This window comes from Ursus arctos, chromosome X (genome assembly GCF_023065955.2).
Source record: "Ursus arctos isolate Adak ecotype North America chromosome X, UrsArc2.0, whole genome shotgun sequence".
Taxonomy (NCBI): domain Eukaryota; kingdom Metazoa; phylum Chordata; class Mammalia; order Carnivora; family Ursidae; genus Ursus; species Ursus arctos.
In genome coordinates, this window is record NC_079873.1 from 105,369,777 (window position 1) to 105,430,724 (window position 60,948).

The 60,948-nt window shown below is 48.6% G+C and overlaps 2 protein-coding genes across 3 annotated transcripts; both read right to left on the reverse strand.

The window, feature by feature from the left end:
• Positions 1 to 7,796: 7,796 nt before the first annotated feature.
• FATE1 (fetal and adult testis expressed 1) lies at positions 7,797 to 14,780 on the reverse strand. The gene is made up of 5 exons (XM_048213827.1): positions 14,675 to 14,780; positions 13,544 to 13,671; positions 9,175 to 9,281; positions 8,694 to 8,772; positions 7,797 to 7,928 (listed from the first exon to the last, which is right to left on the reverse strand). The coding sequence occupies exons 1-5, from the start codon at positions 14,778 to 14,780 to the stop codon at positions 7,797 to 7,799; spliced, it is 552 nt and encodes a 183-aa protein (XP_048069784.1).
• Positions 14,781 to 28,557: 13,777 nt separating this feature from the next.
• On the reverse strand, positions 28,558 to 38,992 carry PRRG3 (proline rich and Gla domain 3). Of its 2 annotated transcripts, none has more exons than XM_057314568.1 (4): positions 38,871 to 38,992; positions 35,409 to 35,447; positions 34,387 to 34,547; positions 28,558 to 33,999 (listed from the first exon to the last, which is right to left on the reverse strand). In XM_057314568.1, the coding sequence occupies exons 2-4, from the start codon at positions 35,413 to 35,415 to the stop codon at positions 33,472 to 33,474; spliced, it is 696 nt and encodes a 231-aa protein (XP_057170551.1). In that variant the 5' UTR covers positions 35,416 to 35,447; positions 38,871 to 38,992; the 3' UTR covers positions 28,558 to 33,471. The 2 variants fall into 2 exon arrangements, with proteins under 2 accessions (XP_057170551.1, XP_057170547.1); XM_057314564.1 differs by lacking the exon at positions 38,871 to 38,992 and adding an exon at positions 38,065 to 38,148.
• Between the last annotated feature and the right edge of the window lie 21,956 nt (positions 38,993 to 60,948).

Below are 60,948 nucleotides of genomic sequence, written 5' to 3' on the forward strand. Positions count from 1 at the left end.
GATTCCCTGGATTGAGAAGACAGACAAGAGAATCCAAGGATACCAAAGCAGCTGGAGTTTACAGAACAGAATACTGGGGAAGAGAAAACTGCACAGAGAGAGAATTCTGGATATATGCAGAGTCCCTTTCAAGTTTTCTGCTGGCATTTACCAACACACACCTATGAGGAAGGAAGTTATCCATGGCTGGGGAAAGAACAATTCCAAAAAATTAGAGGTTACAGTTCCCAACCCTAACATAGGACTTGGAATAGTGTTTGATGCCACCAACTAAACTGGAAAACTTAGTAATTCATGGGTTATCCAGTAGTGCATCCAGAAGGGTCCTGCTACTGTGGTGTGGAGTAATTTGTTCCTAGACTGAACACTATTCTGGTCCCACTGAAAAAGTCTGAAAAACAAGCCTCAAAAGGATCAAACTCTTTCCAAATAAGTTAACTTAATCCCAGAGCAAGACCCAAAAATATTTTTTCAAATAATAAAAAAAGTATCCAGCATCCAACAAGGTAAAATTCACAATGTGTGGCATCCACTCAAGAATTACCAAGCATATAAATAATGTCTCCATAATGAAGAGGAAATGATCTGTTAATTAAAACAAACCTAGAACTGGTACAAATGTAGAATTACCAGACAAGGGTATTAAAACAGTTAATACAACAAAGAGAAAAGAGAATCAGAAAAAGAAAGAGCAAAGCATCATTGAGCTATGGGACAACTTCAAGTGGCTTAATATAGGTGTTGGCGAGGTTCCTAAAGGAGGGGGAGAGAGAAAAAAATATTTGAAAAAAAATAGCCAAAAGTTTACCAAGTTGGACAAAAACTATAAGCCCACAGGTACAAGAATTCTGCTCAATGCTTCTTTCTAAGCATAAGAAACATGAAGAAAACTATACCAAGGCACATTATAATCAAATTCCCCAAATCCATTGATAATGGGAAAACCTTAAAAGTAGCCAGAGAAATAAGACACATTATGTACTGTCACAAAAGTAAGGATGAAATCAAATGTCCAATAATAAAGGTAAGCAAGTGATGGTAATAAGGAAAATCATTCTGCTGAGCCCCAGGGTTTCCTTCCAGCTTCCAACTGGACATTACTCTCTGGCTGCCCTTGGACAGGTGCAGTTCACCTTGTCCCAAATCACACTGAATTTACCACCACCATCAGCCCTTAGACAGACATTTGTGACTGACTGAGACCAAGCGTTCGGCTTGTGGCCTTCAGGGTGGCTTGGCACTTAAGCTTCTCCCTGAAGAGCATGTCCAGGCTCAGTCTCCCTGTGCACAGCTTCCTGTCAAGTTCCCAAAGTCCTACAGTGAAGCCTGAGTCCAGACTATGCCACCTTTTTTGCGAACACCCCCCTGCACTACATTGTGCACTGCCTGAGGGCAGGCATCAGGATCTGCTTTGTTATACAGTCTCTCCCCACACAGCCTTGCAGCTGGTTCCTGGAAAGCACTCCACACATACTGATGGAAGGAAAGAAGGGATGGAGGCAGAGGGAGGACACATAAAGGTTAGACCTTGGTGCAGTTCTGAGGAACCTCAGAAGGCAGAGCTTAGAAAAGGGAACTGCTAGTAGGGAGACACTCCAGTAAATCCTTCCAGGTGACTGGGTACCCCAACTTGTTTAATAGTCCAGGCCATCCTGGCCTCAGATTCAAGTTAATACCAGCCAGATTTTTTTCTGCTATGATTGGGAAGGGAACTCTTCCATGACTGATAGCCTAGACAGGCAAGCTCCAAGTCTCAGCCAGAAGCTAGTGCCCCAGATATTCAATTCCAGCCATTACAACAGAGGAAGTCCTAGGCTGTAGGCAGAGAATGGTACCAAGGGGTGAATCATGCACATCATGAGTGGCAGGGCAGTAGGGGCAAGCAAGTAGGAAAGCAGGGAGGTGGACAGGCAAGCAAACAGTGACAAGGAGAGCCAAAAAGAAGCTAGAACCTGGGGATGCAGGGACAGTTTCTCATTCATTGAGCAACTACCATGTGCTAAATACTTGACCTAAGTTAATGCATTTAATCCTCCCAACAATCTGATGAGTCTGATGCTATTATTATCCCCACTGCACAGATTCACACCTAGGCAATCTCACTCCAAAAGCACACTCAGCCACAGGGCCAGCCTGGCAAGTGAACAGAGCCAAGGACTTTGGTATGAGTACCAAGAGGAGAGTTAGGTCAGAACTTCACCAAACACTGCAGGCTTTTGTGGAGGTGAAGTTGCAGTGACCCTGCTAAGTCCCAAAACTAAGGACAGTGTTGGGTACTTATTGAATGGATGGGGGAATAATGTACACGACAAATTCCAAACTCTGCATTTGGGCATTCAAATCCCTTCTGGATCTCACCAGACCCATCTTGGCAGCCTCATCTCTTGTGGGGCCATCTCATGTTGGAGTCTGGTGGGGTGTGGCTAGGTCTGATTCTGGTAGTTCTGAGGCAACCATGGCACCTAAAGGCCAACCAGGTATACTCCTGGCTGCCTTCCCTAGAGGAAGTTGACACTGAGTACTTGGACTAGGCACATATGCTTTGAGTTGAGCCACCACCCTGGAGGCCTCACCTAACAAATAGTGTTAAGGACTCTGCTCATGCTCTGCCAACAGCAGGGCCAGGACACTGGAAGGAAATCTAGAGACCAGGCCACCCCAACATCAGCTGCCTCTTATGGCCACAGGCCAACATGGATGGAGCTGACACTTCCTGGTCTGGGGTCAAGCTCAGCTGAAGAACCAAAATGGAGAACCTGTCCCTGCCCCAGGCGTGGCTCTGGAATCTTCCCTCAGCCAGAAGATCCAAAACTTCAATGCAGATGTTTTTGCCCAAATGTCAGAGGGGCTGGCTCCCAAAGCCTGAGAGACCTGCAGTGGACACTCTCCCTCAAGTCTCTTCTGAAGAAGCCAGGGTGCATTTGAAGGACTGAAAGCAAAGACTGCAACCCAGTAGGGTTTCTGGAAGAAGCATTACACAACCCCTGCCCCTACCTCCATTACTTCTCATATGCAGAGAACCATGGAGCTCCAGGTGGCATACCCCCCATGCTTTGAGGCTTGGATGCCCAAAAATGCCCTGGGCCAAGCAGGCAGTGGAGGCAGGGGCAGGTGGTAAGGTCCATAGCCTTCTTCCCTCCCACCAAAGCCTGCCTGGCCAAGCAGCCCTTCAGCCTCTCAGCCCCTATACTCCAAGGCTTCAGACACTGTCCTAGAAGAGAAGAAGACTCAGCTGCCTTGGAGTCAAGCCTAGCATGGTACTCAGTGTCTTCATACTCCTAGAGCTAGGATTTCATTCAGCTGCTTTTACAAGAGACAGTGGTTCTCCACACAGCCACTTTTTCTCAGCTGGGAAAAACCTATCACATTAAAGCCCATGTCAAGACAGGCTCTAGGACCTGCACAATTTCATGGGGTCCAGCTCCTACCCCATGGAGGACATCAGCCCTGGCTACAAGAAGGTGACAGCCCTTGATCCGTGGCTGCCTCAACCCAATGCCAGCCCCTTTCCTTACCAATCAGATGGCTTCAGAGACAGGGTGTCCCCTGGCCACAGTCAGCATCCGTTGACATGTCTGTGAAGCCTCCAATCAGAGACAAGCCCTTGGGGGCTCATCAGTGCCTGAGCCAGCAGCGACCTCCTGGTGTTCTTGTTCCGAGGCCAGTGGGGTCCCTGAACCTCCACACGGCTGGCAGCCTCTCAGTCAGACAGCTGCCTCACCTTGCCTGACACCAGCAGGGGAGGCTGTCAGCAGCCCAGAGGAGCTCATGCCCACTGCTGCAGCAAGCTCAAGACCCTGGCCCAGGGTGGCACCTGCCCACTGGAGAAGCTGCCAGACCTGCTGGCTGGATGCGTGACCCTCTCACTATGGTCCCTGTACACCTCAGGCTGTAAGGAGGTAAGGGCTGGATGCTGGACTGCCTGGATATGGAAGCTTCTTGTCTGCCCAGACCCAGAAGCCAGCTCCTCCCAAGCTCCCTGAGGAGCCCTCCCTTACATGGAGCATGCATCACTCAGGGCTTTGTGTCTGGGGACTCAAAGCTGCCAGCTCACTGTCCCCATGCACCCGCCTTTCACCTTGGTCACAGTACTAGCCAGCCTACCTGCCAGATGACAAGCCAGGGAGAAACCTGGGAGAGAAAAGAGGTTCCTGGGGTGGAACAAGGTTGGAAAGGAAGCCATTCCTTCTTCTCCAGGGCTCCCTGGACTTGGCCTCTAAGAGGGGCCATAGCTGGGGAAGTGAAAGAGGGCAAGAACTCTTGGGTGGCAAAACATTAGCTCCTTTTCAAGACTTTGGGTACAACAAAGCCCCCTCCGTGTACCTCACATCTCTCTCTCCACATGCCCACTTTCTTCTGCCTGGCTTCCCCAGCTGCTGGGTAGCCAACCTGAGACAGAAGAATCAAAATATTGAGTTTTGGCATCTGCATCTGCCAGGGCTGGCAGGGGTTTAGGGGCCAGTCCAGTGGGGCAGGCATGACCAGAGGCTTACTGCCTTTCCCACCTGCACACAGAGTTGGGAAACTGGCCCATCTCTCAGTGGGTTGTGTGGGGTGGCTTACATGAGATCCCATGCACAAAGCCCAAGACACAAAGAGGTACACATATCCATGCAACACCAGGAGGTCACTACTGGCTGTGTCACATATGTGACGGTGAGAGTTTGCAAGGACACACCAAGCTGACAGTGGGAGTCAGTTCTATAGCGGGGCTTAACATTGTGGGACAAGGGACTTTGTTAGCTACACTTGTAATGTTTGCCTTTTTCAGGAGGATATCATCAAGCAGGACTTGTGTAATTATTTTTCCCATACAATGTGCTGGCACATAGTAGGTGCACCAGAGAAAGTAGTGGTCAGAATTGACTTACTTTTATGCCAAAAGCTTTTCTACAGTGGCCATGCCCTAAAGACCAGACTTGTATGACCAAGGCAAGTCTAGCCCTCAATTCAGGAGACCAGAATTGCTCTCCAGGGACCCTGGTCAGAGGCCATCCTACCAGCCCTTTATTTCTGCTAGGTGTCAGAGATGCAGAAGGCAATGGAAGTTAGTCCCTTCCCTTTAGCAGCTCCTGATCCAGCACAGGAACCAACTATATACCCCTCTAATGCCAAGCCTGGGCAGCCCATAGGAAGTTTCACAGATGAGCAATGAACAACACACTGCAGAAGAACCCCCTCCCCCACACCCAAGTATGAATGAGTTCCTCCCCTCCCCCACCAGTCCATGGGGAAGTTCAAGGCTTCTTGGGAGATGGGTTGGGCTAATGTTGGAGTGCTTGGAGGTACCAGCCCCTACAATAGGGCCCCTCACAGAACTCTGCAGAGGAGCCTGCTGTCTGTCTCCCGGGTCATCATGGAGGCCAGCATGGGGCAGCTCGAGCTCCAGTGCCCTTCTGGAAGCCTCTGTAGATGGAGCAGACAGGCAGGGCTAGCAACAGCCAAGGAGTCATACCACAGGGTACGGTATGGAGGGTCTAGGCAAGTGCTCCACCTTAGCTCACCTAGCTCAGGAGGCATTTCTCCAGGGGGCTGACACACTGTTTGTTTGCATCTCAGCTAAATTGCTCCCAACGGTGAACCTTTGTTTCACAACATATTTTCAGCCAGACTTCTGAAAACATGTCCGTGTCTGCTCACACACACACGCACACCCATGTCCCAAAGGGTAGGCCTTGCCCAGCCCACAACACCCTTCTCTTCTTCTGAGCCTTCTGGCACAGCCAGCCTGAACAGAAGACAGGGGCAGCTTTCAGAGAGCCGCTCAAGGGCAGGCCCCCTGGCATCCTTAAATTCAAGCCTCTCCACAATGTTTGGCTGGCCTCCTTCCATGCCCTCAAAGGCAGTGGGGACTTTGGGCTTGTGGCTGTTGCCCTTAATAAGTCCCTGCACCTTGGGCCCTGGTCTGCCCTGAGGCTGTGAGGAGGGGAAGGGTGGCCTGAAAGGAAGTTCCCAGCCCTCCTCTTAGTCCTCAGATGATTCCTAGGCACCAGGGCCCATTTGGAGGGGCAGGAAGGCTCCAGGTTGTCCCCAGGCCTCTTGGCTTTCCCAACTAGAAGCACTTGTGTCTGGATGCTGCTCTCTCCCCATTCCACAGAGGGCTTTCCTCTGGCACTCCATTACCCTCTCTACTCTGGGACCAGAGAGGGAAGCTCCCAACTGTTTCTTCATTAAGTGTTCTTGTCTCCACTTTGAGCAGGGCCCAAGCCCCAGTGGCCACATGCATGATATCCCACAGGGCTGATAGGAGGCCCCTGAGAGTTAAGAGTAGAAGAATCCCCTCATTGTATGGGGGCCATTGAGAACCAGAGAAGGGTGGGGCAGGGGCAAAGCAGACTGACAGCTCCAGTCTCTGTCTTTCCTTCCCTCCTTCCTTGCATCCCTGTCCCAGTCTCTCTCATCTTCCCTGTCCTCCCACTGTCTCTTGTCTTTCTGTCTCTGTCTCTTTGTCTCCGTCTCTGTCTTTCTCTCTCTCTCTCACATACACATGCATAGACACAGACATACAGCACATATAGTCAAGTTTATTTTATATCTAATGACTAACAAACTCTCTTACCTTTATAGGTGAAAAAGCCTTGATAGATTTGGAAGGTCCAGTTAGCCACTAAAGCCAATGAGAATTTTCTGGGTCCCTGCCCCCCAAGAGATGTGTATTTATTCTTTGGCCCCAGGGAAAGGGCCAACAGCTCTTCCCAAGGCCTCCTGCAGCCCAGCACATCTGCCCTGTGGTCAGGCCCCAAGCAGCAACACTCCCATTCACTCAGCGCAAGTCCCACTGCCCTACCAGCAATCTTCTCTGTCTGAGTTTAGCTTCATGGGGCTCTGGACATGGGGGAAAGAGGTTCAAAGCCCCTCCATGTGGCCTCCCATCCAGCCTCCAGAGCTGAGTAGGAGCCTTTACCTCAGTCAGTCTATATGAGACAGGCAAGAGCCCTCGGCTAGAACACAGGAGAACCCACTCTAGACCTAACACTATCCCGGTCTTGCTGAATGACCCTGGACCATGTTCTCCCTCTCCAGGAGTCAATTTCCTCCTGGGAAAATGGAAAGGTTTCTGGTGCATTCCATGTTTCCTCTGATTGAGTCCCTGCAATGCCTGGCCCAGACAAGCTGCTGAATAACAGCTTTCCCACAAGCACTCACTGGCATGAGCCCAACAGGAAGGACTTTGCCAAGCCCTGCCCCTAAAAAGGTTCCCTGCCTGGGTAGGGGACCTTGGGGAGGAGAGAAGGGAGGGAACCAGGACCCCTGGGGTAGAGAATCAGCCCAGTTCCTGTAACAGTGACTTTGTTCAGAGGGGCTGTCCCTACATGAATCCTGGATGTAAGAAGCTCAACCAGCAGGGTTTGCTGCTATCAGTGAACTTTTATTGAGTGCATTTTCTGTGTAGAGCCCTGTACACAAAGGAAGAAAACTGGGAAGGCACAGCCAAGCCCCTGCCACAGACAATGGAACAGAAGGGACGTTGAGGGCACAGAGGTAAGGTTCAGCTCTGAGATGGTCACCATGGAGCCCTGATGGGCAAGCAGGAAGCCCCTGCCACTGGTGTTACTGTGGGAACGAGATGCCACCTTCTTCACCCTCCAAAGCAGCTACATTTCAGCCCATTCAGACCTTTGGAACGCCACACTTCTTTTACCTCCCAGCAGCTAGGGCAACCGGTGTAATCAGAGCTGGAAAATGGCTCTGATGCTGCTAAGGACTGCTGGGAGATGGAAGGATGATGGGCAAGGGCGGCCCAGGGAGAAAAGGGAAGAAGAGGAAGGAGAAGTGGGCTCAGGCGGCATGAGGCATCACTGGCGCATCCACAGCCACAGGTTGGCCACGCAGGCCGACACCAGCATGGTGAAGAACAGAGCATCCCTGTGGCGCCAGGTGGCACCCTGGTCCTCCAGGGCTCGCAGCCGGCTGGTGATCACGTGCAGCTGCAGAGAACAAGGGGGCTGGTGAGCGAGATTCTTCTGGGGAAGCCCATGGCTCACCACTGGAGAAAATATGAACTTAGTACAGGAAGGGGCTCTGCTGCCCTTTGGGAGGCCAAAGTGCCTCTGGGTGAGAAGCAGGCAGACCAACTGAAACCAGGGGATGGGATGGGCCCGTGGGACTGAGGACTGGGCTGCCTGTGTTTTCAGGCCCAGAGGCCTTGTCCCTTCTTTGGTGTTCACCCAGTTGTCTGGAAGAAGCCAGCCTGTCCCAGCTGTGCTGGGGGAGGCGGGGAAGGGCATTTCAATCCTGGGGGGGGCCAGCGTGGGGGCAGCTGCAGCACCAGAGTAAGGGCTCCGAGATGGATGACACTCAGGGGCCAGAGACAGCCACCAGGGAAGATGCCCTTCCAGGCCTTCTGTGGTCTCTCCCTGAGAAGACAACCCCACCCCCAGACCTCTTAGCACCATTCCTTCTGCACAGATTTCTATCCTCTTCTGTTGCCTCTTCATTCTCCTTTTGACTTCCTCTGTTCCCTTCCCACACATCTCAGGGAGAGAGGCAGGGCTGAGGCTGCCATCAAGATGGGACATTAGAGCCCTGAGGACTGGGAGGAAAGGAAGGGGAGCCTGACCTCACCTCCACTGCTAGAGGGCAAGATGACTTCAAGGGGGGGTGGTCTCATTGTTGCCAAAGCCTACCTGCCCCAAGGCACCATGATTCTGCTTCCACCCTCCCAGTGGATCCATTGCATAAGAGATGCTTACCTGTCTTCTCATGACTTCCATCTCCAGTCCATTTAGCTCTTCCAGGCCAATCTCTGCCACCATATCTGCCTCTGGGTTGCTGGGAAATAAGAAAAGCAGGTCAAGAGCTGCTGGTGGTTCCAGGCCAGGCAAGGCAGGGAGCATAGGAAGGCCATGAGGGCAAGCAGGTAAAGTCAGGCCCTTTTCTAGACAATGACTCTATCATCCTGAGTCCTTCCTTTCTCAGTAAGCAGGTCCTAGGGCCTAAGGGCTGGGAGCCACCCCAGCCTGGACTCAGTGTGGTCAGAGGCCCCAAATGGGTAAAAGGCCAGGAGGTTCAGGGGCTAGGGTGAGAACACAACAGATCCCCAACATTCTAAGCATGGCCAGCTGCTCACAACACCTTCCTGGTCAGTCTGCTTACTAGCCCATCTAGTCCACCCTGGTCCCTGCCCAAAGAGCTCCAGTTTTCCTCCTGCAGGATCCCTAGGATCTTTCTTACCGCTCATAATGGAACCTCATGTTTTGGAAGCCACTAGGATACTCCCGGGGGTGCGCATCACCATGGCCTGCTTCTCTCAACATTCTGGGTATTGGCATCTGGGGTCCCTAAAGAAAGGAATGGTCAATAAAAGTAGCCTACTCAGTCTCAGCTGAGGAGTTGCTCCACGCTGACCAGGACCAATGGTGTACCCTATCAGGAGTCGCATGGTACCTGAGCAGCTGGAATCAGGGGTTGGCAGCTTCAGACCTCTAGAAGAGCCTGGGAATCCCACAAGTTGGCCAACTGCCACCACTCTACCCACACCATGCTCCTCAGTAACTTCTAGCCATCCAAGCTATGGGGAAAGAAGAGCAGTGACAGGGATCCCTGTCCTCTGCCAGCACTGTCACATATAGACATCAGCTGAGTCAGAGAGGAGAATGGAAAACCTCAATTTTAGAGCCAAGGAAATTGAGGCCTAGCAAATGACTGTACTTCCCAAGGACACACAGTGTTGGAGCTCAGGATAGAACCCTGGCCACTGGGAGACCATAACCTTCTTCTCTGGGTGAGCACAGCCATCCCAGCAACTTTCATTTTTGTTCATCTGCTAATGACTGCCTGGAGTGGATGTCTCTGGCCCACAGCTCTGCAGCTAGGGTATCTCATGCCTTGAAGAGCCAATGTGGGCTAGAGGAAGAGAACGTGCCAGACCCACCTGGGTTCAAATCTCAGTTCCAAGTTTCCAGTGCAAGATGAAAAATTTCACAAGCCATTTGGTTTAACACATGCCACATGCCACCCTCTAAGCCCTTACCAGCATCAAGTCATTAAATCCTCTCCATGACCCTTCAAAACAGGTATTACTGTCATTCCATTTTGAAAGATTGGAAAACTGAGACACAGAGAGGTCACATTAGTTGTCTGAGTCACACAACTGTAAGTAGCAGAGCAGCCGTTTAAAGCCAGGATATTTTGCTCCAGAGGTTATGCTTTTAACCATTATAGTTGGATGCCTCTCATATTTGACACCACTTCCGCCTTCAGACTCCATTAAAATGAAGACAGTAAAATGGTATAAACCTGTAAGAAAGAAGATAACGGGAGAGGAGAGGCCGCAAATGATGAGAGAGCTCAGCAAGACTGTGGGATTCAGAGAGTGCTGAGAACAAAGCCAAGGGAAGTGGGCCTTGTGGCTCAGAAGCAGATGGGGAGTAGTAGAGGTAGGAGTCCCCCTCCTGCCAGTGGCCAGAGAGGACCCAGACCTGGAGGCTGCAGGGACATGGGGGGGAGGTCTTGAGGACCCAGTGGGTTGGAGTGGGGGGACAGTGGCCTTGGCTGAAGGTCTGTATATGGAACAGTCATCCAGCCCTCTTACCCCACCTGGCCGGCAGCCAGGTACTTCCCCCCAAGTTCAAACCTGAGCTAAATGAATGAAGAAGCAAGAGTGGCTGTGCCAAAGAGCAGAGCCCTCTCCACTCTGGCATTTACAGGTGCCTTCTGCACAGCCCACCTTGCTGAAGTAGAACCTGCTGTCTCACAGGCCTCACCAAGACACAGAATTCTGGGTTGGCTCTATTTGCCTCACTCTTAACAAGAAACAGACAACCAAGCCTCACCTGTCACCTGAGAAATATCTGCAGCCCTCCTCTGCTCTTAAGAACAATAGTAAACTGCAAGGTTGAATGATTTCCGTATAAAGGATTTTCATAGGAACTTTGCCACCATGCTCCATTTGTTGTAATAATGCAAAATTTCTCTTTCTCAAAAGTGCACACAGATACTGGTGTGACTTTTTCTGTGTGAACAGTATTTGACAGTCATGCTACTATTTTATTTTCCTCTTCATCTTCTTCTTATGATACCTCAAAAGTAGGATGAAAATGGCAGTGTGTATCAAGAAAACCCCAGGACTATAAAGGGGAATTTGATTGAGAGTTTCTCCTAGAACAATTTCCACACCATCCCCTTGATTTTCCTACAGATTGGAATCAGAAAGACAAAAAGTTTATTGAGAGATTTGAAGGCGAGTAAGGACGAGTAACTGGTGGCTGAGGTTTATGTGTTTGAAATAACATAGTTTGTTTTTAACACATAAATATAACAAGAATTAATGTGATAACATCTTCAAGTTGATGATAACCTATTGTGGTTGCCCATCATAAGACAGGTCTAACTGTTCAAAACCAGTTGTCTTGTTGCTTTTTTGTTTTTAATTTTAGAAACCCTCTATTTAGAACTATATGCATTGTAAAACATAAGACTTCTACAGCAATTTGATGGAGATTAAGAAAAGCTATGAACTTCAGCAAGTCCTAGCTTCCCTCTATTTCAAACAGTGTTATTTCTATTTTCATGTACTTTTCCAGGCATACTACTTCCCCCACGCCCAAATCAGCAGAACAATATTATGAATTTTTTTTTGTCCTTTCATGTAGTGGTTCTCTCAGAGGCAGTTATGGTTCCATTTTTTTCTTTCTTTTTTTTGGTTCAAAAGTAAATAATAAATAGAATTGATAAATTTCTTAATTCTAAATGTCTAATTTCTAAATTCAATATAATGACTGTTTCTTTTTAAAGTACTCCTTGGTCCTAATAGGTAACTATAATTAATCCAGAGATTATATCTCCCCACTGCCCCCCAAACACCCCATTCTCCCTCAATCTCATGGGCATGGGTGGCTTGCTGGAGCCTGAGTTGCTGGAGAATTTGACTTGACTTCTGCCTTCGGACACAACAAGCCAATTCAATATTTCTGGTTTATTTTCATTCCCAGGAGGTCTCTGATCTGGGAGCTCTATTTCTCTTTATTCATTAGCAGTGGAATCATTTGGGCATTTATCACAACTCATTCCCTAGAACAGCCAGGCCTCCCTACTCTCCAACCTTGTTGCCTTTCCCCACTAACCTCTGCAACACTGTAACACCATGGTGACCCTGGCTAACAGAATCTACTATAGAATTACCTGACTCAAGAGATTCCCTAGAATAATCAGGTCATCCTCTTCTCCAAAATGGCTGCCTTTTCCCAGTACCCTTTGCAACAATATGGCTGCCATTTTTTTTTTCCTAGAACATTCCCTCACCCAAGGTGAATGTAGCTTAAAGGATTAGCTACAGAACAATGGGACTCAGGTGATTTCCTAGGACATTGGGTCTCCCTCCTTCTCCAACCTAATTGCCTTTTCCCAGTAACCTTTGCAACAGTATAACAACCATTTTTCTAAAACTTTCCCTCACACACAGTGAAAGTAGCTTTAAAGGATTGGCTATAGAACTTGAAATTCACATGATTTCCTCCAACAGTAGTGTCCCCCTCCTCTCCAACTTGGTTATTTTTTCCCAGCAACTTTTGCAACAGCATAGCAACCGTGTTTCTAAAACTTCCCCTCACCCACCAGTGAATATAACCTAAAGGACTGGCTACACAGTGAGAGAACACACGTGACCCCAGAATACTCAAGTCTCCCTTCTCTCCAAAATGACTGCCTTTTCCCAGTATCCTTTATAACAGTATACCTGCCATTTTTTCTAGAACATTCCTTAACTCACATTAAATGCAGTTTAAAGGATTGGCTACAAAATAGTCAGATCTGATTGGTTGGAATTCCTAACAGTCAGGGAGCATAAGAACCTACCTTGCCTTACCTTTTTCCCAGCCCTGAGAAACATATTTTTCTTTATATATATTTATATTTAATCTATTAGATGAGGCCCATCCACATTATCAAGGATTAGTAATGTCCTTTAGTTAAAGTCCACAGAGTGTAGATGTTAACCAAAGCTACAAAATACCTTCATAGCAACACCTAGACTAGTGTTTGATGGAATAACTGGGAACTGTAGGCTACCCAAGTGGACAGGTAAACTTGACCCTCACAGTGGTCTAATCACTAGGGAAGCTGAGAGAGAATTTGGACTTAGACCAGGGACTGTAGGGCCTGCCTGGGGATGGTGGGGCCTCCTACCCGGGCTGATTATTAAATTAATAATTAAATAATTTATATGATTATAATTTATATAGATTTATATGTAAAATATAGATATATAGAGAAATATAGATAAAGATTTATTTATTTATTTATTCATTTATTTATGAAAGTGTCATTTCACACACATTGGAGTTTTGCACAGTAAAGTGTATATGTAGTCCCCAAGTAAGTAATATGTGATTCAGGTGTTCTCGACTCTCAAGGTTGAACTACCAGCCTACCAAAGGATGGCCGTGACCTCTTATTGGACATCACTGCCTTCACTGCCTCACTGGTACACAACAGCTTCCTCCCTTGACCCCAAGTCAACATCTGGCTCTGCTCAACCGACCATCATCAGCCTATACTCCCAACCCCAACCCAGCTGTTGCATGCCAAGGGCTCCATACAGTACCGCTTTCTTGGGCCGGGTGGCAGTCATATTCCAAACCGGTTGACCTGCAGCAGAGCCAGCAGTCTTTGTATCCAACCTTTGACGCCGCTGAGAGGCACCCAAGGACTGGGATCCATGCTCCATCATTTCTAGGGAGAAGAAGAGAAGCCCCAGGAATACCCGTAGAGGCTGTACCAAGGCTTCCTGGGCACAGGCTGCACCAGAAAGAGGATAGGGTACCCAAACTTCTTAGGAATCATTCAACACTCATTCACTGCTGTCCACTGGCAGATCCCAGGCCTCAGCCTGTTCATCTGTTCAAAAGTTTAGCAAGTATTTACTGAAGGTCATGCTCTGGCCTAGGTTACTGGAGTAAGAGCAATGACCAAGAGACAAGATCTCAGCAATCAAGTAACCAGTCTGTGTGTGCATAGTGGGAGTGAGGGGACAAAACAGAAATAATCCATCAGTGTTAATTCAGATCAAGAGATACATGCTCCCAAAGTGATAAGAACAGGGCAACATGGCAGAAGGAAGGGGCCACTTCTAGAAAAGTCAGAAACAACATTGAGGCAGAGACCTGAAAGAGAAAAAGATCCTGGCCATGGAAAATCTAGGGAAAGAGCATCCCAGGCACAGGTAAGAGTCAACACAAAGGTTATGAGGAAGAACTAGCCTAGGGCTATTATAAGGACAAGCATAAATGCAGTGTGCAGTGGGTCACCATCTTGAGGAGGTGACCTTGATCAGCATTTGGAGATCGTGGAAAAGAGTTTGAATTTTACTCTAAAGGGAGAGAAGGCATTGAAGGACCAGAAGAGAATTGATCTGATTGATCTTATAAATTGAGCCTTTTGGATACTTTGCCATAGACACAGTGGTAGTTTGAACAACGGGGAGAAAAGGACCACACGTGTTGGTCCCATCCTACTCTCTCACAGGCTGCAAAATGCTCACATCATCAATTCCTTTCCCCCAGCTTTCCTGTCCCTCAAGCCATAAGTACATGTATATGTATGCCAAGGCACAGACAGACCTGTAGACATACATACGTGCATATATATGAGTCTACCCAGCCATTTACACGCCTTCTCCAACACACATGCACAGGTGTGGACACCCAAGGAAAGAGACATTACAGGGGCTCCTCACCTGCTATCACCAGGTGCTCTTGGCCTTGCATGTAGCTTCCAGGAACCAGCTCTTCAGCCATGGATGTTTCCATCTCCTCCTTGATGCTAGGGGGGCCTCCTGCCATCACAACCAGTTTTTCACTTTTAAGCTATACCCAAGGATACACAGGAAGGAAGGCACAGAGCAGTCACTTGGAAAATCAGCTCTTCGAGGGACAGGAGCTCAAGCAAGATATATCTGGACATGGGGGTGGAGCCAGACTCCCTCACAGGGCTCAGGCCTTGGACTCAGTACCTTGTGTTCCTGCTGTATCTTGTTGGCTAGGTTCACAGCCTTCTCCTCTGCTACTCTGTAAGCAATTTAGGAGGAAAGATAAGTGTCAGAAACTTTGCCTGTGAGAACTACCCTGGTTCTCAGGTCACCTGATTTGGCCCCATTGAGGGGCAGGTGGGATCTACCCTCCTTCATTTCTAAAGAGAAGCAGGTACTGAAAAAAATAAATAAAATAAAGAGAAATAGGTACAGGCACAGGACCCCAGAGCCAGTCAGTAGCCCAAGCAGGTTAGATCCCAAGCCTGTCGTGGCTTCTGCAAGCCCAGCTCTGGCTAGTAATCCAGGCCGCAACATCCCTCGAAAGGCATCTTCTGCAAAGCACATCCTGTCTCCCCCAATTTGGAGTTCTCAGGCAAGGGAGATGGTCTTTTGATGCCCTGGGTCAGCCTGGGCAGGAACCATGAGAACCAAAGGAGGGAAGGGCAGGAAAGAAGGGATCTGCCTGCAGCCACTGAGGAGGCCCCACCATCCCCAGGCAGGCCCTACAGTCCCTGGTCTAAGTCCAAATTCTCTCTCAGCTTCCCTAGTGATTAGACCACTGTGAGGGTCAAGTTTACCTGTCCACTTGGGTAGCCTACAGTTCCCAGTTATTCCATCAAACACTAGTCTAGGTGTTGCTATGAAGGTATTTTGTAGCTTTGGTTAACATCTACACTCTGTGGACTTTAACTAAAGGACATTACTAATCCTTGATAATGTGGATGGGCCTCATTTAATCAGTTGAAAGGCCTGAAGAGCAAAGACTGAGGTTTCCCAGAGGAGAACAAATTCTAATCAAGACTGCAGCATCAGGAAACAAAAGCAAACATAAACTACTGGGATTATATCAAAATAAAAAACTTTGGCACAGTAAAGGAAACCATCAACAAAACAGAAAGGCAACCTAGTGAATGGGAAAAGATATGTGCAAATGTTATATCTGAGAAGGGCTTAAAATCCAAAATATATAAAGAACTGATACAACTCAACACTAGAAAAACAAAAATCCAATTAAAAAAGGGGCAGAGGACCTGAATAGACAATTTCCCAAAGAAGACATGCAGATGGCCAACAGACATATGAAAAGATGCTCAACATCACTCATCAGGGAAATACAAATCAAAACCACAATGAGATATCACCTCACACCTGTCAGAATGGCTAAAATAAACAATACAAGAAACAAGCGTTGGTGAGGCTGTGGGGGAAAAAAAGGAACCCTCATGCACTGTTGGTGGGAATGTAAATTTGTGCAGCCACTGTGAAAGACAGAACTGAGTTTCCTCAAAAAGTTATAAGTAGAAATACCATATGAAACAATAATTCCACTTCTGGGTGTTTACCCAAAGAAAATGAAACAACAACAACAACAAAGAAAACGAAAAGGCTAATTTGAAAAGATAATGTTTTCTTTGTTGTTTTGGATACAGAAACACTAATGCAAAGGGATACATGCACCCCTATGTTTATTGCAGCATTATTTACCGTAGCCAAGATATAGAAGCAGCCCGATTGTCCATCCATAGGAATATTGGATATTGAATAAGGAAGATGTGGCATATACATATACAGTGGAATATTGTGCAGTCATAAGAAAAAGATGAAATCATGCCATTTGTGACAATGTGGATGGACCTAGTGGGTATTATGCTAAGCGAAATAAGTCAGTCAGAGAAAGACAAATACCACATGATTTCACTCATATGTGGAATCTAAAACAACAAACAAAATCAGAATCAGACCTATAAATACAAAGAACAAACTGATGGTTTCCGAGAGGAAGGGGGCAGGAGGACGGATGAAATGGGTGAAGGGAAGTGGGAGACATAGACTTCCAGTTGTGGAATGAATAAGTCATGGGAATAAAAGGCACAGAAGAGGGAATGAATCATGAGAGGCTGTGGACTCTGGGTAACAAACTGAGGGCTTCACAGGGGAGGGGAGTGGGGGATTGGGATAGGCCGGTGATGGGGATTAAGGAGGGCACATATTGCATGGTGCCCTGGGTGTTATATGCAAGTAATGAATCATGGAACATTGCATCAAGAACTGGGGATGTACTGTATGGTGACTAATATAACAAAATAAATATTATTAGAAAAAAAAAGGTACAGCCTGAAAAATATAGTTAGTGATATTTAAAAAGCGTTGTATGGTGACAGATAACAGCTACACTTGTGATGAGAATAGCATAATGTACAAACTTGTTGAATCACTATATTGTACACCTGAAACTAATGTAACATTGTGTGTCAAATTAAAAAAAAAAAGAATTTAAAGACTGCAGCAACTCTCCCTGCTTAAAATTCCTGTGCGCAGGACTACCCTGCAATTTTTGGCCTTGCTAGCCCCACAAAGGCACAAGCCAACTCCTTAAAATAAATCTCTATATACATACACATGGGCATATGCATATACATACACATACATACATATATCCTATTGTTTTCTTTTCTCTAGAGAACCCCGACTGATACAACCACCAGAGGTGAACCGTCTGCTCTTGGGAATAACTCCAGAGTCTCTGGGGGGAAGAGGAGGCTGTTTGCAAAAGGAGCCAAGCACAGCAAGGGGCCAGGTGGGAGGAGAAGGAAGAAGCAGGGAGGGAAAGAAGAAGGGAGGAAGGAAAGCTTGAGAGAGAAAGGAAAGGGCTGGAACTTGTCTAGAGAGGGTGGCATGGTCTGGGCTGCCTGGCCCCCTCCCTGGCCCCACCTGTACAGCACTGGGACTAAACACTCTGGAGCAGAGCTGACATAGGCCCTCCCTGCATTCCTGAGGGCCCTGAGGAAGCCCTTCCCAGACACAGTGGAGCAGCTGCAATGAAATCCGAGCTTTCTGGAAGGCCACCTTAGGAGCAGGGAAGTGTGCTTTTGTGGGACTCAGGAGCCTGGGAAGCAGGAACCATGGGCTTCTGCCTGGCCAGGGTTGCCAGATTAAGCAAATACAAATACAGAATGCCAATTGAATCTGAATTTCAAATAAGCAACAAGTAAGTTTTTAGTGTTAGTACACTCTGTGCAACATTTGAGACAAACTTACACTAAAAATTTATTCGTGGTTTATCTGACATTCACATTTGACTGTGTATCCTTTATTTTATATCTGGCAACCCTATGCCCTGCCCATTCTCATCATGATCTCAAGATTTGACCTTGAGCAAGTCTTTCCTTTCTTTGGGTCTCCGTCTCCCCCATTTGACAATGGAGCTAACAATCTCCTCCTTACAGTGTGGCTGTAAAGCCCCCACTGTCCAGTGTGCCAACCTTGGGAGCCTGAAGGCCTAGAGCATCCCTAGAGCACAGAGAACTCTGCCAAGTCTTATGGGGGTCGGGATGATGGCTCATGGTTAGTGTAGGTGGTGGGCTATAGAGACCTAGACCCTAGTGGAAGGGTCCCAGAGAAAAAGGCGAGGGAGTCCAAAACTCTTTCCAACCCAGAAATTAGACAGATGCCTCTGGAAAGGGGGAGGAGGGGTCCAGAGAACATCTGGGTGAGATGTGTGTATATGTTTTCATATATGTTTTCAGTGCTTTACACAAATGAGATCATACATTTGAAGTACGTGCCCATTCTGCAGTTTACTTTTTTTTTTTTGCAAGTACCTGACACATAGTAGGAAAGCTCTTATAAAAGTTTAAAACAAAAACACATAGAAATGTGTAACCGGGGGCGCCTGGGTGGCTCAGTCGTTAAACGTCTGCCTTCGGCTCAGGGTGTGATCCCAGAGTCCTGGGATTGAGCCCCACATCAGGCTCCTCCGCTGGGAGCCTGCTTCTTCCTCTCCCACTCCCCCTGCTTGTGTTCCCTCTCTCGCTGGCTGTCTCTCTCTCTGTCAAATAAATAAATAAAATCTTTAAAAAAAAAAAAGAAATGTGTAACCGTACATGTACGCACTTACATGAAAGGAAGGCCAGGAGATTCTTGTCTATCACTCTTCTTTGTTTAAGGTTTCATGAAATGTTTTCAGTTTTATTGAGAAATATGCAACTTACTTTTTTAAGTGCACAGTGTGCCTTGGGGATCTCGCATGTCAGAACAAATCTCCCTCATGTCTTTTAAACACAGCTTTTGCTGCACGGCTGCACCCCTGTTTTTTGACCTGCTCGTGGACATTTTGGGTGTCTAGAGCTTTTTCACTCTTATAAACAAGAAACAGTGAGCATTCCTGGACATGCCTCTTTGCATACATATGTAAATATTTTTGTAGAGCAAGTGCCTAGAAGTGGAATTTGTGTGGCTCTAGGATATGCGTGTTGACAATATGCACTAATATTGACCGATATTGTCAGTGCCCCTCTTAAGAGACTGCACCAAGTGGGACCTCACCAAGGGGAAGAAAGTTCTGTTTTCTTCACAGCCTTATCAACAGAAGATATTATGAAAGTTTCTAAAAGGCATCAGTATGATGGGTAGAAAATGATATCTATCTCATTGTTGCTTTAATTTTATTGCTTTAATTATGAATAAACCTGAGCAATTTTTCATATGTTTATCGATCTTCTGTATTTCTTTCCTGTGAACTGTCTGCTGGAGGGCTTGGATCTTTATTAAACTAAGAGCTGTTTTATTAACAGAAAGGGATGGGGCTGAAAGTTCTCCCTCCCTTCAAGCTAAGCGTCTCCAAAGAAAACATATCATCTTTTTCCCTAAAGGTGATCATGAGCACAGAACCTCCACTGGGGGCCAAACAAATCCAGTTAATTGCATCCAAGTTTGTGCTGAAATCTAGAGGGCATCCAGCCCCCCCCCCCCCCCCGAGCAGGTGTCTAACTCCGGCTGTTGCCTGCCTGTCTGCCCTTGTCTTATGTCTATCTCTCTCTCTGCCTGCCCTACCACCTGTCTACACCAATGCCTTCCAACCACTGGCATCTTCCAGCAGTTCAGCCAGCCATGCACTTGACTCAAATTCCCAAAGCATGGAATCCGGCAGGCCTATGTGCTGCCTGCTTTCACCTCCCTTGCAAGCAGCAGTAAAGGGTGGCAGGAACCCAGGCCCAAGATCAGTACACCGGGGCATCTTAGGAAAGTTGTTTCCCATGCTCTGAGCCTCTGTTTCCTATCTTCCCATGGAAGATTTGGCTAAAATTCTGTTTTAAACTATGTTTTATGGTTTCAGGGAGGTATGTTGGGGCTACCTGGACTTCAGGGCAGACTCCAGCCTCTCTTCACACAGAGCAGCTTGCTTTTATCACTTTCTCATATTGGGGTTCTATGGAAGAGACCATTCCAATAGGTGCAATGGTCTACCGCATTCCATCTCTGCTCAGAGCCCAGTTTCAGGCAGCTACAGTCCCAAACCCAGTGAACAACACTGATTTGGGCTGCAAATCCAGATCCCAGGCATCTGGGAGCTTCCTCTCCACTTGCTAATGAAACTTATGAACCTGTAAACAATTCTCCTTCCTGCTCCTGGAAGCAGCTGGCACTGATGTCATCCCTGGAGCCCTAGGGCCTCCCGACCAGAAGGGAAGGGGAAAGGGGACTAGCAGAGCCTTGCAGCTGTCCCTCCATTCTTTAAAGAGACAGGAAGGACAGAGGCATGAACTTCAGGGACTGTAAGGCCCAGGGAGTGAGGGCCTCCTCATAAGCAGAGAGAGGGAAATAAGTGGCAAGAGCATATGGGGGCAGCCCTTCGGACTCATTCCCCCTCCCCAACATAGGGACAGGGCCACCAGCAGGAGGTTATAGGGAGCATCTCGATTTCCAAATGTGGGCACCTTTCATTCAGTGTGACTATCTTGAATCAAGACTGACCGAGGACCAGGCCCTGAGACTAGGGATAAGTTTCCTGTCTTCATGGAAGTCATGCTTAGAGGGCAGATAGAAACAGACAGACAAGCAGGAAGTTCATGGGTCTGTGGGGACAGTAGTGGGACTTGTTTTCATGGCAGTCCTGACCTAAATCCTGCTACACTCTGCCTTCCTGGAAGTGTGGTGGGTGGTCCCTTGAGCTTTGTCAACCTAAGAATGAGAGACTGACTCTTGTCCCCAGCACCAACAGCCTCTGACTGCACACCTCCAGGACAGCTCACTACTTCCTGAGGTGGCTTGGACTGGGTGGAAATGCTGGTCACACACCCCTCAAACTCTGGTCCAGTCTGAAGGGAGCAGCCCCAGCAGAAGTGGGTTAAAGACACAGACACAGAGCCACAGCCCTGACTGAGAAACTTGCATCTCAGCAGTCATGGTCCTCCCTGCAGCCCCTAGAGTAGCTCCCACAGGAGCAGGCTGCCTGAAAAACTAGGGTACAGCTGCAAAAGAGTGTAGGGGAATTGTTACTAGCTAGGTGCCCAGAAAGGAACTCAGGATTGCCCTGTGTGCACATGGGACAGAGCGGCACCACAGAGCAAAGACTGGGAAACTCGCTTCTGTCTTCTGGTGTAGCCAGCTGCTGTCTCTGCTGCTCCTTCCTTCTCCCTGTCTCTCTGCTGGCCTGAGAATCCCTTGCCTCCAAAGCTGGCAGCAGATTTGGAAACCTGGAGGGATTTAGTTGTCTTCCTGTCAGTTACCTTTGCCCCATGTACAGGGAACCATTGGAATGGGTGGGAAAAGCCCTCTTTCCTGATCCCAGGGGAAGGCATCAGATAAGGTGACCTTGCAGAGTCCACAGCCTCACCTGCAGGGTGACTCCTCAGACTGAAATGCATTTGCTTTCAATTGTTTCCATGTCCAATGATTGAAATGTGGTGTGTATGTAAAATTCAAGAGAATTAGAAGCCAAAGGAAAATGGCCAACAATAATGAAGAGGTGGAAAAAATGGTGCAAAGTCTCAGACACTAACCAGCTCAAAAGTACAAGCAGCAGCTGCTCCTCTGAGTTGGAAAATGGGGTGGAGGAGAGGAGAAACCCAAGGTAAGAAACACAGGCCTGAGAAGCTGCGTGTTTTTTCAGACAAGCAGATACTCTTCCCAGTATCTCCCATTTTAGATGGACAAGCTGGACCCAGTTCACTTAACAATTTGGTGGCAGGGCTTAGATGTAAACCAATGCCTTCAGACTGGTGATCTAGGGTCCTTGGCAGGAGAGTAGGAGGTCCCAAGGAGGAACTGGCTCAAGAGAGCCTCAGCAAGCATCGTCCAGCCCTGTGTCATATTGACCTGCCTTTCACTCTCCCAAGACAAGACTAGCAGGCAGATCCTAACACAAAGGGCACACACCAGGGAAGATGGGGTGGATCGGAGCCCAGGCTCTGCATTCCAACTGTCCCCTCCCTGCAAACCTTTGGGGTAGGAGTCTTAGCTCCTCAGTTAGTAGCAATGTGCCTCAGTGGTCCTATCAGGGAAAAGGCAGGTCAGGAGGCAAGGAATATGAAGAACTCAGCTCCTAGCAGAGTTAGTGCTTGAAGCCCAGCTGCTGGGATTCCCACAGAGGCCACAAAGCCTCCTGCTTGCTCATTACAAAAAATGAGCTGGCAGGGCTGCTAGCAAGGCTGGTGGTCCCTGTGCTTGGGCTCATCTCCATCTTTATCAGTGACCCATCTCTGCATTCTCTAGGGCCTTCAGCCTCTCCTCCTTGCCAGGATGATTCTCTTCAGCACTGAAATATCATCACATCTTTCCCAGCATGGGGATATTTGTTCCATGAGGGCAGAGACCTTGTCAGCCTCACTCACCACTGTCTGTCTCCCATGCACTTAGCACAAGGCCTGACTCATGGTAGGAGCTCATTAAGTAGTGGTTGAATTAAAATGGCCTAAATATTAAAAAAAGAAAAAAGCCGTCCTCCCTCAGTGTCTTGTCTCACTCATGCTACTGTCCTTTCTCAATTCCTTGAAAATGTCATCACCGCCATGCACAGAGTCTCTGCTCCTTTATCTGCTAGACATTCTTCTCCTCATTCTAGTCTGCCTTTCTCATCCACAACTTGACTGAAACTGCCCCAGGCCAAAGTCACCAGCAACCTCCTGGCAGCTCTAGCCCATGAACCCACTCCACTCTTCATCTTACTTGACTTCTTGGAAGCATTTCACATCATTGTCCTCTCTCTCCTTCTGGAAACTTTCCCCCCACCTTGGTTTCCAGGACTCTGCACCCCCATGGTTTTTCCCCTGCCTATCTGGCCTCTCTCCTGGCCCATTGGGTCCACAACCAAGACTTCATTTACCATATTTTTTGTAAAATCATTTTTAGATGATAAAGTGAATAACATTTTAGTAAACAGAATAATCCCCCCCCCGCAAAGATGGCAATGTCTTAATTTCCAGATACTAGGAATATATCAGTTTCCATGGCAAAGGTTGAAGATGGGATCAAGTTTGCTCATCTGCTGATAAAAATAGGAAGTTTGTGTTGGATTATCAGTGTGTCCAGTATAATCACAAGGGTCTATAAACATGGAAGAGTGACAAAGAATTTAAAAATGCCAAAGTGATGGGATGTGAGGAAGACTTAACTATATAGCATTTTTTTTCAATTGCTTATGTTGGATTCTTTCCTCATTAACATAAAATTGCATTCAGTTTAGTTGTGCAAGTAGCTTTGGGTTTTTAAATAATCTTTATGGTAACTTGAGCCTAGTCTTCCCTCCTTAGTCCCCTCAGACACACTACACCACACACTTCACATGTTCCCCCAACCTACTCTTCCTCTGCTAGGAACCTTCCCAATGAATGGTCCTGCCATCTACCCCACAGTCTGAGCCCCCAAGCCTCAGAATCATCTGGGACTTCTCCTCACCCTTCCCAAAAAATCAGTCACTATGTATAGTTCTGTCCCACCTATGATCATTAATTTCATGTGCCACTTTTACTGGGCCGTGGGGTACCCAAATTAAATCCTGTTTCTGGATGCGTCTGTGAGGGTGTTTCTGGATGAGATCAACATTTGAATTAGGGGACTTAGTAAGCAGATGGCCTTCCCCAGTGTGAGTGAACATCACACAATCCATTAAGGGTTTGAATAGAACAAAACGTAGAAGAAGGGGAAATTCACTGGCTTACTCTCCTTGTTCTCTCTCTCTCTCCCCCTCCCCCCACCTGACTACTTCAGCTGAGACACTGGTCTTCTCCTGCTTTGAACTCTCTCTGAACTCTCTGTCTCAATGAACTCTCTCATTGACTTTCTGGATCTCAGGCCTTTAGACTCAGACTGGAACTTTACCACCGGCTGTCCTGGGTCTCCAGTTTGCAGAGGGCCGATTGTGGGAACTCTTGGCCTCCATAATTACAATTGCATGAGCCATTCCCTATAATAAATCAATCTGGATAGATACATAGGTAGATAGATAGATAGACAGATATGAATATAAATATATAGATAGATATCTATAGAGATACAGATAGAGAAAGATAGAGATAACAGATACAGATATAGATACATAGATTTAGCCAAATCTGTACAGGTTTCCCCTGTTATCCAAAAGTAGAGCATTCTTATGAAATCTTTCATAAACCAAAATGACTTAAAACAAAGAAGCAATTACCATTAATTTATATGGAAAAAATTTTTGAGTGTTCTCAGACCCAAAAAAGGACCTCTATCAGGCCTTTCTGATGCCTTAGGACACCTCTTGGTGACCGATGAACAAAATAAATCAAGATAAAGCACAGATAAGCCACTGTGGAAAACAGTACGGAGGTTCCTCCAAAAGTTAAAAATAGAATTACTCCTTTATAGCAGCAATGTCCACAATAACCAAACTATGGGAAAAGCCTAGATATCCATCGACAGATGAATGGGTAAAGAAGAAATATATATATATATATATATATATATATATATGTATATATAATGGAATATTACTCAGCTATCAGAAAGAATGAAAGAGGGCAGAGGATGAGGGGATGGATGAAACAGGTGATGGGGATTAAGGAGTACACTTGTGATGAGCACAGGGTGATGTATGAAAGTGCTGAATCACTATATCATACACCTGAAACTAATATTACACTGTATGTAAACTAATTGGAATTTAAATGAAAACTTTTAAAAACAGATAAAGCACAGATATTCACAGACACAGTTCAAAGCTGAGATGCCAAGTGCAGCTTGTGAAGAAGGAGCTTGGTGGTGCTGCTCCTGCCACTCTGGGTGAGCACAGCCTCTGGAACAGGTCACTGCAAAGCAAATGTTGAACAATGGATGGTATTGTTGCTTTTGGCCTATTTTTGTAAAAGCAAAAATTTTCTGCTGGTTTCTTTCCATTAGTGAAAACAAGTACTAAGATAGGTCTTTCATAAAAGTGAAGTGGCATAAAGCAAACTCTTCAAAAGTGGGGAGGGCATCCAACTCTCCTACTGCTTCTGTGTCTCTGGAGACCACTGGTACAACCTACTCAATATATAATTCAGTGGTGGAGCAAAAATCTCCTCAGTAGTCTACTTCTTTCTGTCTCCTCTGCCACTTCCCTAGCCAATCCCATCACCGCCTCTTGCCTGGATGACTGCATAGCCTCGGACCTTATCTCTTGGATCCTGTCATGACCGCTTCAGCCCATTACCCACACAGCAGGAAGATGATTATTTTAAATGTAACAGGCCTGGCCATGTCCTCTTGCTCCTCAAAGCACTCCTCAGTGCCTTCCCATTCTCACTAGAGTAACGACTATAGCCCTGAGTGTGGCCTCAGGGCCCTGCCTGGGCTGCCTTCCCTCCGCCTCTCCAATCTCATCTTGCTCAAGGATTTCCCCTTATGCTACCCTGGCTTCTTCTGTTTCCTTAAAAATATAATGGCCTTGCTGGACCCTAGGCCCTTCACACGCCATTCCTCTGCCTGATTTAATTGTCTTCCATGCTCTTTGCCTGACTGATTCCTACTCATCCTTCTAGCTTTAGGTTGGGCATGGCTTCCTCAGGAAGGCTTTCTCTGGCAGCCCTCAAGCCCCAGCCCCCCAGACTTCCCCTTCCAGAAAGTTCAACATGATTCATTGCTGTGGTTTGTCTAATGCCTTCCCCACAAAACTAGGCCCAGAGTTCCAGAAATGCAGGACTTAGCATGTTGCTCTACTCCCTTCTGGGGCCCCATGGCTTGGCTTGAAGCAGGGACATGGCCAGCTTACAGAACACCGTGCTCTGTCAGCACCTACCCCCGTATGCCCTTGTCAGCCCCAGGATTCGGGAGTGCTAGGACGGACTGGCCCATCCACTGTGCTGTTGCCATTTAGTGTAACCAGTCTGATATGAAATGTTAGCCAGCCTCTATTTTTGTAGCACATAAAGCCTGGTGAAACTGAATCCATCATGCAGTCTGAGTTCTTCACAGAAATTGCTGAAAGTCACTGTTATTGGAGCTGCTGGTCTTGTGATTCCTAAAAACAACATATTTTGTCTATAAAAAAATTTGAGGAGACACAAAGATTTTGTCTGTTCTTCAGGCTTTGGGTTTTCACACCACTCTCCACAGAGGGACCCTGGGAAAACTACTCCGAAGCCCACTTCTGTCCCAATCCCACCTGTCCTGTTGGGACCTTTGGCAACTGGCCCAGGCCTGTCCATTCGTGGCATGGAAGAAGCTGCTCTGGGGAGCCTGATTTGAGACTGACAAGGTGCTCTTTTTTTTGCCAGCATCTCAAAGAAGTCCTGATGTCCACCCCCAAGCTTTTTCAGAGTGTGTGTGATGTGCTCAGGGTTGGGACAAGGAGCAACAAAGTCTCCCCCTGCTACAAATGGAATGTTATAGCCTGCATTGTGTTTCCCACCCCCCCAATTCATATGTTGAAGTCCTGACCTCCAGTACCTCAGAATATGATTGTATTGGGAGATAGGATCTTTAAAGAAGTAACTGAGGTTAAATGAGATCAAAAGGGTTTGCCCTTACACCAAGAGGAGGTTAGGACACTAACACACACATAGGGAAGAGCGTGTGAGGTCACAGGCAGAAAAGGGTGGTCTACAAGCCAAAGGGAAAGGCCTTAGAGGAAACCAACCCTACCAACACCTGAATCTCAGCGTTCCACCCTCTAGAACCGTAAGAGAATACATTTTTGTCATTTAAGCCATCCAGCCTGTGATACTTTGTTATGGCCACCTGAACAAACTAACGCATGAAGCTTGGGTCCTAACTGGAGAATATAATCAAACAACACATTTTATTTCATTGAACACTGACAGTGAGCCACTGTGCTGAGTTCTAAAGAAGTGGGGAAAAAATGTTTTACATGGTCCCTGTGCTTGTGGAATTAACAGTTGGGCAGGAGGAGGTATGGGGATGCTGGCCGGAGAGACAATCAACAGGAAAACAAAAGCAAAGTGACCTCCAAAGGAGACTACCAGTGTCATATGAGTGGCCAGGGTGTGGGGAAATTAGGGCAGACATGAGTTCCCGTGATGAGGGCAGCACTTCCTGTCTGTGAGCCCTTGGTCAAATGGCCTTCCTTCCCTCAGCTATCACAGGTTTGTTGGGAGGATTATCTCAGTTAATGCATCCACAAGGCCTGGAATAACCTAAGTGCTCAATAAATGCCGGCTATGATTATTCCAAGCACAACTTATGGATCCTTCCCACTCCCTCTGTCCCTTCACTAGGTGCAGTCTCAGACCAGTTGCTCGAAGAGTTTGGCAGTGAAACAGGATGGAGACTTGGGGAAAGAATGACAAAAGAGATCCCAAGCCACACCCAGGAAGTAGTCTCTGCCCCTTTCCCTGCCATCACTCCTTTAGGTCCCGGCCCCTGACTTGCCCTCACGGTCTATATGCAATCCCAATACCTTGGCCCCACAACCTGTGGTCGTGTGGTACAGCAGAGAAACAAGAAAGGGAGGCCCCAACAGGGACTTTGGGAGCCTGGGGCCTCCCTCATGTATTATCTTCCTCAGATGGGGTAGCCTGGGACTCTAAGTCACTGCCTAGAATGCTTGTTTCCGACAAAAAGAGCCTAAAGTTCAAAACCCATGTTCAGAATGTGACCCCAACTGTGTCCTGGAGTCTGCTTGAAGAGTATTCATTTGACTTCTCCACATCCCCAGAAGGTTGGCATCACTCCACAGGCCAGTCCCCAGTAAGAATGGAACCCAAGGCCCCTGGCTGTCAGTTCTGGCATTTGGCCTCCACATTCAATCCTTGAAGGAGGCCCTAAGTTTCTTTGTCATTTTCTCATCACTGCCATGGCTTTTCCTATTAAAGGGTGGATTATTTTCATCACTGGGGATCGGCCCAGCTTGTACTGGCAATGTCCCACGGCCATATTTCACCCCACACCAACAGCTGGGAGTGTCTGGGGCTAAGACTATGCTTCCACCAAAGGGAAGCTAGGGCATCCTTGCCCTCTGACTCTTGCCATTTTCTGAATTCGGGAAGCAGAGCCAGTTCAAAACAGGACACAGAAACATTTCTCTCTCCCACCCCTCCCCCAGCTCTGAAACCAAGCAAGGTATCTTTTTAGCAAGAGACAACTCTGCTAATAACCAGGGATCAGGTGACAGGGAAGTTGTGACTAACAGCATCCCAGGGGGATGGGGCAGGAGATCATCTCACACACATGAGGACAATCTTTAGGACCCAGGACATCCCTGCTTCCTGCTTCTAAACTGGTTTGGGCTGTTTCCTTATCTACAGTCTGACTTTTGGGAAAAACAAGTTTGGCCCACAATCATCCATTCCCCAGTGAAAGTCTGGGAGTCAGCAGGGATCCAAGATTTGATGACAGGACACGAGTGAATGCTATGTGCTCTTTATTATTTTTATCTTCTTGTACAGAAAGAGACAAAATTTAACAGCTAAACTCAACAATTATAAAAAGAGAGAGAGAAACAGAAGCAAGTGTGTTGGTTGCTCCCAGGCTCCAGTAAAATTCTGACATACTACTGAATGTACAGATTTCCCAGCTGACATGGGTCAACACATGTATACAAGCACAGTTTAAAGTGGTACCAAAATTAATCCATTTCACAGTAATCATGTCTATAAGCTCAGTTGCACATATCAGGGTTTCCACTGTCACAAATTCACAATCACAGAGAGAAATAGCAGGTGTGTTCAGGCCTGGGAAAGTGGCATCCGGAAGGGGACACAGATCGGGAGGCAAAAGCAGCTGTGGGATTTGTTCCAATTTTGAATATCTGTGTTAATGCTCAGGCTGGGGGCGGGGGAAGGGCAGGAACTGTTCAACGGTCAGATGTCTCAGTACAGTGGAACAACTGTTGAGGCAATGAGCCCAAGGGGGTGTGCTATTTGGATCTCCTTGTCAGAGAAATTCTTGCTAGACAGACACTCACCGCCCACAGCCTGTGAAAGGAAAAGCTCCCTAAGTTTAATATTTGGGGGCAAATGATGGGAGTGGCCACTCTGATAGCAAAACATCTGCTTTACAGAATATTTAGCAAGATACACAGTTATGTTACTTTAAATTGCAGGCTAGGAGAATGAAAAGCTGCAGCACCCACCCTTCCTACAATGGAGAGAGACCAAGAGACCATCCTACGCAGAAAGAGCCTTACACATAAGAATTTCTGAACCCCAAAGCTGAAGGCACGGTGAAGGAATCCCTGATATCTTGAGCCTTTTATTTGAAAAAGGTGCTCATTTTAACTAGATCCTTCTTACACATAGGACCCTGAACATGGACTAAAGCGAAGAATATTTCAAATATTTCTACAGAGCAAGAATCGCAGATACCATGAGTTATCTTAAGCTGTGATTTTCTATAAGTTCTGAATTAGTGGGCTTCAAATTAATAGGCTTTTACCATGGTTGCAGGCAGTCTGATTACAGTACTTTGAAATTAGCTAATTATACTGATTAGTATGAGCAGACTTCAGTGGGGAGGATGTGCTTGTTTCTGAATCGGCACAATTCTGAAATGAAGCTTCATTACTTGTCAAGCTGAAAAGCTTTGCTGCCCAACTCTCCATCTTGGCCTTGAACATGAGAGCACACGCAAGACATAGCACACAGGCACACTCTTAGAAACACAGAGTGTAGGTGAATAAGGGCCCCCCCCACTTCCCCACCCCCCACCCCAGGCAAAAGAACAATCTAGAGACAGTGTTGTTTTTTCCTTCTTCTCATGGGATGCCATTTGGTTGTCAAAAGATCAGCCCGAAGCCAGAGAGGAACCATCTGGCTCCAACTCCTTAACAAAAAGACACTTTCCTGTCCCGAATTCCTCATATTCAGGCCACCAGAAAGGCCACATCCAAGCCACCAGGCAGATTCCTGTTTTCCCAAGCACCCTAAGGAATTCGCACCAATGGCAGTGGGATTCACAAGCAGAAGAGGAGGCTCCTGGCCTCCCGATCAGCCTGCTAGGTGTTGCTGGGCACCTGTGCGCTTCACCTTTCTCTTGTGCTTTCGTTTTGAAAATCCCAGGCGATGGGGAGCAGTGTGGAGGGACAACAGGCTTGCGATTCTTGTTTTTAAGTCTTAAAAAGTTTTTTAAAGCCTTTTCTCTTTTTTCTTAATGAAAAATATCTGAATAACTAGCCCCACCAGTCCCAAAGTCAATAGTCATACATTTTTCCACCAAAAAATAAAAATAAAAAATAAAAAGGCCCAGGAGTGCTCAGATCTCCTTCAGCTGTTGATACCCACAGAACAGAAGCAGAGGTGGAGGAGGCCATGCCAAAAGAGTGTGTGAGTAAAGGTCCCACAGGGCGGAGGCCCACAGGGTGGGGCTGCTTAGTCTTCTCCCAAAACTTTTTGTGAAGTGGGGGCAGAAGGTGGTGATTCTGCGGGGCTCAAACAGCTAATTTCAGTTTTCCTCCCTCAGGGCCCTGTCCAAAAGACTGTCCAGCCCCAGGAGGTGACATTCCTCCCTTCAGACCGGAACCCTCCTGGTACAAATATAGCCACACACCGGCTATTGTTTCAGAGAAGCATATCAGAAAAGGCAACGTGCACACGTGTACAGGCACGCATGCACGCGCGCACACACACACACACACGCAAAGTCCAAAAACAACAAAAATGTGGCTACTACAGATTTAGCATTGTATCAAACCAACGTCCATACAAAGACAGAGTTTGAAAAGATATATACAGAGCATTCGTAAAAGCCAAATGTGCACCGCGAATTATGACCATTGTGCACTGTACAGTCTTCTTTTCCACAATATACTGCAAAAGAAAACGTCCCAGAGACCACGGTGGCAAGCCCACCTGAAAGAATCCTGCGAAGCACCTTTACAGGAGAACACAGGGCCCTAGGAGCTGCCTGTGCGCTCTCCCTGTAGGCCCTCGCTCAGTGCCTGAAGGACACAACACGTGCTGTCCTCCACCGGGCCAGGCTCCTGCTTCCCACTCCCTCCCATCTCCACCCAGCTTGGCAGGGAAGGGCTCAACAGATGCCAAAGGCAGCAGGCATTCCTCGGCATACTCCCTTTGGCTCTGGCCAGTGGGGCCCATGCCTGGCTCTCTTCTCTCACACTCCCAGGTCACACGCAGGCAACTGCCTGAGGAAATGCTGGGAGGGCAAGGCTGGCAGCAGAGCTTCAGGCCGCCTCAGGTCCTCCAACATGGCCAAACAGGAGTGACCGCAGTCTCCGTTGTGGAAAAAGCAGGGCCTTTCTAGGCCAAAAATACCTTTGTGAGGAAGGGCAGGAGTGTAGTGTTAGAGGCCGGGAGGGAGAAAAAGGGGAAGGAAGGGAAGGTGGAACGCACCTGGTCAGCACCTCTGGCATCAGGGAGTTCTCGGGGATGGAGGAGGGGGCAGAAATTGTCAACTGGCAGGAGACTGACTCCCCAAGTTGAGACTCAACATCAGAGTCACATGAAGGCCTCCACTAAGACTGGTCTCCTATAAGCTACACATTTCTAGAAGAATCTTCCTAAGGGCAAACTGCACTAGCTCCCTGGTGCTTCAAGAACTGCACAGGCATTAGCTCAGTCAGCCTCCCATAGGCCTGGGAGGTAGGGGGAAGGATGGAAAACCCCAGCCACCGGGTCAAGTTTTTGAAGCTGGTGGCCTCATTGAGATAAGAACACAAGCCTCCTAAACTTGAAAGCATGTCCCAGGGCAAGTCCTCAGGACTTGTGAAGTCATCTGTGGCCTCGAGGAAGGGCTGCAGTCAAAGAATGAGGCCCAATGCCTATCTTGGAGAGCTGTTTGGACAGAAAGAAGCTTCTCTTCTCCGTGGGTTTTAAACCACTGTGGTTGCCGATAGACCCTGGCTGTGCACTCTTTTGGACCCCACAAAAATTTGCTACATTTTTTAAAGCACCACAGAGGAAAAGTGATTTGGCACTGAGGCCAGGAGGATGGACATGCAGGGGTGAGGGGAAGTGGTGTCGAGAGTCTTTTACGTGGTCATGGTCAGTTAAAGGGCAGGTCACTTCTGTCCCACTGCTGTCCAAAGCCTCATTGAAATGCAGAGGTGGACAGCTCCTGGGCCACAGAAAGGGATTACTAAACACGGGCCAGCACCTGGCAATAACACACCAAATCCTGAATGGGCCTTCGACCCCATGTCACGGGCTTCCCCACCTCCCCTACCAAGAAATTTCTAAAAAGGGACACTTCGGGATCTTTTCCCCAGGTGGGCACCATCATTAAGGAGAAATCAGTCATCTGAAGTTCAAGTTCAACTCAATGCACCTGCTCAAGAAAGGGGAAGTATCCTAAAAGTTCAAAGCCAGAAAGCACAGTGCTGAGGAGGCCAAGTTCATGGGTTTAGTCATTCCATGGGCCAATCAACCTCAGTAGGAGAAAACTTCAGCTCTCTACCCCAGCCCGTACTCCCAACCACTCAGAGGCCATGGGCTCCCCAGGCAGGGTCACCAGCGTTAGTTTTCCCAGGGCTATGACTGGGCTCAGGCCAGTGGGTAGCAGTTTTAGCACAGTCGGTACGTATGTCTGGAAAGCCAAGGTCTTCAGAAGGCCAAGTACACTAGAACCACAGCTAGCCTCCAGAATGGCCAAGTTTATGCAAGCAGGCGTCTTGCTCAGTCTGGCAGCTGGGCCCCTGCCCCTCATCCTTTTAACCTGGTCAGGAGCATGGGGGTGGGTGTTGGGGCAGGGGAGTATTATAGATCTGACTTCCCTCAGTCCCCTATGAATAGCCCAGGTTATATTGTTTTGTTTTATCATGTTGGTCACTTATTTATTGGTTATTACTCTTTTTGTTGTTGTTGTTGTTCAGTCCTTGTCCCTGTCCTCAAAGTGTAGCAAGGACAAGAAGCACAGGACTGTTGAGGAAAAGGGGTTGCTGAAGGGCTAGCTTCTCTCCCTCATCTCTGTGGCCTAAGCTTCAGACACAGACAGGTCTCCAGCCAGCTATGCGGTCTCGGGGCCTGAGCCTATGGACATTCTGGCCACAGTCAACTCAACGGGGTAATACCTTTGGCACAAGAGAAGCCAGTTCCTGATGGGAGGACAGGATGGTGGGAGCATGGGGGCTTCTGGAAGAGCTGGGCTCTCTAGCCTGTGGCTCTCCCCAGGGGCCTTGATGCATGGGTATTCTTTACCCCCCTCCACCTGTCTCTGACAGCTGACTTCCTACAAATCCACGGTTAGGAAATCATTTGGCAACAGGAGACTAAGGCTGTTTTGTGGTGGCACAGTCTTTGAGAAGTTAAAAAGAAAATAGGAGACCCCTGAAAGAGGCTTTCACTCCGGACGGGACAGATGTCCTACTACTTGTCCGAGCCAAGGTTGGTGGCCACTATCTCCTCATACTTTGGGGGTGGGTCGCTGTATGAGACACTCGCCTCCTCACTGCTGCTCTCCTGGGGCGCAGTCACCTCCTCATAGGATGGGGGAGGAGTGGCACTGGACAGCCTGGAGAGAGAGAGCTCAGGGAGGTAGAGGGTGCTCTCAAGGCGGACCGTGGTTCTGCTCCCTCGACTGGGCCCCAGCACCACCTGCGGGTTGCTCCCTGCCTCACGGTGCCCCGAGGACTCCCCCTGGCTATGCACAGTGCCCCGGTACACCATGACCCGGGGGAGGCTGTGCCCGGCGCGACTGGCTAGGTACCGGTTCTGAGCATACGAGGGGTGATGACGGGTGGCTTTCTGCAGCTGGCACCTCCAGATGATGAACAAGGCAATGACAATCAGCAACGCCACCCCCAGAAGGGGCACGACCACGTACATGGCATCTGAGCTTTGTGCAGGGTCTCGGACTGAGTAGACTGCATTCGGGTACCCCTTCCAGAACTCCATCTACAAAAGAAGAAGGGCCGCTTACACTTACATGCAAGACCTCATGCCCCAGCTGGACCTCAGAGACCTTCAGCTAGTCTGGCATGTTCGGCAGGGCCTGTGGTGGCTCCCCACCCTGCCCCATCTGACTGGCCTCTGGGAGCTATCAGAGAGGCTGTGGAATGCACTCAGGACAAAGGACAATGCTCCCAAGTGAAGAGGCCCCCAGAATCAGGCAGCTGGGATTCTAAGGACATGTTGTCTCTCCTGCTATGGCTCCAATGTCTCTGCCTTAGACTGGGCTGTCTTTCCTTTATGGCTTCCGACTGGGCTCAGATACCAGGCCCTGCTCTTGCTATTCCTGAAGCTCCCCCTGCTCCCAGAAGCCAGCCCCAGGGCAGTACATGCCGTTTTCTCTTTGTCCTCGAACACCTCCTTGACCTCCTCGTAGCTGCAGACCTCCTCCATGCACTCCCGCTCGATGGTACCCTGGCGCAGCTCCTCCAGGAATTCGTTGGCACGAGGGAACCGTTTCAGGACTGAATGGGCATTCTTGGCCTCCAGAAACACTGAGGAGAGAGCTGCACTGAAACCTGGAATGGGCAGGTGCCCAGGGGCTCCTTCAAACCAGACTCAGCCCAGACAGAGAAGCACAATGAGGAAGGGAAGCAATACAAAGCTGGCAGGCAAGACACGACCCCAGATACGGGAAGGCGTTTGTAAAAGGGATCGAAGGGCTGACTTTCTGATGCCATGACGTACCTGCTTAGAATACCACAGACCCGACGAGACTTGGGCCTCAGGTGTTATGGAGCAAACTGAGATCTGACTGAGGGAAGGCCATGTTGCCGATGACCAATACCAAATCACCCCATACGACTCTACCAGGTGGCGTCCCTCCACCTGAACGGCCACCTGTGACATCATCAATAGCCCAGCCCCAGACAATCTAGTACAAACCCAGTCTGGGCTAGATTGGGGCACTGGGTGCATACAAATCTGAGAGTGCCTCTGGGAAACGGGTAGCAGGATCTACGTGGAGAATCTAAGCCTTCATAGGCTGGGCACAGATGCTTCCTGCAAAGTGTCACTGAGTGCTGGCCAAATCTACTTATTCCAAAGGGAAGGACCCAGCTATGGCCCAGGCACCCGGCATGGTATCAGCTATATGTGTCTGTAAACATGAGCTAGTTCCCCTGTCAACCAGCCCCTTGCAGGGCCCAGGGAGGCAGGGCTTTACCTAAAAGCAGGCGCCCTTACCCACAGCCTGTTGTATTAGTTCCTCTCATAGTGGCCTGGGTGGGTGCACATCTACAGGGACACCCTGGGGACAGGCCGGCTGGGAAGGACTTGAAAAGTGAGCATGCCCCTTTCCTGTGAGCCCCTGGGCATGGGCCCTCCCCCCTTGGTGTGGGTCCTGGCAAACTCACCTGCCATTGCTGCTCCCTCAGACCCAGCGTCTCACTTGCCTGGCAAAGGAGAAAAGCAGAGTCATGATGAAATCACACCCCAAAGCCTACAGGGCACCCTGTTGGCCCTGGGATGTGACTTCCACCCCCACTGGCCTGGTCAAAGGTGAAAGCAGCACCTCGTGAGACATGTCACTTCCTGTGCCACTCACAGCTTCCCATCCTTCCCCAAGCTCTCTTCCCAGAGCTCCCTGAGGCCCAGCAGAGCCCAAAGCTAACCTTCTGGCTCTTTCCCCCATGAACAGATTCAGAAAGTGTAGAAGACCTGAGGGTTGACTTTATTCTAGAAAGAAAGAAAGAAAGAAAGAAAGAAAGAAAGAAAGAAAGAAAGAAAGAAAAGAAAAAAAACCCTCCTACAGGCCAAGGTTTCTTCTTCCTCACTTCCCTCAACAAATCTTTGCACTGTTGAGTCGCAAAGGACCTCAGAGAGATGGAAAATTAGGTGAGGTCAAGCACATGAACAGTGACAGAGACAGGAACCAATTTTTGGAACTCGTTTGGCTCACAATGGCAAGTCTCCGATACCTCTAATGAGAAGCATGTTCCTTGAAATCAGGCAGCACATGTTGAAGAAGCAGGCAACAAGAGCCATCTCAGAAGTCATGGCCCAAACCCCAGTGACCCGCTGTGTTTGTCTGCACCGGACAGTGTACCGAGGATCTTCTGAAACTCAATGCAAGCGTTGCCTCTAATGTGAGCTATTGTCCAAAATCCTCGCTCCCGCTCAGGAATTACCCCACCACTATATAAACTGTGGCCACAGCACAGTGCGCTCCACACCACAGACTCCCACTCACACACGTATTCCAGAGCACATCTGGGAGCAATCACCCCATTGCTCCCCTCCCCAAGCAGAAGCTCTGGTTTTATGACTACATGCATGCAAGACATGTGAATGGTGTAACCCGTTGTGCCACCCTTTTTGCCTAGGCTGCCAGGAAGTTCAGTGTTAACATTGACCACCAAGCACAGGCACGCTGGAAGCCCAGCTGTTGAGCACATATGCTTCTCCCTTGCAGCGTGGCGCACGCTTTTCTATTTATGTGTTCAGAGTCTCATGTATGTTTCAAATATACCTTCTAATCTTTTTGGCAAACAGGCTATAAATCATAAATAAAATTAAAGCTATAGGGAAAACAGCAAATTTAATATCCGTCTATGGAAACATCATGTCAAGGGGGATTTTCTCTTTTGAACCCCACAATGATCCCATCCAAAACTATCAATGAATGAATCTGTCAACAGATGGGTCTGCCATTGTAAGAAAAGTTGGCCCTTGATGTTTGAAGAGTGAAGAGTGAAGATGGACTATTTATCTCAAAATTCTGCTTCATTACTGATCTCTACGGTTCCCTGGAGGGGGGTAGCAATGCCAGTCACATGGTGATGGTGTGAGTGTGGCATGCCTAACAGCAAGGGTTTTCACTGAATTAAAAATGGAGCTGTTGTGTCAGGGTTTGAAAAGAATGAGTAAAGGCTGTACTAATAAATGAAGATAGAAAACCATACACTTCACTGCTTATCAAAGAGAACTGCCGTGTTGTGTTTGTTCATATTGATGTGGAAAAATTACATAACGGCTTACATATAGCCCCCCTCTTGTCCCAAACACACCTGACTTTGGTGCATGCACACCCACACAGATCATAGCCGCGAATGAGTGCTCTCCTGACACCTGCCAAAGTTATTAGTTCATTTTTAACCTTCAAACAAGCCAGGAACTCCCCTCAAACAGCTCACAGGGCATGGCCCACTCCAATAATAATTCTGTAGCTGCTGCTGCTGCTGCTGCTGCTGCTGCTGCTGCTGCTGCTATGAGGCCGCCTCCCCCACCTTCCCCAAAATTTAGCGCCTGCTTCTTCCCCTATAAATACACCATCAATAGGGCATTGCTATGGCAACAGTGAGGAAGCCAGGAGGGCTCCACGACAGACAGAGAATGCTGCTGCAGTCACGCATGTACATGTCCCTCCTACCCCTGGTGGATACTGTAAGGCTGATTGTAGGCCGAAGGAATTTTTAACCCACTCCCCCCAGGAACTCAGCTGAATCCTGAAGGCCTGGAAAGGAAGGAAGGCAGGGACCGGCCACCACAAAGACCTTAACTCCAGCCTAGGCTGAAGCTTCCAAATCACAGCACTCTGAAACATCGCTCGCAAAGTCCCTCGCATGGGGACAGGAGGCCATCAGAGCACCGGGTGTCCCAAGACGTGGCCTCCAAACTACTTCTCCAAATCCTAGCCCTTTTCATTCCCCTCACTCAGAACTGGTCGCCAGGAAAGGCTTCTGTGATCGCCAAAGCTCAGGACTCATCAACCCACCCAGTGACATGGAACTCCCAAATTATGCTCATACTCAAACTCTGGGCCCTCCTTGTCCCCTTCCACTCATGCCAGCCCTTAAAGCGCCCATCCTTGCCCACCGTCACCCGCCAGCTGCGCCCTGCCCATGAACTCCAGCTTCTGGCCCAGCCACACTCTTCTCCTGGGTCTGCTCAAGACCCCCAACTCCTTGGTTCGGTCGGACCCTCCCCCAAAAGTGCCCCGCGCCCAGCTCGGTGGCCTTGGACACCGAACCATGCCCTCGGGGCTGGGGCGCCCAACCCAAACGGCCTCACCGTTCTCTGGGCCCAGGAGGCTGCCGCCCTGTTTGCGCACGCAGCCCGCCACCTCGCTGCGGCGCCTCTTCCAGCAGGGCCCCTGTCCCCGCCCACCTGCACCCCATCGGCCAAGCCCCCCGCCCAGCCCAGCCGTCTCCTCCCTCCCTCCCTCCCCGCCCGCGGCCCTCCCGCCGCCCCGGGGGCCCCCGTAACCGACCCGGCCAAGGCCAGTGCCGAGGTGCGCCTGTAGCTCCCGCCCCTCGCAGCCGGGCGCCCGGGCCCTGCCCTTTACCTCGGCACCCCCCTGCCCCTGCTCTCCTCTGGGGACTCCGCCGCTGCCCGCCCCCCACGCCCCGCTGCGCCAGGTCTGGCCTCGCGCCCCGCGCCTTGCGCGCCACCCTCGAGCGCCACGACCACCGTGCCCTGATCGCCAGGCCGCGATCGTCGCGCCGCACCGCGCGCCGGGCCGCCCGGCCGAGGACAGGAGAGGGCTGGGGGCGAGGAGAGCGGGCCGAGGGGGAGGGAGGGCAGGCCGGCAAGCTGGGCGGGAGGGGCGGTGGCGCGCACCGAGCACCGCGCGCCCGCGCCCCAATCCGCCGGCACCGCCCCTGCCCCCGCCCTTGCTGCCAGGGGGCGGGGCCTGGCCGGCGGGCCCGGGACGCGCCAAGGACCCCCGGCCAAAGGTACGGGCCCCGTCATGCCTCTGGGCACTGGCCCTCGCAAGCCCGGGCGCCAAGGCGGGCTGGGGCGGCCGCGCCCTAGGCCCACGCGCCAGGGGCCCCGCGCAGCGCACCACCCCCCAACTGTCCCCGACCCAGGCTCACCTGTCATTGTGGCCAGCCCGCCCCCGAGTGCCAGCCGAGAAAAGAAGGGGCTCGTGCCAGCAGCCTGGGCCCACCTCGCCGGGCTCCAGGCGGGCCCGCCGAAGGGCTGGTTTGAGGCTGCGTTCCGCCAATGACTGGGTGACCTTGGCTTCTTCACTTACCTCCTCCCCCCCCCCTGCCCGGGGAAGGCAGGCTTCTCTCCTGTCAAATCTGGTAAATGGGGAGAATCCTGCCTCCCTTGCGGGGCTGCAGCGAAATAAAGGAGGAAACGGGCTTGGGAAACTCTTAAGGCGCAGAAAGGGGAGAGGAAGGGGAGGGCGGTGTGGGGGGGTGGAGCGGGGAGGGGGCTCAGGAGGCCGCGCTGTGGGAGGTTCAGCATGACAGGACCAGACGCTGGTAGATGACTAGTCCAAGAAGAACCACGCGACGACGTGGACTGCTAAGGGAAGGCAGGACCGTTCTGGGGGAGCTCAGGATCTGGGTCTGCCAAAGCTTCCGAGGAGGGGTCCAGTGCACCCTGCTGGGTTTTTGGGGTTCTTTTTGTTCTCTGCACCTCTGGAACCCACCTTGCAGCTGAAGTGGGCGCCTCTCCCACCCCTTTCCCCATTTTGATGTTTTGGGCAGGATGATCCTGAGAAGGCTTACCCGGAACTACCCCCACCCCAATTCCGGGCAGAGGAACACCAACCGCCCTGCCTCCAGGGTCGTGGAAAATAGGGAGGAAAGGCCTCCATCACCTCGGGCCTCTTTCACTCCAGCTCCAGGAGCTGAGCAGCCCCTCTGCCCCTCCCTGTCCCTGCCCTTTTCTCCTCCCCCTTGCCCCGCTCCCGGGGCTTTGCTCTCCACCCCTGTAGCCTGTTCAGAGGGTCTTCCCCTGGCTTGCTTACTCTTGCAGGGCTGCAGGAACCCGCTTTGCCCAGGACAGCCCCTTTGTGCCCTCCTGGATGAAGGCAGGAGGGCTGCATCCCCTTGCCTGTGGGGCAGGCTTTCACAGAAAGAAATCAAGATCCCCTGGGGATAAGAACGGGGGTCCTTTGGAGCCCAAAGGGCTGTGTATGCTTTAGAGCCCCCCTCACTTCAGGGGGAGAGAGCGTGGGCCCTGGTTGGTGGTAGAAGTGGTTTGGATCTCTTCAGAAATTTACTTCCTGGGTCTCCTAGTCCACCACCAGGTTCCCATCCTGATCTTAACCATGTCCACAGGCAACTTCACACAACTTTCAGTGTGTGAGGCCCCGGTCTATGGCTTTTGCACTCCTCTCAGCACCCCCACCTAAGCTTCTAGTTCCCTCCCTACCCAGAATGCCTTTCCTCCCACTGTCAGCCTCTGTGCACTCGCATTCATTCTTCCCACATAGCTCAGATGACATCTGTCCTCAGATCTTGCAGGATTCTCCTCCCCTGCCCATGTTGACTGTTCCATTCTCGGGCACTCTGTCTGCAGATGCTAAGGGTGGGAAGGGTGAAAAGCGGCCCCTCTGCAGCGTGCTACTGCTTCAATTCCTGACAAGACCACACATCAGCTGTGATCCTGAGCAAGTGACTTAACCTCTCCACATCTCATCTCAATTTCCTCATCTGTCAAAGGAGAATGATAATAGTAGCTCCCTCAAAGGCGGTGAAGAGAGCAAATGGATAGTCACACCAAGGGTGCCGGCATCCAGCTGCATTATGTACCTTGGTTGCTCATTTGAGCTGCACACTCACCTCCTTTATCTTGGGGCCAAGGGACCTTGTCTCTTCATGTGTCCCTTGCATCCAACAGTCTCATCCACAGCACGCCCACCAGATGCTTGCAGAGCTGAGGTAGGAGAGGCCCAGTTGAGGTGAGGAGCTGGAGTGAAGGTCTATCTTCAACTTACCACCACAATGTTGTCCCCAACATCACCAGAAGCTCTGGGCCCTGTTTCCTCCCCATGGGGATCCTGAGTCTGGGCTTCCTCCAGACCTTAGCTTCCTCAGAAGTCTTTCTAATTCCCTTCGGGAGGGCTCCAGGCACTTCCAGGGACCAGCTTGGGAGGGCTGAAGGCCTCCCTCTCCCTAAAAACTGCTTTGAGATCTTGATCTGAACAGCCCTTGGTCTGCACCAGGATGGGAAAGGTTTGGCCACTGGCTTATCCACCTTGGCTAGGCACCCTGCAGGTTGGTGAGCTCTCAAGGGTTTTATTTTCCAACCAAATTGCACCTCCCCCAGACTACTGGTGCAGACCCTCATTATCTAAATCCCAGTGAGATGCTCTGGTCTCCCTGTGAATCTCCACTCTTCTCCATCTCCACACCCAATGTGCACACTTCTCTTACTTGCTACCAAGTGGTGTTGGTGATCTCAACAAACACACCTTGGCACACATCAAAATTGCATATATAGGGCACTAAGGATTGTGGGAGGACCCACCTCCAAAAGAGTGTACAGTACATTTGCTAATAATAATAAAAGATGGCAAAAGGCAGACTACATTTCAATAAAAATTCCCCATATGTTGCAAGAGAAAAGACATTTTTACCCAACCTTGTCCTAACTTCTAACCTATTTCCATTCCTGATCCATATCCCATCTGGCAGGACCAGTTTCATGGGTGTGTTCCCTACACTTGGTTTAAGGCTCTGCTGTCTCCAGCTGGAAATTCTTAATTCTTAATACTTTTTGAACAAGAGACCTGTATCTTTATTTTGCACCAGGACCTACAAAGTATGCAGGCAATCTCACCCATTGGTGACATTCTCAACATCCTCAATCCCATCCCAGCATCTCAACCACCCCACTGCTCTTCTGATTCCTCCCCTCATCCCCTCTGCAAGCTTTGGCCAGTCTCTCCTTTCTTCACCTCTCAACTGCACTGATTCCATCATCTTCTGCCACATGGCCTCTCCCTAACCCCATCCTTGTGTCTCATCCTTTGGCTGAGACAAGTACCCTCTTCCAGCCTCATTCACTCTTGGTGCCTCATTCACTTTTGGCACCTCATTCCTTACCTGAGCCTAAACACTGATCTTCACCCCATAAGAGCCTCAATGCATCTTTGCACACGGATTAACCAATCACTCAAGTACATGGGCTGAATTACACCTCCCCAGTTTACATGTTGAAGTCCTAACCCCCTTACTTCAGAATGTGACTGTATTTGGAGATAGGGTCTTTACAGAGGTCATTAAGTTAAAATGAGGTTATTAAGGTGGGTCCTACTCCAATCTGTCTGATGCCCATATGAGAAAAGGAGATTAGGACACAGGCACACAGGAAAAGTCATGTGAAGCATGTGAAGACACAGGTAGAAGGCAGCTATCTACAAGCCAAGGAGGGGGGCCTCTAAATAAACCAATTCTGATGACACTTTGGTCCCAGACTTCTGGCCTCCAGAATTGTGAGAAAGTAAATTTCTGTTGCTTAAGCCAGTCTGTGGTACTTCGTCAGGGCAGGCTGAGCAAACTAAGACATCAAGTATGTACTCAGTTCTATTATGTACCAGGCAGTATTCTAGGACTTGGGATTACAGGAGACAATAAAACAAACAAAAGCTCCTACCCTCATGAAGTTTAGACAAAAACAACAACAACAACAACAACCCCACTATGGAGAAGAATGAAACAGAGAAGGGTCTTTGGGGTGTAGAGTATTTAGATACAGTAGTCAGGAAAGGACCCAGTGAGGAGATGACATTTGAGCCAAGATCCAAAGGATTTGAGAGGCCATACTGTTCCAAGCTGTGGGATCCACACATGCCAGAACTCTGGAATCAGAGGCATGTCTGGCATAGCCTGGGGGCACCCAGGAGGCTGGTGTGGTGAAGTGGAGGAGGAGAGTGGGGATGAGGCCGGGAAGGCCACAACAGAGGGTGGTAAGAGATCATGCAGGGCCTTGCGAGGACTTTGGCTGACAAAAAGATGTGGAGAGACATTGAGGGGCACTGTGATCTGATGTCTATTCTCATACAAGTGATCAATGGGGCTGCTTCCTGACAACAGATTAAAGAGAGAAAAGAGTGGAAGCAGGGAGACAATTTCGGGACTCTTGAAATAATCCAGGTGAGAGACAATGGTGGTTTACACCAGATGATGCAGTGAAGCAGTGAGAGGTAGGCAGATTCTGGGTAGGTTTTGATGACAGATTGGTATCAGGCTACGGTGGAAAGACAGGAGTCAAGGACAGCTCTCAGGGTTTTAGCCAGAGGAACAGGAGGATGGAGGTCCATTAACTGAATTGAGGAAGACAGTGATGGAGTCAGTTATATAGAGGAATCTGGAGTTCAGGGGCACTATCAGGGCTGGAGATGTAATTGGAGAATGAGTAGCAATGAGGCAGTATTAAAAGTCACGAGACTGGATGAGGTCAATTAGGAGTGAGTATAGAAAAAGCAAAGCAACACATGAACTGAACCCTGGGTAGCCCAACATTTAGAGGTGGGACAGATGAAAAGGAACCAGCAAATGAGACTGGAAAAGAATGCGCAGCAAGGTGTGGGAAAACACTGAATAAAGTGGATTGAGAAGGAGCGATTGACCAATTCTTCAAATCCTACCGACTGGACTAGTAAAATGACAAATAATTGACCAGTGTGTTTAACACTGTGGAGGTCATTGGTGGCCTTCCACAGCAATTTCCACGGAGACATAGGGGCCTAAAGGTGGACCAGAGTGCATCCAATCAAGAGTCAGAAAAGAGAAATTGGGGGGCGCCTGGGTGGCACAGTGGTTAAGTGTCTGCCTTCGGCTCAGGGCGTGATCCCGGCGTTCTGGGATCGAGCCCCACATCAGGCTCCTCCGCTATGAGCCTGCTTCTTCCTCTCCCACTCCCCCTGCTTGTGTTCCCTCTCTCGCTGGCTGTCTCTATCGCTGTCGAATAAATAAATAAAATCTTTTAAAAAAAAGAAAAGAGAAATTGGAAGCAGTGAGCACTGACAGACGACTCTTTTAAAGAGTTCAGCTGTACATTGTCCACAATAGCTAAATTGTGGAAGAAGGCAAGATGCCCTTCAACAGATGACTGGATTAAGAAGATGTGGTCCATATACACAATGGAATATTACTCAGCCATCAGAAAGAACAATTACCCAACATTTGCAGCAACATGGACGGGACTGGAGGAGATTATGCTAAGTGAAATAAGTCAAGCAGAGAAAGACAATTATCATATGGTTTCACTCATTTATGGAACATAAGAAATAGCAGGAAGATCAGTAGGAGAAGGAAGGGAAGAAGGAAGGGGGTAAACAGAGGGGGTAATGAACCATGAGAGACTATGGACTCTGGGAAACAAACTGAGGGCTTCAGAGGGAAGGGGCGTGGGGGATTGGGATAGGCCGGTGATGGGTATTAAGGAGGGCACGTATTGCATGGAGCACTGGGTGTTATACGCAAACAATGAATCATGGAACACTACATCAAAAACTAGGGATGTACTGTATGGTAACTAACATAACATAAGAAAATTATTATTAAAAAAGTTAAAAAAGTAAAGAGTTCAGCTATAAAGGAGAGCAGAGACATAGGAGAGTGGTGGTTGTAGGAATATGAGGGAACAAGATAAAAGTATTGTTTTAATGTGGGAGAAATTAGAGCATGGTAACATGTTTATGTGCCAATGAGCCAGTTAAGAAGGAAAAAGTTGATGATGCAGGAGACAGATGAACAGATGCAGGGAGGTGGGAGAGGTGATGCTGGAGCTTGGAGCAGGTGTCTTCTGGTGGCTTTTCTTTTCTCAGCAAAACAGGAAGCCAGGCCACTAGCTGGGAGTGAGGGTGGGAGAGGAGTACTGGTGGTTTAAGGAGAAAAGGCATAAAACAGTGTTCTGGGAGATGGGAAGGCTGTATGCTCTACAGAAATGTAGCATGATTGCTAGGCTGCTTTAAGGGCCCACTTGAGGTTTAATGGCCATTAATTTAAAGTGAAATTACTCACCATGTCTCCCTGGTTTTTGCCAGACACGTTTAATCTCAGGGGTGCAGACCCAGAGTAGGTAGAAAGTTGGATTTTATCAGGGTTGAATTTTCCTACATGAATACAAAGAAATGACAGAGGGACACAGGAGTTTTGTGTGGTTCATAGAGAGAAATGATGATGATTGGTAAGGGGAGAAGTAAGGATAGAGTCAGCATTCGGTGAAGGGCGGTGAAAAAAAACAATAGGATTGTTGGTTGAAGGGTCCTGGTGGCAGTCAAAGGATTGCTGGAGTTCTTATATTCTAAAAGGAAGCGGCTGGCTTTCAAAGGTCGGGATATAATGGAGATTGTGGAAATGTGGTGATGACAGATAATGGCAAGATCTTAGGATATGCCCACAGGAGTAAGGAGGAGGGAAGGAATATTGGGGGAGAGCAGGTCAAGAGACTGAGAGACCAGGGATTTGAACCATTTCTGTTGATATTAACATCACCAAGAATGTACATACTTAACCACCTCTTATACCAGACCCCTTATCTCTTTCCCAATCCCTTATTCCATTCCTCAGCTTCATCATGAACCTGAGGGGCATCCCACTCCTGAGCCTCACCTGTTCCTAGAGTGTCCCGCCTCTCTCAACTTCACTTGTCCTGAAGGTCACCCCACCACTGAGCTTACACCCTAGCAACTGCCACACCCCATGTCCCAATCCACTATGCCTTCCCTGAGTCTTGCCCCTGAACATTTAATTGAGCACCTACCATGTGTCAGGTGCTATGTCTGGTGTTGGTGAATCAAACAGACCAATGTCTACCCTGCTTTCATTCTGGCTGGTGAAAAGAGACAATAAACTAGCAAACATGGAGGATACCTAAGACGGCAGTTGGTAGAGGTACGACAGAGGAAACCAAAGCTGGGAAGGGGGACAGGGGGCACCAGGTCATCCTGATTCTAACCCGTGCGTGGAGCCTCCCAGTGCATGGGCTATTCACCCCAGGCCAGATCATGGTGACGGTGTGTAGCTTCATCCATGTCCCCAGAGTCTCCCTACTCCAACACCAGCACTGACCCTCACCTCACCTCCTCCTTGGGCTTGACCTCCAGATCAGCCCCAATGACATTCCTGATTCTTATCTATTCCTCAGCCCTCAGCTGCACTTCATCAAGCTTCCTCTGTCTGTTCCCTCAGCTTCGTGTTGCCCAGAGGCTTACTTTCTCCATAAAACTCCCCCAGCCCCGACCATCTCTCTTACACAGAGTCTTTCCCCACTCCGTCTCTCAGCCCCACCCCCTCTTGGACCCAGGCCCCATCTGGTCCTAGGTCTTTTCCTGAGCCCCAGTACCTTTTCCCCTCCCTTACTCCTATTCCAGCTCCTATTCTGGCTCTAACTATGTCAGAGCAGCTTCTGCCTTCCCGGCTGGCGCAAGTGCTCAGAATCCCTTTTCATGTGGCCCAGCGTGTCCTTCGGGAGATAGGGTCTGAGGGTACAGGGTCCCGGGAGTTTGAGGACAGTTGAGGAAGTGCCCAAGATTGGAGGCTAGTCTTTCCCTAAAGAGGAAGAAAAATTTCCTTTAGTGTCCCTGGCACCACTGCCCCGGCAGTGGAATTCTCTCCCTTTCCCTGGGCAGTCATCGTCCCTTTGGCCACCTGCCCTGACGGGAGGGTGGAAGAACCTCTAGACCAGTATTTCTCAAATATTTTGCTGTACAGGACTGGAGAACCAAATACAGGTCTGGGTGGCCATCATCTGGCCCATCACAACCACACATCCCTTCTGTCCCAACGTACATACACGCACACCCTCCTCCGGAAAAAGATGCTTAAGCAGACCAGCAACCTCAGCCCTGGTGCATTTCATTTTCCCTACTGCCACCTCCTGGACACAATAGACACTGTAGCCACCACCAGGACACACACACACACACACACACACACACACACACACACACACCCCGCCACTGCAGGTGCGTTCCTTTCCTGTGCCAGTCTTCTCTGGATCCCATTATCACACAAGTTCTAACAGCGATGCTACAGGGCTCCCAACTGAATTCAAAATACATCCCCTGCCCCTGGCTCTTATGTTTGGGGGTGGGGAGCCAGAATCATGCCAGTTTTCAGAAGGGGACTGAGCCTCCCGGAGCCACTGTCTGACTGGAATGCTCACTAAGCAGCAGAGGTACCAGCCACCAGCCTCTGGTCTTCGAAAGCAAACACTTAAGGAGGAGGATGCTGATGAAAGCTATGAGAAGCCCAATGACAACTGTGGTGGTCAGAATGCACAGAGCTGCTTCTGTCAGCCTGCTCAAGCCACAGCGGCCTCCTTACTATTCCAGGAGCACCATAAACACATCCCCACCTCAGGATGTTTGCACTTGTTCACTCTGCCTGGAGTTCTCTTTGTTGAAAGTGTATAACAAATGTTTATTGAGCACTCACCATGCACAGGTATGTTCTAGAGGCTGGGGGCACAGCATCCAAGTCAACCGAAGGCCTCGTCTGCTTGGACAGTGACATGAGGGAAGACAGATGACACATTAATAAATAAGCACAATGTATATCCAGTTTCATCAAATCTGAGATGGCACCAATTGCATGACCTAGCAATTAAGCCATGCTTCCCATTAAGCCATGATACAACACTTTCTTACCACATGTAATTTTTATTTTGTACTTATTGAAAGAGCTCTTTAGACTTCATCGACAGTGATATTTATCATAGATCTCTCTGGTGCTTGCATAAAAAAGGAAAATATGAAGCAAACTAAATTGGTTAAAGTAAACTTGTTCCTGAATCATTTTCTGACCAAGGCTTGTCGATGGGAGCATCATCCTCTGTGCCATCAGGAATGTCGCGGAGGAGGCCTTTCTTTAAAGAATTGTTTTTTAAGCCTGCAGGCCCTAAATCAGGCTTTGGAATTCCCAGAGGTTTGCTCACTTCAGACTCCTGCTTAGGGCATGAAGATGATCACATTTGATCTACCACCTCGGCACCCTTCTCCACCCTTCGCCAATAACCATTGGTTCCTAGAAGTTAAAGAAGTAATTCCCTATTGTCTTGGGGATTTCTTCTCAAACACTGACACTCATCCTGCAAGTTTTGATGTTGCCTGGCAGCATTGTAAATGAGAGGCTGAAATGGGATCGAAATGGAAAAAAGACGTTCCTCTTATCATGCCAGATGGTGATAAAGCCTATGGAGAAAAATGAAGCAGAAAGGGGGGATGGGAAAGGCTAAGGGGGTGAGGGATTGCAATTTTCAATTGGCTGGTTAAGGAAGAACTCACTGAGAAGTAAGATTTGAGCAGTATTTAAAGCAGGTAATAGACATAGCTGTACAGGTAGGAGAGTATTCTGGAAACCTGGAACAGCAAATGCAAAGGCCACAAGGCAGGAGTGTGTTTGGCACATCCTGAGGAACAGGGAGTGCCAGGGAAGGGCTCTGCCAAGGCACTCCAGTGACTTTGCCCATCTCCACACAGGCTGGAGAGGCAAGACTCAACTGCAGCCTGACTCGGGTCTCGGTGGAATGTCCCATGATCCTCCCAGGAGCATTGAAAGATGGAAGGTCTTATGAGCTGTCACAAGACCCTTCTTCACCTGCCTTTCTATCCAGTGTAATGCCGCCATGAGGCAGTTTCCCATCCATTTGCCTGGTTCCGGTGAGGGCTGGGACTTTCCACCATGGCCTTCCCCACCTTTCAGGGAGAGTGCCAACTATACCAGCACCTTGCCAAAGCATGGAATTGGCTCCTTGGTGCCAGAGCGCTAGGCTCATGTATTGCCTGTCACCCGATCCTTGTGGAACTCGGGACCTGAGGCAGGGACCTCTGTGTGGAGTGGCAGAAGAGAAGATCAGAACAGACCACTTCCCACTGCTCCCCACTTCCAGTTACTTCCCAGTCCTGGGGTGCTTTCTTTCAGAGCACCTGCCACTCCCTCCCATTTTTCTGATTCATTCATGTTTCCTTGTAGCCTGCTTGCCTCCCCCACCTTCCTCCTTTTCTAATCTCCTTTCCTACCACACGGCCCAGGAATTGTTTGTTTGTTGGGTTTTTTTTTTTTTCAACTCTGATCATAAAAAACTAATATGCTCCCGTCGTGGCAATTTTAGAAATCCCACCAGCCATTAAAGCCATTATTAAAATTTGTATATATTGCCTTCCTGTTTTTCACTCCACAAATCTGATTTTACATCATTTAGTTCACACGATATAAAGACTTTTTTATTTCCTTTGTTTTTATCTGATTATGAAAGTCATAGCATGCACATTATTAAAATATTAAGACAAAACATACATACATAAAATAGAAAGTTAAAATCACCCCTAATCCTACCACCTGGTGAGAATCAAGTTAGTATTTGGGGTCCATTCTTCTGATATTTTCTTTTACATACATATTTTTTCACACACACAAAGGAATTGTGAGCTTTTTCCCTCTCAACAAGGTCTCGTGATCTCATGGGCCACTCTCCCTGTCACGGCAACACAGAGTATGACTGAACCAACACCTCCTCATTTCCGACTTCTCTCCTGCTTCCTATTTCTAGTGCTCTCTTTTTCATTGTGAACAATGCTGTCATGGCCTCGCTGGTACACAAATCTGTGGCATTTGACCATTTTCTCCCTTTGCTGTCTCATGCTTGAAAAGGCCTTCTCAGACCCCAACATTTAAAACATTTACTATTTTCACTGTACATTTTTATGTTTTCATTACTTGACGTAAGTTTTTTAAAGATTTTATTTCTTTATTTGAGAGAGACAGAGAGAGAGCCCAAACAGGGGGAGTGGGAGAGGGAGAAGCAGCATCCCTGCTGAGCAGGGGGCCTGAGGTGGGGCTCAATCCCAGGATCCTGAGGTCATGATGTGAGCTGAAGGCAGACACTTAATGACTGAGACACCAGGCGCCCCAACATGTAAATTTTTAATCTGTCCAGAATTGAATTTGGTTTAAGACTTAAACTAGTTTTATTTTTTTGTTTAATATTTGTGGAACACCACCATTTCTCCAGCAGCGTCAGAGAGAAGACAAGGCGTAGGAGGCTAGGGCCTCTATACTATCCACTAACTGTCCCCTGCCCTGCATTTCTTTCATATGAACCATTCCTGAGCCTTCGAGAGTCCTGCCCTGAGATGCTCCTGCCAAAGATTCACCTCTAAAGCAACTCTGGAGCCTCAGCTATGACACAGGGAAGCACCAATCCTACCACGCCCTTCGTTTGTATTACTTGGCTCTGTTTCTGGTCTAGTCCATTTGTCTTCCTATGCCAGTCACTCACTGGGAAGACCAGGATAGCTCTATGCACTGGCAATATGTGATGGATCAAGTACTCTCTCGCCCCTTACACCAGGCATTTCTATTTCTTTCCCCCCAAATTTCATTATTGCTTATTTACTCCACTATCTAAACTCAGGAATAGTTTCATCAAGTTACAAAAGAAAAATAACACCATTGTTATCTTGCTTGTAATTGCTTTGCATTTATGGATTAAATTTGGGGGAAATGGGTATCTTTACAATGCAATTTTTTCAATCAAGCTCTTGGTATTTCTCAGGGCCCCTGGCTGGCTCTGCCAGTAGAGCATGCAACTCGTGATCTCAGAATCAGGAGTTCAAGCCCCACGTTGGGGGTAGTGATTACTGAAAAACAAACAAACAAACAAAAAACCCAAGGTCTTGGTATTTCTCTTTATTTTCCTAAATCTTGTGTGATGTCCCTCAGTAAGGTTGTTTATTTTTCTTCTTATTTCTTCTTATAGGTTCTGCATATTTTTAAATATTTTGTGTGTAATATATATATAATATGTTATATATTTTAAGTATTCTATTATATGTGGCATATATTATATACTAACATATTATGTAACATACATATATTTCTTGCAGTTGCAAGTGGGGTCTTTTTTTTTCTGTCTCGTTATTGTTGGTTTATCAGAAAGGTACTGAGTTTTTTAAGATTATCTTCTACATCTGCCTTGCTACAAACATTTCTTAGTTTTTTAAGTAGGCAATCATAGAATTTGCAAATAATGATAAATGCCTCTTTTCCTTTCCAATATGCATGCCTTTTTGTTTCTTGCTCTGCTCCTACTACAATATCCTGTCCTTGGCTTTCATGGCAATGCCTCCAGCGACTCAGGATGCATAACAACGTTTCATCTACCATTGGTTCAGATACATTTAATGTATCATGTTGATGAAGAGCTCCTTTACTCCCAGTTTACTACAACTTGTTATTTTAATCAGGGATAGAGTTGAATGTGATTAAATAACTTTTGTTTATTTGCAGTATTTTTTTTAACAGAGACAATTTCATTGCATGGAGGTTTCCAAATATACCTAAAAATTCCTCAGGTGATTGGAGACTTAGGTTTCTGGTCTCAGTATTGTAAATGATGCTGTGGATGAAAAAAAATTGAATAAATATGCTGCTGTGGCCGCTGCCACCGCCGCCGTCGTCTTCTTTTTCCCCTCCTCCTCCTCCTCCTCCTTCTTCGTCTTCTTCTCTCATCTTCTCCTCCTTCTCCTTCTTTACATAAACAGGAAGACAAGCAACTGACCACGATTACCAAGCAGCACTTATGTATATGGGATTGGGGCTGGGCTTTCAAGTGTGCTGGCCTTTCTGGTTCACCTGTGCTTGAATTAGTTGGGGGGCATCTCCAGCAGCTATGTTTGGGTGAAGTTTAGAGTGAGTAGGAGGTAGCTAATACAGAGTAATCTAGTTCTTTTAGAGTTCTAATCATTTTTCAGCTTAATTCAGCTCAAAAAATAACCACTGTATCCTTCTTGTAAACCAGGGTGATATGGATTACAGACAGTCTACCCAGCCTCTGAGTTCACCATGTCCTCGTGTGAGTGAGAACTTCTTAAAAGAACTGTGGTTCCCTAACAATAAAATTCCTTGTTAAAGAATATGAACCTTGAAAGGATTTGACCCTGAAGAGCTGAGTTACTATACAAGATTGTAACAAATCCCAGTGCAGAAAGGTGTTTTCAGCTCGCCCTTCCCAGCAAGAACTCGTTTTGTAACTCGATTTTTTGGTAAAAATTATTCAAATATTTCATAGTTTTGGATTATATTTTTATCACGTTTATTTTTTCACACATTCACTATTTTCCATTTCTGTGAATTGTTCATGCTCGTATTTCTCTGCTGCAATCTTAGCGTTTCTCTTATTGATGCACATATGCTCTATGCACATTAGGTATTTATGCTCTTGCTTGCTTTTACTGTTGCTCATCTTCTTGGCATACGAACATTTATTATTTTAATGTAGATAAGTATATTATTTTGTTTCTCCCTTGTAATTCTTTCCACCTTTTTTAAACATAGAAAGCTCCATCCGTGCACAGATCAAAAAGATATTTCATACAGTTTTTTCTTTTTTTTTTAGTGGCTCTGCCGTTAGAGCAAAATATAAATCCAGAAACCTAGAAAGGGTGGAAGCTCATGGAGTGAGGTGGGATTATAACACTTTCGCAGCTCCCAGGCCTTTGTTGTGGCTGTTTCCTCTCCCTATAATGCTCACCCTACCCACCCCTAACCTTCTGTAACTGGCGACATTCATTTGCAGTTGAGACCCGGTAGAAGTCCCGACAAACCACCGCTTGCTTCCCTTTGAGCATCTCTATTTCTTTCTTCTTGTTTTCAACATACATCTAACAATTGCCCACCCTGTGCCCTGGACTTGGAGAGAGTGGGGAATCAATCTTTGCCCCACTTTGCAATATAGTTCAGAGGTGGGGGCAGAAACTAAATTGTTATTTATTCAATATGGGTAAGTCTATTTACTTATTTATTCAACAAAATCATATATGAGTAGAAGTTGAGATGATTTGTGTTGTTATGAGAGTTTCTAACAAGGGGGGACATTTTAGTTAAAACAATGTACTAAGATTAGGACAAGAAACAAGAGGCATACATATTGGAAAAGAGACATTGCAAAAATGTATCATTTGCAAGTTCTGTAACTGCCTGCTTAGAAAGCTAAAGTGTTATGTAGTGTGGGAAATGATGGTGGGAACTTCAGGGGTGGAGAGCAGTAGATGGATTCCAGATCAGTTTTGGAGGTAGAGCCAACAAGATATGCATGTTGGGTGGATGCAGAGGGTTTAGGAGAAAGAAGTGGTTCAGAGTGACCCTGAGTGCATTGGTTGGCTAGAGTGCCACAAACTGGGTGGCTGTAGAGTCACCTGGGGTCGCCATAACAAAATAGCACAGAATGGGGCAGGGCTTCAACAAAAGACATCTATTTTCTCACAGTCCCAGATCAAGGTGCTTCCAATGTGGTTCTTCACGAGGGCCCTCTTCCTGACTTGCAGATGGCTGCCTTTTCACTGTTTCCTCACATGGCCATTCCTCTGTGTGTGCACAGCAAGAGAGGAGTCTCTGATGTTCCTCTGCTTATAAAGACACCAGTCCTATTGGACTAGGTCCCCACCTTCTGACTTCATTTAACCTTAATTACTTCCCTAAAAGCCCTCTCTGGAAATAGTCACATTGGAGTTTAGGCTTTCAACACATGAATTTTGGGGGGATGTAATTCAGTCCACAACAGTGGCTTATACAAGAGAAATGTATTGTCTCACAGTTCTGGAAGCTGGAAGTACGAGATCAAGATGTTGGCATGATTGTTTTCTTCTGAGGCTGTGAGAGATAATGTTCTCCCCCAGGTTCTGGTAGTTTGATGAAAAACATTTGGCATGCCTTGAAGTATAGAAGTATCCCCCTCAACCTCTGCCTTTATGTTCGCATGGGACTATCCTTGTGTGCACATCTATGTTCAAATTTCCCCATTTTTTAAGGATACCAGTTTTACTGGGGCCTTCCCTACTCCAGTATGACCTCATCTTGACTAATAACATGTGCAATAACCCTATTTCCAAATAAGGTCACATTCTGAAGTACTGGGGGGTTAGGGTTTCATGATATGAATGTTTGGGGGACACAATTCAATCCATACCCCTGATTTCTAGCTTAAAGAGTTAGATGAATGAGGTTCCCATCTACTGAAAGAAGAAAGACTATGAGGCAGGCTTGTGGGGTCTCAAAGGTTTTCTTTGGGGCATATTAAACTTGAAATGCCAATAAACTAAGTTTTGAGGTATAAAGTGGGCAGTTGCTTATGAGTCTGGTTCAGAAAGGAAGGTGGCGTGCGTGTGTGTGTGTGTGCGCGCGTGCGCTCGTGTGTGACTTAAAGCTATGGGAGTAGAGGTAGAGAAAAGCCCAAGATGCAAGTTCTGTGCCCTCCAGGATTTAGAAGTCAGGAGGAAGAACCAGCAAAGGAGAATGAGAAGGAACAGCCAGTGAGGTAGGACATGGGGGCAACAGAAGATAGATGCCATAGCATCTTAGAGCAGGGAGTGTTAACAGACAGAAGGGACTGTCCAGTAGATCAATACTGCTGAGGCCAGAGTAACAACACACGGGCAGAGAAGTGAAGAGTGAAGCTGACCACATGGAGTTCACTGGCAACCCTGGTAAGAGCTATTTCAGTGGTAGGAGCTGAGGCTGGATCTGAGCATGTTGATGACCACACTGGGGAGAGAGAGGAAATGGAGACAGTACCTGCAGAGAGGTGCTTAGAAAGGGAGCAGAGAAATGTGGTGCTTTCTGGAGAGGGATGTGGGAGTCGAGGGGGGAGTTTTGTTCAAGACAGGACATATTACAGCATGTCTGCACGGTGATGAAGCTGGTCAAGTAGAGAGGGGGAATCAATTGGGTGATGCTAGAGAGAGAGGCTTGTGGGAAGGGATGGCATTTAGAATGCAGAAAAGGCATGGGCCTAGAAAGGAGAAGGATACTTCCGCCATTTTAGCTTGAGGAAAGGAGGAGGGGTTGAGTACAGAGGAAGACAGGCTGAGAGGCTTGGTGATAGGATGATGAGGGAATTTCCGTTCCACATCTTCCAATTTCTAAGTCAAACACAGATGAGGCAAGCAAGAGGGAAGTGGGAAGACATGAGGACTTTGGAGATCAAGTCACCATTCTGAGAATGGGACTGGCAAACACAAAACATAGAAAGCCTTCTGAGCATTGAGGCGTACCTGGATGAGGCTAGAGATCGTAAATCTATGGTGGCGCACAATCTGCCAGCTTGTGTAATTCTCCCTAGCAGCACAGAGACACTTAAGTGCAGGCACACAGAGGACAAGCATTTGGGTTCATGCAAAGTTGGGGATTTGCCAGCAATTGTGACAAAGGAAAGAAGGGACAGAAGTGACTACATGATGGACGGTGACCCTGAAGGCACTTGGAGAGTAGAGAAGTGGGAGATAACAGGGAGCTGACCAAGGACTGGACCAAAGTCTTGAGAATAGAATTTTGCTTGGCATAGGATCTGGCCTTGAGGTGCTCAGAAAATGTTAGTTGATTTGGTCCAAGGGAGGCCACTGGAGGGCTGCAATACTGCAACTGTACGCCAGGGGGCAAGAGACGACAAGAAATGAGTCTGATCAAGCCCCGCCTAAAGTTTGGGGGCCTGTGGCCAGAGCTCCAATGACCCTTCTGACTGCTTTAAGCTTCCCTAAGTCATGGGATTGAGTGATGCTGCCTACCAGGTGGAGCCTGCTGGTGGTACCTCCAGATGGCTGGTGGTGGGGTGTGTAAGGCAGGAACAGAAGGAACCACGAGTCCCAAGACACAGATAAGGGAAACATCCTTCACTGGTACCAGTCCTGTGCTCCTGGTCCGTGTCTGGGCTCTGTCCAATGCCCCAGCCTTGAGAAACCACAGGAAGAAACTCTGAGTGTTCTCCTGGGCACCCTGAGGTATGGGAAGCTGGCACCGAGAAGCTCAGGCTATGTCCTGGCCCTGAAGAGCCATCAAACCTCCTTCTTAAGGCTGGTACCATGGTATATAGCTTCACAGGCTGGCCCCAACCTCGAGGGCCGCTAGAACTAAGTGTCCAGAGCCTGGAGGTGTGTTTGTGTGCAAGCGGGGGCCTGGGAAGGCTCTGGTGGAAAGGAGAGAGCCCATTGCCCAACAGATCTTCCCTGATACCTACATGCCCAGCCCGTGCTGGGCTCACAAGACCATATAAACAGTCTTGCCATCTGTTTATTCATTCACTCCCTTATTCATTCAGTTTCTCTGATCCTACTGTGTGTCAGTGGAGGAAACAGACAATTATGCCCAAGAGGATAGACTAAGGAGAGGCAGGAGTTAAAGACAATGTCTGACTACTAGCTTGGGTGACTGAGAGGATGCAGGTGCCAGTCCCTGAGAGGGGAGCTGGTGAAGAGCCTGTTTTTGGCTGTGTTGACTTGAGGTGACTGGGGGACACCCATGGGGAGATGTCCAGTGTGCAGTGGCATCTACAGGACTGGAGGCCAGCAGGGAGAGCAGGGGTGGGCTATTGAGGTTTGGGAGTCATGGATCATTTCCCAGGTAGGGGTCAGAGGGCCGAGGAGGGGAAAAGTACAGCCATTAAAGGAAGAAGTGGGTCTGAAGGGGGGCTTGGAGGGAACTCTGTCCTGGGCATGCTTGTAAGTTGAGCAGAAAGGACCAGGAAAGGGAACCTGAATGGACAAAGAGTGGGGTTGTGAATGCAGCAACCTATCCACAGTAGGTTGATCCTCTCAGGGCCCAGGCACCCTTCCGTGTCTTCACTAGCCCTGAGGAGGAGCCAGACAGGCAGGGGCCAGACCGACGTTTGTTTGCTCATTCATTCATTTGTTCCTTCAACCAGGAGGGTTCTTGACTCTAGCCTCCTTTTTGGAGCAGGTCTCTTATCTTTGCTTCCATGTTCTAGAGGGTCAGCACAGGCACAGGGAGGTCAAGTGATTTGCCCAAAGTTTCAGAGCAAGTGGGTAGATAGCAGGTAGAAATCTCAAATAGAAGTTCCAAACGTCTTGTTTTCCTCAGCATCACATCCCAGATGGAAACTGGTAGCCATTGCCCACAGGCGGCTGAGGGGAAAGAATACAGGAGCAGCACTAAAGCGTGTGGCCCCACCTCCTTCCTGGGTCCCTTGCTGTCCACAGACACCCCCCGATCCGTGCAGTCCACCTTTCCGAGCAGATCATGTGCTCCACGGTTGTGAGTGTAAACCCCCCCTTTGCCTGGTTCTCAGCTGAAGTCACACCCCACCTCAGCTGAACTTTCAGCCCCTTCCACCTACGTTCCCCACAAGCTGGTGGGCTAGAGCTCTACACGGATTACACAAATGCTTGAATGCACCATTCTAAATACTGCAATTTGTCTGTCCTGTCTGTTGACCTTTGCCTCCGTGCCTTTGACATGTTTTGATTCTGCGGGGTTGTGGGTTTTGTTTCATCAACAAGGTGACCATGTGGTTAATTACCCTTTGACCTTCAGGGCCAAGGCCTCCATCTGGGCAGGAAACATCCATGGCTCTGGAAGTTTAGGGCCTCTTGGCGTTTAGTTGTCACTGTCAATGCCCCCTGCTCTCCTTACCCCCCCACCTTCCTGCAGGGTTTCCACCACTTGCAGAGGTTTATTGGAGCCACCACCAAGGACACTTGCCAACTCAACCTCCACTCAGTTCTCTCCTCCACTAAGCACCCTCCTCCCCTCCAACCCTGCTTCCATAGGAAAGTGGCAATTCAGGGGTCAGGACTGTACCTCCACTGCAGGGCACTCCAGCAGGTTCTGCACACCCTCCTCTCCGAGTCTTTCCCTGAAGAAGAAGCCTAAGGAAGGGCTACAAGTTTACTGGCCAACACTGAGAAGCTTATGGGCATATACACCTAAGCTAAATATTAGGTGAACAGAGAAGGAAGGCTTTGCAGGGCTCAGGGCCAGAGGAGTGGGCTGCTTCTTGGCCCTTGGCACTGCCTGGACCCTCCCAGCTTCTGGGAAGCTGCCCAAGAAGAGGGCCTCACCAGCTTGACTTCCCACCTGATGATCCTGCCTTAAGGAGCTGGATTTTTCTTTATGAAACTTGCCAGGTGACTGCTAAGGACTTCAGTTACAAAGGCGTTCGCTGGAACATTTGTAGATGAAAGGCTTAGTCTGCAAGGCATAGTATTCTGGGGGCTTCTAAGACCTGCCCTGATCTCTGTCCGCTGTAGCTCAGTCTAGAAGGGGCAATGCCACATGTGCAGCAGGAGCAGAACAGAGACACAAATGCTCTGCGTGAGGCACAGGCAGGGGTGGAGGGGACATGGAAGAGACCAGGGCTTCCCGGCTGAGCTCTACATCATACGCAAGGGTTGAAAATGCAGAGACGGGAGGGAAGGACATGCAGGTGTACAGAACAGGGACAAATCCACGAGGGCAGAGAGACCAGGGCTTGTGTCAAACCCAGTGGTTCAGCGAGGCTGGTGGCAGAGTCTATGAAGGCAGGAGGGACATGCAGCTGTGGAGAAAGGGAGAGACCAGACCACACCAGGCTGAGGACTTGGATTTTATTTGATAAGCAATGGAGAACCATTCAACATCATCTTGCTTACAATAAAAACAACACATCTCAATTGTTTAATATCCCCTATGAAACATGTATTTGGGTCATAGTTATAAAGCAGGGGATTTTCATTACGATTGTGGTAGCCCATTTTGAGAGCTGGTGATGGGATTTGGTGTGCTCTTTCCTGAAGCTGGAGACAAGTTCTGGTCTCACCCTGGTGAGAGAAATGGCAGTTCTAAGCTCCTATGCCCACCTTGCCCTCTTCCCCTCTGCACAGTCCTTCTCCCTCACCCTTTCTTTCCAGGTGATTTTGGCCAAACAATATTCACACCTCAGAAAGTCCCCTCGCTCTCACTCACTACCTTCCCTCTCATTGTCTTCAAAGTACTTGGAACACTGGAGACGCTGCAGAGGTTATCATCTGGTGCTTCTCTGTCCATGGGAATGGTCTTCTTTCTTCATCAAAGGCATTCAGGAACAGGGGCATTTATAAATTTTTGATGCTGCAGAAAACACATGAAAATTGAGCTGTTAAGGCTGTGTGTGGAGTACTCTATTATGTCCAGATTGAGTCTTGCTCAGTGAGGAGGCTGTGTGGCCCACCTGGGAAGGAGTTGATGTGGGAGTTGTGACAGCTGTGTCTGGAAGTTCTGCCATGTGTGGCAGCTGGGGTACTTCAGTCATGTGCTTCCAGCTTTCCCTGCCCCACCAACCCACAGAGAAATGCAGCTCCTGTGCTTTCCCAGACAAGGGAAGCAAATGTGGCTGCATGCTGGAGAGGTAAGCAAACCCACACTACACCACCATCAAGTCTTGTGGGGTCATGGTAAGGTGACGATGGTCTCAACCAGGGGCCACCTTCCTGACCGCGTTGATGAGGGCTGCCCTCTCTGAATATTGGGACTGCTGGTGGCTCTGTTGTAGGAAGGATGGCCAGGGCCCAGGGCTCCTGGATCTCCTGTGCAGGCAGCTGGGGTGAAGGAAGAGGCCACAGCTGTCCCAGCACAGGTGCATGGCAAGGCTGGGAAATTTGGGGAACAGGCAACCCTTGTATCCCAGCCAGTGAGTAGAGTGTGGGCCACGGTGCTCAGGGGCCAAGGCAGAATGCCGCTGCCTCTTGGGGGCCACCCAGGCGGGAGAGCCAGGCAGCTAAGCCTCGGGTGCTGGGGGTGGGTATCCTGGGAGCAAGACTTGCTTTGTCTTTGGAGTCCCCTTTCCAACCCATTCACTGAGATCTGCGTGCCCTTGGGCTGCCAGAGAAACAGCTCGTCTCCCCCTGCTCTCTCTCCCACACCCAAGAAGAGCCTGAGAGAGAAGACAAGGTGGCTCAGGTGCGTCATGCACTGCATGTACAGCATGTGGGGATGGGAGGGAGGGTGATGGAGCAGCTCCAGGTGTAGCATCCAAAGACTTCTCTGATGAAACTTTGTGCTGTGGGCTGTAAAGTCCCCGGAGCCTCCTGGAGCAGTTTAGCACAGACCACAAGGACAGCCATAACTTTTTCCAGTTTGAGTCGTGGCCTTAGAAGCTTCTTCTATGACCACTCTTCTTGACTCAAGTCTTGCCCAAACTTCTGTCCTGCCTTGGGCAAGGTGGCATAGGCCCCACCCTTCAGTTCAAGCCTGTTTCCAATTCCATTGTTCCTAAAGAACACCAGTCACCCCTCACCCTTGTGCTGTCCTGCCCTCCTCTGCCCTGGTCAACCCTGCCCCCTCCAAAGCCTGTGAGCACACAGCTTTCTCCCTGGCTACAATCATCAGGAGACCCTCTGGAGCTGGGGGAATTAGCTCTCATGCCTTGGAAAATGAGCCAAAAGGTAAGTGCCAGCCGACCCCAGTTAAAGCCAAGTCCAAGGTCTGGGCCAGGAGAAGCATGAATGCCTTGGAGCAGGGACTGGGCCTGGAGCTGCCAGAGAGGTTGCAGAGAAATCACTCACCATGGTTTGCCTTTAGTAATACACAGAACAAACTCACAACTGGCCCATCTTGTATGTGAGCACTGATTCCAGGATTTTGGGCCCTTGCACCACCTTAAAATGGGGTGTCCTTACAGCTATTCCTGTGGGGATCTCTGGGAAAGAGCAGGCCCAGGCAGCCTCCCCTCTGACCCTCTGGCAACCTCATCCCAGGACTGAGCCAGGAGCTAAGCGGCTGACTGAGGCACAGCCTGAGGTGACCATAGACCTTCTCAGTTCAGGATCCTTGTCTGAAATCCAGGGGGTGGTGAAGCCTGAATAAACTGGGCTGATTTAGACAAGTCCTGGCCCAGCTGGACATACTCTAGACAGTGAATTCAAACAATAATCCCAACCAAATGCCTCCAGCCTAGTCAGCTTTTATGGTGCCTTTCCCAAAGCCTCTTCCAGCTCTACTGTTCCATTTATCCTTACCTGCTCTGAGAGCTAGGTAAGAAAAGCATCGTCTCCTCCTCCCTCCTTTTTTCAGATGGAGAAACTGAGGCTCAGAGAGCTTAAGTGACTTATCCAAGGCAGAAGAGGGCCTCAGCTGCATCTGATGGGAGTGCGCCATTCTTAGGGCCTGCTTGACCACGTAAAGGGAGAAAGGAGGCAAGACCAAATCGTTTTCCTATTGGAAACAGCAGGCCCAGCTATGGGAATTATTGCTACTACACAGTAAGCCTCTGAGCCTCCCCCGTGGTGAGAATGCTACCAGTGACTGAGTAGCCTGAAGGAGCCTGCAGAGCCAAATGCCACCACCTATCCACACACGGTCCACAAGGCAGCACTGGACCTCTGAGCCTGGGCCACCCTGCACACCCAAGGAGCAGTGCCTCTCACTCCCAAGCAAGCTCTCCTCACTCTAACAAGCGCAG

What these genes read in the sequence shown, in the direction of transcription:
- FATE1 (XM_048213827.1), bottom strand. Translation starts at nt 14,780, where the DNA reads ATGGCAGGAGGCCCCCCTAGCATCAAGGAGGAGATGGAAACATCCATG. An exon ending in CCACCCGGCCCAAGAAAGCG is followed by an intron (nt 9,282 to 13,543) that starts GTACTGTATGGA and finishes TCCTTTCTTTAG; the next exon opens with GGACCCCAGATGCCAATACC. An exon ending in TGGAAGTCATGAGAAGACAG is followed by an intron (nt 7,929 to 8,693) that starts GTAAGCATCTCT and finishes TGTTCTCTGCAG; the next exon opens with CTGCACGTGATCACCAGCCG.
- PRRG3 (XM_057314568.1), bottom strand. An exon ending in TCGAGGACAAAGAGAAAACG is followed by an intron (nt 34,000 to 34,386) that starts GCATGTACTGCC and finishes CTTCTTTTGTAG; the next exon opens with ATGGAGTTCTGGAAGGGGTA.